Genomic DNA, 72,089 nt, shown 5'->3' with positions numbered 1-72,089 from the left:
GAATTTATGATGCAACAATTGCGTCTAAACAACGTTGTTGTCTGAAAAGCATCTAAACAATGTTTTGTACTGATGCGAAATAAAGCTCTTCACAACTGTATTGATCAATTTAACCTTTTATTGTAAATGATAAATGTGAACTTCGTCATCCAAGCATCACTCGGAACACATCCACAGCCAAACTCATTTCATAAACCAGTCAAAATAACAGGTTACCCTGACAAAAACATAAGTTAGCGACCTAACAGCTAGACTTGTTTACAATGTACCACATCTCTGGGGGGCATAAGGGAGAAATGTAATATTGTTTAGAAAATACAGCACCAGCTAAATTCTTTATGATGGCAGCCATGTTTGTTAATGTTTTACAAGTGAAAACTCCCTAATCCATTCACTAAAAGATACAAATAAACAAAGTCAAAGATGGCTCTGCCAATTGCCTGAAAATGTTAACTTAGTTTGGTCACCTTTCAGCATATTATAAATCTTTGATTTATGTGTTACAGTGTATACAAGAACCGGAGCACGTGACTTGACAAGTCGTTTACAGTTTAGACTAAATGTTATCACCTCACAGATCATCACCGCAAATACAGACCTACTGCCTAGCCTAATCATAGCAAAACAGCTGAACAGCGTTGCCAGATTTGACTTAATCCATTTTAGGTGGTTTTGTGGGGGGTGTCATTTCATTTGTGAGGGTTTTTCAAGTCCATTGGGGGAAGAAATGAGAAAGGTATCATGGGGGGATAAGATGTAGGAAATAGTACTATTATGGGGGATTTATCAATAAATGGGGGGCAAACAAAGGCAAAGTTTATAAGCTAAATACAAATAAAACCCCTGGAAAGGAGTCTGAGCTGGCAACCATGAGGTCAAATCAAATCAAACCAAATGTTATTTGTCACATGCGCTGAATACAACATGTGTAGACCTTACAGTGAAATGCTTACTTACAAGCCCTTAACCAACAATGCAGTTTTAAGAAAAATAAGTGTTAAGTAATAAATAGATAAATCAAAAATAAAAGGGCAGCAGCAAATATCAGTAGCGAGGCTATATATGGAGGGTACAGAGTCAATGTGCGGGAGCACAGGTTAGTCGAGGTAATTGAGGTAATATGTACATGTAGGTAGATTTTATGTGACTATGCATAGATAATGAACAGAGAGTAGCAGCAGCGTAAAAGAGGGGGTCTGTGTAGCCATTTGATTAGCTGTTCAGGAGTCTTAATGGCTTGGGGGTAGAAGCTGTTAATTAAGAAGCCTTTTGGACCTTGTACCACTTGCCGTACGGTAGGAGAGAGAACAGTCTATGACTAGGGTGGCTGAAGTCTTTGAACATTTTTAGGGCCTTCATCTGACCATCTGATATAGAGGTCATGGATGGCAGGAAGCTTGGCCCCAGTGGTGTACTGGGCCATGCGCACTACCCTCTGTAGTGCATTGCGGTCAGAGGCTGAGCAGATGTCATACCAGGCAGTGATGCAACCAGACAGGATGCTCTCGATGGTGCAGCTGTAGAACTTTTTGAGGATCTGAGGACCCATTGCAAATCTTTTCAGTCTTCTGAGGGGAATTAGGCTTTGTCGTGCCCTCTTCACGACTGTCTTAGTGTGTTTGAACCATGATAGTTTGTTATTGATATGGACACCAAGGAACTTGAAGATTTCAACCTGAATGGGGGCATGCTCGGTCCTCCTTTTCCTGTAGTCCACAATCATCTTCTTTGTTCTGATCACATTGAGGGAGAGGTTTTAGTGCCAGCATCGGTTTGTGGTGGTAAATAGACAGCTATGAAAAATATAGATCAAAACTCTCTTGGTAAATGGTGTGGTCTACAACCTATTGTGAGATACTCTACCTCAGGCGAGCAAACTGACTTGTTGGTACACTGTTTATACAAAAGTTTGTGGACACCCCTTTAAATGAGTGGATTAGGCTATTTCACATCCGTTACTGACAGGTGTAAAAAATTGAGCACACAGCCATGCAATCTCCCTAGACAACCATTGGCAGTAGAATGGCCTTACTGAAGAGCTCTGTGACTTTCAACATGGCACCCTCTTAGGATGCCATCTTTCCAATAAGTCAGTTCGGAAAATGTTTGCCCTGCTAGAGCTGCCCCGGTCAACTGTAATGTTGTTATTGTGAAGTGGAAACATCTAGGAGCAACAACGGCTCAACCACAAAGTGTTAGGCCACACAAGCTCACAGAACGGGACCGCGAGTACTGAAGTGCGTAGCATATAAAAATCGCCTGACCTCGGTTGCATCACTTACTACTGAGTTCCAAACTTCCACTGGAAGCAACATCGGCACAAGAACTGTTCATCGGAACATCATGAAATGGGTTTCCATGGCCGAGCAGCCGCACACAAGTCTAAGATCACCATGCCCAATGCCATCTGTCGGCTGGAGTGGTGTAAAGCTTGCCGGCATTGGACTCTGGAGCGGTGGAAAAACGTTCTCTGGAGTGATGAATCAACCTTCACCATCTGGATGTCCAACGGACGAATCTAGGTTTGGTGGATGGCAGGAGAATGCTACCTGCCCCAATGCGTAATGCCAACTGTAAGGTTTGGTGGAGGAGGAATAATGGTCTGTCGCTGTTTTTCATGGTTCAGTCTAGGCCCCTTGGTTCCAGTGAAGGGAAATCTTAACGCATACAATTTCATTCTAGACGATTCAACAAGCAGATGTCCACACACTTTTGGTCATAGTGTACAATAGTTACAATAGTTAGTTATGCCCCTGATCTCTGACTTATGACTTCTTTGTATTCAAGACAACTGGGAACTTGGGAAAAAACTAGCTCCGACTGGGAAAAATAGTTTGTACTGTCATCCAACTCGGGAGCTTGGGCCTCTTTCTAGAGCTCTGACTTCCCGACTTGAAGAGCGCTGATGGTTTGACCTTGTATTTTTCCGAGTTCTCATTTGTCTTGATAGCACCATAAATCAGTTGAGTAAACCATCTCTTCACCTCGTTTTGTTATAATATCTTTGGTCTGACAGACACTTTCGTGACTTCCAGAATTTCAACAAACATGGCACACATAGCTGGCAAACAGCTTAGCATTAGCTCATCACAATCAGTCCAACCTTCAAAAATGTATTTTTAACACGTGTCCATTACAATCAATGCAGGAATCGGAATGCATGATTAGTCACGGTTACTTGAAAACATTAATAAAACAGTAAATATATTATGCTTCATGCTACAGTAGAAATTACAATACAATATACAGAAAATAAGCCACTTGCTTTGATAGGAATGCACACATGTCCAAAGTTATTATTTGTAAGGAAAACAACAATGAAGGCAATGCGGGTGCCAGCCAGAAAATGTGCCAGGGGGAAAAAGTTTGTACAGGTCCTGTTCTGACTAGTCCTGTGCAAATGTCTTCATACTTGAGCTGGGGAAACACTGGGGAATTGATTGGGCTCTTGCCGACCAGCTCAGTAAAGCCTCAAACATAAACTGTCCCCAACAGTGAAATGGGATACTTCTTATGTGAATTAATGAGGAGGCGGAACACACCTCAATTCAAACTGTAGGAAATTGTTTCAAATTGACAAGTTAAAATATAGACTATAGAAAATTAGCAAGCATCACACCTTGATTTGAGGGAAACTCGGGTTAACCGCCCTGTTGCGTAACAATCACATTTTGGAACAGTGAGTGGATTCGGTCATCACCCGCATGACAAAACTCACGCTGGAGCAACAGTTATTTGGAACTCACACAAGAAAATATTAAGAATTCAGAGTTAATTAATACTAAAACTTAACCTTCGAACAATACAGAATTAATCAAACACCCTGAAATTTTACGTTTTTAACAACTTCACAATTTGACGCTTGAGAAACATGGATGATGTGAGAGCTTATTGGTTTATACTGTTTATGTTATTACAAAATACAGAATGTGTGAGAATGGTTGATTTGTATTCCTTAGTTTTTTCCTCTCTCTCTTCATTATTTTCACTTACTGTACACACATCTAAGAACACCCACAATTGAGGAAACTACCTTCCATTCAATTTTTGCAAAGACTGTTGAGGATGTCACAGGCTGTCATAGGTCACAGAGAGAGAGAGATAAAGAGCGAGAGAGATAGAGATAAATGAAAAAAGAGAGAAAGAAATAAAGAGAGTGAAATAAATAGAGAGATATAAATAGAGAGAGAGATAAAGAAATAAATAAAGAGAGAGAAGTAATGAGAGAAATGGAGAGAGAGAAGCAAAGAGAGAAATTAAGAGAAAGAGAAGTAAAGAGAGAGATAAATAGAGAGAGAGAGAGAAATAGAGAGAAAGAAGTAGAGGAAAATAAAGAGAGATTGAGAAATAGAGAGAAGTAAAAAGAGAAATTAAGAGAGAGGTAGAGATAGAGAAATAAGAGAGAGAGAAATAAAGAGAGAGAGATGGAGAGAGAAATAAAGAGAGAGATATAAATAAAGAGAGAGAGATAGACAGAGAGAAATAAAGAGAGAGAAGTAGAGAGAGAAGTAAAAAGAGAAATTAAGAGAGAGAGAGAGAAATAAAGAGAAAGAGAGATAAATAAAGAGAGAGAGAGAGATAAATAACCAGACCACTGCACCACCAAGGAGCCCAAGACCCATTCAATACCACACCAGACCCAGCGCACCCCACAGGTCCCACCCACCACCAGAGCATCACCACTTCCATCGGCTTAGCCGGACCGGGCTCAGCCTACTACCACGCACCAGGCCACCACCCCTACCAGAACAGAGAGAAAGCCCTACGGCCCAGAACTGGCCCTCCTCCTCTCCACAGGGCCCAACAGCAGGACCAGCGCAGCTACGCAGAGGTCGTCAGAGGACAGGAGAACCCTGTAGGATTAAGTGAGATTAAACAGCTCCTCCAATGCATCTTCACTAAACTGCACTAAACACAAACGGACACACACACACACACCTATTGTACTAGAATAGACATGTTCAATGAACAGGAATATTTATATATATAACAGAAAACATGTTTGCTGTTATCCTGTTTATCTCACTCTTAACAACTTATTAGTTAGTAGTTACTGTATTGCTGACTGCTTTCTTTTTGCAACATGAAATCACTATCAGTTAGCATGTAGAACATTCAGGGCCTAAACTCATCAACCTTTGGACTGACAACAAAAATCTTAAAGATGTTGACGTTGTAACGGCTTTCTTCCTCCTCTGAGGAGGACGAGAAGCGAAAAGGATCGGAGGACCAAAGCACAGCGCTGTTAGTGTTCATCTTTTTAATAAGAAACTTAACACTTCAAAAATACAAAACAAACAAAGTGACAATCGAAACAGTTATATCTGGTGCAGACACACAAAGACTGAAAATAACCACCCACGAAACACAAAGGAAAACAGGCTACCTAAATATGGTTCTCAATCAGGGACAATGATAGACAGCTGCCTCTGATTGAGAACCATATCAGGCCAAACACAGAAATAGAAAATATAGAAAAACTAACATAGACTGCCCACCACAACTCACGCCCAGACCATACTAAATAAAGAAAAAACTAAGGAATAAAGGTCAGAACGTGACAGACGTCATCATTCTGAAGGAGACATGGTGTAAGGCTGACGTTGTCACTCACTGTCCCACAGGCTACAGAGAGGTAATTGTGCTGTCACAAAACACAGGTCTGTCAATAGAGGCAGAGACTCTGGATGATTGATCATTTGCTACAAATCCGAACTACAACATCTAATTGATCCCTCAAAATTGTCAAATATCACATTTGGTTAAAACTGAAAAAAATAACTTGTACTGACAGAAAAAGATGTGTTCCTTTGCGCAATATACATCCCCCTCAGAATCCCCATATTACTCAGAGGAGATCTTCCCCACCCTTGAGGAAGAGATGTGCCATTTCCAGGCCCAGGGAAATGTGCTCATCTGCGGGGATGCAAATGCACGCACAGGAACACTACCTGATCTAACGAGCACACAAGGGGACAGCTTTATTACAGGCCATAGTGTCTCTAACTGTCTTAATCTCCCCCATAGAAACAACAGTGACAGCACCGTCAACAAAAACAGAAGGGATCTGTTGCAGCTCTGTAGAAGCCTGGGTCTGTACTTTGTCAATGGTAGGTTACGGGTGAACTCTTTGGGGAGATTCACCTACTGCTCACCTCTTGGCCACTGTACAGTAGACTATATGATCACAGACGTTGACCCTTTCTCTCTCAGCTCATTCACTGTCAAGCCACTAACACCTCTGTCTGATCACAGCCAAATTACGTTGTTCCTCAAAAGAATAGACATGGAAAGAACCACACATTCACAGCCCAGTAAGCTGTACAACATCAGAAATTCATACAGATGGGCCCAAAACAGCACAGAAGAATACCAGAAAGCAACCTGGAACCAAAATATCCAAGCACTCTTAGATAACTTTCTGGATACCACATTCATTCACAGTAAAGAAGGCATCAATCTGGCAGTACAAAACATCAACTATATATTCAGGCAAACGGCAAAAGAAGCACAATTGAAATTGATAAAAAACAAAACAAAAAGACCACAGATGACAACTGGTTTGATGCAGATTGTAAAATTATAAGGAATAAACTTAGAACACTATCCAACCAAAAGCACAGAGACCCAAATAATGGTGAATTACGCCTTCATTACTGTGAGACTTTAAAACTCTATAAACGTACCCTCAGAACCAAAAAAGCACAGTACAACAGCAAGCAGCTGACACTAATTGAGGAGTCCATAAACACACACAACTCCTGGCAAAATTGGAAAAAACGAGAAAAAAATCTAAACAAGAGGAATTAGCGATACAATATGGTGACATATGGACAACCCATTTTAAAACACTCTACAACACCATTCAAATTGACACAAATGCAGAACAATGCTAAATTCATGAGAAGTTGAATGGATTAGAAAACGCTTTAAAGGACAATCAAAATCCATTGGACTCCCCAATTACTGACCAGAAGCTCTATAAGAAACTTCAGGCTCTCACATTTAAAAAGGCATGCGGACCTGATGGCATCCTAAATGAGATGCTCAAACTCACTAGTGCAACATTTCAATTGGCTATATTAAAACTGTTTCATTTGATCCTGAGTGTAGGTTATTTCCCTGACATCTGGAATTAAGGACTCATAACCCCAATCTTTAAGAACGCAGACAAATTTGACCCTAACAATTACAGAGGCATTTGTGTGAACAGTAACCTGGGGAAGGTTTTCGGTAGTATTATAAATGTAAGAGTTCTAAACTTCCTTAATAAGCACAATGTCTTGAGTAAAAGCCAAATTGGATTTATACCAAAACATCGCACAACTGATCATATTTACACCCTACACACCCTGATAGATAAACATGTCCACCAAAATAATACCAAAATATACGCTTGCTTTGTCGACTTTCAAAAACCATTTGATTCTATTGGCATACAGGAAGGACTGTTCTACAATGTTATTGAAAGTGGTGTAGGGGGTAAAACATATGACATAATTGAATCAATGTATACTGGCAATACGTGCAGCATTCAAATTTTTAAGAAAATAACAGAATTCTTTAACCAGGGGCGGGGCCTTCGCCAGGGTTGCAATCTGAGCCCTGCACTCTTCAATATTTACATTATCGAATTGGCCACTATTCTAGAAAAATCCTCAGCCCCTGGTGTTAGTCTCCACAATTCAGAAGTTAAATGCCTACTCTTCGCAGATGATCTATGGCTGCTGTCACCCACAGCACATGGCCTACAGCAGAGCCTGGACCTGCTAGAGCAGTACTGCCAGACCTGGGCCCTGGCAGTAAACCCCAAAAAGACTAAAATAATGATTTTTCCAGAGAAGATCCAGATCAGGGAATTAGACCAAAGTTCTCAATTGGTACAAAATACTGTATATTGAGTACTGTACACACTACAATTACTTAGGTTTAAAAATAAGCTCAACTGGACATCTTAATGAGGCAGTGAATGAGCTGAGAGAGAAAGCATGCAGGGCATTCTACGCCATTACAAAGCAAATTGAAATTGAAATACCTATTCAAATTTGGCTAAAACTAATTGAATATGTCATGGGGTCCAATTCCAAAACAAGATTTCATCAAATGGGACAAACACCCCATTGAAGCCCTGCATGCAGAGTTCTGTAAGATTCTCCTACATGTCCAGAGGAAAACTACAAACAATGCATGCAGGGCAGAATTAGGCCAATATCCACTCATAATAAAAACTAAAAAAAGAGCAATTAAGTTTTGGAAACATCTCAAATACAGTGACCCCCTCTCAAGCCCTGCAATGCCAAGAGCTGAGCAAAGAAAAGTGTACCCTCATCCAGCTGGTCCTGGGGCTGAGTTCACAAACCTGTTCTACTAACACGCTGAAGCCTCAGGACCAGAACATCCAATCAATCAGGATAAACCGAATTACAACACAGTCAAAACAAAACTATATTGCTTATTGGGAAACACAAACACAAGCACAAAGCAAAATGCAGTGCTATCTGGCCCTAAATCGACAGTACATCGTGGCTAAATATTTGACCATGGTTACTGATCAAAACCTTAGAAAAACCTTGACAAAGTACAGGCTCAGTGAGCACAGCCTTGCAATTGAGAAGGGTAGACACAGGAAAACCTGGCACCCTGTAGAGGAAAGGCTGTGCAACCACTGCACAACAGCAGAACCTGAGACGGAGCTGCATTTCCTGACAAAAATATAAAAAGAATAGAGAGTGTCATTTTCCCAAATTTGAAACCCTTATTCAAGGTTTCAAAGACCTCTCTGATGAGGATAGGCTACCGGTCCTGTTGGGGGAGGACGCAGAGAGCTGTGGGTTGGCAGCGCACTACATTGCTGCCCGCCATAAGTTAAGGGACAGTGTATGACAGACCAACCAACCTGCACATGTACTCTACTGTATGCTTATTGTTATTGTTGAATGTATGGTTATTTTGACACTTGGTTATTGTTGTTACTGTTGTCCCGTTGACAATTTTGATTCTCATTTTAATTTATTTTTTATATTGTAAAGCTTTGGCAATACGTACATTGTTACGTCATGCCAAAAAAGCGAATTGAATTGAATTAAATAAAGGGAGAGAGAGATAAATAGAGAGAGATGAATAAAGAGAGACAGATAAATAAAGAGAGAGATAGAGAGAGAAGTAGAGAGAGAAGTAAAAATAGATATTAAGAGAGAGAGAGATAAATAAAAAGAAAGATAGAGAGATAAATAGAGAGAGATGAAGAGAGAGAGAGATAAATAAAGAGAGAGAGATAAATAAAGAGAGAGAGATAGAGAGAGAAGTAGAGAGAGAAGTAAAAATAGATATTAAGAGAGAGAGAGATAAATAAAAAGAAAGATAGAGAGATAAATAGAGAGAGATGAAGAGAGAGAGAGATAAATAAAGAGAGAGAGATAAATAAAGAGAGAGAGATAGAGAGAGAAGTAAAAAGAGAAATTAAGAGAGAGAGAAATAAAGAGACAGAGATAAATAAAGAGAGAGAGATAAATAAAGAGGGAGAGATAGAGAGAAAAAAAGAGAAAGAGAGAGAGAGATAGAGAGAAAAAAGAGAAAGAGTGATAAATAAAGAAAGAGAGAAATTGTATTTATTTTATTTTATTTAACCTTTATTTAACTAGGCAAGTCAGTTAAGAACAAATTCTTATTTATAATGTGGGGACAGGGGCTGGGATTAAACAATATAGGACAAAACACATATCACGACAAGAGAGACAACACTGCATAAAGAGAGACCAAATACAACAACACAGCATGGTAGCAACACATGACAACACAGCATGATAGCAACACATGACAACACAGCATTTTAGCAAAACAAAACATGACAATAACATGGTAGCAACACAACATGGCAGCAGCATAACATGGTAGCAGCACAAATCATGGTACAAATAATATTGGACACAGACAACAGCACAAAGGGCAAGAAGGTAGAGACAACAATACATCACGCAAAGCAGCCACAACTGTCAGTAAGAGTGTCCATGTTTGAGTCTTTGAATGAAGAGATGGAGACAAAACAGTCCAGTTTGAGTGTTTGTTGCAGGCCGTTCCAGTCGCTAGCTACAGCGAACTGAAAATAGGAGAGACCCAGGGATGTGTGTGCTTTGGGGACCTTTAACAGAATGTGACTGGCAGAACGGGTGTTGTATGTGGAGGATGAGGGCTGCAGTAGATATCTCAGATAGGGGGGAGTGAGGTCTAAGAGGGTTTTATAAATAAGCATCAACCAGTGGGTCTTGCGACGGGTATACAGCGATGACCAGTTTACAGAAGAGTACAGAGTGCAATGATGTGCCCTACAAGGAGTGATTACGATAGAGGAAACCAAGTATAGATTTAACTTTAGCCTGCAGCTTTGATATGTGTTGAGAGAAGGATAGTGTACCTTCTAGCCATACTCCCAAGTACTTGTATGAGATGCCTACCTCAAGCTCTAAACCCTCAGAGGTAGTAATCACACCGGTGGGAGAGGGGCATTCTCCTTACCAAATCAAATCAAATTGTATTTGTCACATGTGCCGAATATAACAGGTGAAATGCTTACTTGCAAGCCCTTAACCAACAATGCAGTTTTAAGAAAATACCCCCAAAAAAGTAAGAGATCAAAATAACAAATAACAAGTAATGACCTTTGTTTTGGGTTAAGGGCAGAAAAAGCTTGTTGAACACTAAGAAAGCTTTGTTGTAGAGCATTATAACACAACATCCGGGGAGGGGCCAGTTTCGTATAAGACTGAATCATCTGCATATAAATGTGGTTGATGTAAATTGAGAAAAGCATATTTAATATAGAACAAGAGAACTAAAGAGAAAAAGAGAGAGAGAGAAATGAAGAGAAAGAGTGTGTGATAGAATGTATAGAATATGTGTGGAGGTGTGTGCAATAGCCGGATTGTTTTGGAGAGTAAGGTGCAGAGGGCACTCTCTTCCCCCTACAGAGATCTCTCCTGTGGGGTAGACAGTGATAGCATGTGTGATAGCATGTCCCCTTCCTTCCAGAACCATGCAACAATCCCCAATTCTCCAACTCCTGTTGGCCACTGACGCCCCTGCTCAGACACACAGATACAAACACATAAAATACGCACACGCGCACACACAATCGATGACAAGTCCTGAGACAGCCCCTGTGTCTACCCCCATACTTAAATGAACAGCGATTTAGGACGGTTCATCACTCTACTCAGAAGGCATGTAGGTTTGTGTGTAGGCTCCACCTTAGGTGCTTAGACGCAAGCTTGGACTCTTGAGTGAATTGGTTGCCTGGCAAAACTCAGCTACAGCATCCAAAGCCTTTGTCTCCTACTCACAACGCACACAAATCAGCTTAGGCAATATTGAAAATGTCTGATTGTCGTTAATTCCTGAGATATTGCTTTTGGTTTATTAAAAAAAGAAAAAGAAAAGAAATAACAAATACAATCTATTCTTCCACATTGCTCCCTTTGCGTTCTGGTGGCTCCCACTCGCTCTGAACAAACACATTAAATGTGAACTTTGATTTGCCTGGCGTATTCCTAGACGAGCATCAGGGAAGTCACGTTTGGTATCGAGTTCCGGCATCATTAGGGTGATAAGTTAATATGACCCGAATCTGTGTCATGAATCCATTTAGAATTTAGAGCCATTTAGAGTCAAGACAAAAGAGGGGAACAAACTTTTTTTATACATTTTTTCCCTAACTGTATGCTGGTATTCCCATCCAAAAGCGGTGGTGGTTTACAGTGGCCTGGTTTCGGCTGCATGGGCTTTCCACAACAGTAATGTTGGGCCGTGGACTGTTTTGCAGTCAGCTAGCATTACTGACACAATAAGCTGCAACAATGACGCAACAAAATAGTCTGGACTTTAAAGGACTGTTCCTTCAGTAGGAACTCCACCTCTAATAGGTTTTCAGATAAACCAAGATCTATGTCATTATGCTTGATATTTTTCTAATTAATGTGGTGTGTGAGGAGTTCAAATATTTGGATGTAGCAGTGTTCTATCAAATAATATTTTTATGATATGATGTTAAATGTGTTGTTTGAATTATTTATGAAGAGATTGATCTTATTGAATAAAAATAGTACTAAATTAAGTTCTCTTTCTTAAAATTAAGAAAACATAACAATATCATTGTTCAATATAACTTTATTTGTTTATCATACATTTCACACAAACCTCAAACTGTGGCCATGTGTTTCTCCTCTCCTCTCCTCTCCTCTCCTCTCCTCTCCTCTCCTCTCCTCTCCTCTCCTCTCCTCTCCTCTCCTCTCCTCTCCTCTCCTCTCCTCTTCTCTTCTCTCCTCTCCTCTCCTCTCCTCTCCTCTCCTCTCCTCTCCTCTCCTCTCCTCTCCTCTCCTCTCCTCTCCTCTCCTCTCCTCTCCTCTCCTCTCCTCTCCTCTCCTCCTTCCCCCTCCCCCAGTGAAGGCCAGCTCAAACTAGATATGTGGACACACCCGATATTGTCTGCCACTAATCCTGTCTTGGCAGAGAGCCTAAACCAACACCTCCAAGTTGGCTCCAGGGCATGCTGCCCCCTAGCTGCCCAGAGACGAGGGGACCAGGCTGGGAAGGGGTCGGGAGTAGAGGGGGCCTGGGCATGATGGCTCTGCTACAGACATAATGCTGGCAGTCAGACAACAGACACTGACCAAGACAAATCTATCCTACACAAACACACACACACACACACACACATACACACACACACACACACACACACACACACATACACACACACACACACACACACACACACACACACACGCACACACACACACACACACACACACACTATAACTCTAAAGTTGATTATAGGTCCTGAAAAACAGTTTCAAGTATAAAACAACGGGTCATTCTAATTCTGGATTTTGATTGGTTAATATCTCATTCCAGCCACTGTCTATTCCACAAGTTACCACAGGCTAAATCTATGATGTTGAAATGCCCATTTACTCTATTCTGTCTGACTACAAAATCCACTGTCTCAACAGCCCAGGCAGGAAAGTAATACACTTGATCTCCACTATAAAAAGCATCCAATGTATCTCCAATTTATTTTAGACCAGCAATCGGTTTTCAACAGTGGAGATTTGTATTTACCCTGCTTCTCCGACATTTGCAACATTGTTTCAATAATGAAATTAGATCTCCAGCTATCCCATATTAATTAATGAACGTGTCAGTTCGGGCGAGACAGAGAGGCAGCTTTTCTCAGCCTGTACAAAACATGAATCAGCATAGTTTTATGGATATATACAATGAAATGCCAATAGAAAAACAAGAAATGCAGATAGTTTGCTGTCATTCCAGCTTCAGTTTGAAGTGATTGTGTTAGCTGTGTAGTTGGCTAGCTCCTCTGAACAATGTCTTGGAGAGAGAGCACATTTTCTATGCCAGATGAAATCACACATCATTAGATCATTGTTATGGATGTATTCCACAAAACAAATCACTAAAAAACAGCTTAAACAAATGCAAATGCACCTACTTTGCTGTAGTTCTGGCTGCACTGTTTGACGTGACTGTGTTAGCCAAAGTTGGCTAGCTAGCAAGCAAGGGATAATAATGTTGCCAGCCATCAAAGCAACGGAAATTTTGAACGAACGTCTGGGTCGTGTGCATAAATTTAGAACAAATAGACTTAACGACTGGGTCGCATCTCTGGCAAACAAACTGTTGTGTGTAAGGACTATATCTCGTGAAAGGATAAAATAGTATGAATAATTCGTCAAAGTATTTAGTTTTAATGAAAATATGTCAATATTTATTTTAACATTTTGGTAACCTGTTGTACAAAAGTGATAATGCCCTTGAAGCCGGTGTTTGAAGGATATATTGGCACAGCCGTTACTTCTTCTTGGGCCTAACACCCTTGCCAATACAGTGGCTTGCGAAAGTATTTCCCCCCCCTGGTATTTTTCCTATTTCATTGCGTTACAACCTGGAATTAAAATACATTTTTGGGGGGATTTGTATCATTTGATTTACACAACATGCCTACCACTTTGAAGATGCAAAATATTTTTTATTGTGAAACAAACAAGAAATAAGACAAAAAAATAAAACTTGAGCTTGCATAAATATTCACTACCCCCAAAGTCAATACTTTGTAGATCCACCTTGTGCAGCAATTACAGTTGCAAGTATCTTGGGGTATGTCTCTATAAGCTTGGCACATCTAGCCACTGGGATTTTTGCCCATTCTTCAAGGCAAAACTGCTCCAGCTCCTTCAAATTGGATGGGTTCTGCTTTTTTACAGCAATATTTAAGTCATAACACAGATTCTCAATTGGATTGAGGTCTGAGCTTTGACTAGGCCATTCCAAGACATTTAAATGTTTCCCCTTAAACCACTTGAGTGTTGCTTTAGCAGTATGCTTCGGGTCATTGTCCTGCTGGAAGGTGAACCTCCATCCCAGTCTCAAAACTCTGGAAGAATGAAACAGGTTTCCCTCAAGAATTACCCTGTATTTAGCGCCATTTTTCTTTCTTTAAGCAATAACTTTTTTTCTGGCCACTCTTCTGTAAAGCCCAGCTCTGTGGAGTGTACGGCTTAAAGTGGTCCTATGGACAGATACTCCAATCTCCACTGTGGAGCTTCAGGGTTATCTTTAGTCTCTTTGTTGCCTCTCTGATGAATGGCCTCCATGCCTGGTCCGTGAGTTTTGGTGTGCAGCCCTCTCTTTGCAGGTTAGTTGTGGTGCCTTATTCTTTACATGTTTTATAATGGTTTTAACGGTGCTCTGTGCGATGTTGCAGACTTTCGGGCCTTTCAGAACAGGTGTACATGTACTAAGATCATGTGACACTTAGATTGCACACATGGGAACTTTAGTTAACTAATGAAAGGTATTTGTTTGCACCAGATCTTAATTAGGGGATTCATAGCAAAAGGGTTGAATACATATACACACACCACTGTCCCATTCATTTTTTTATTTTATTGTTTGAAACAAGCCGTTTTTTTCATTTCACTATTTTGTGTATGTCCATTCCATGAAATCCAGATAAAAATCTATTTAAATTACAGGTTGTAATGCAACAAAATAGGAAAAACGCAGAGGGGATGAATTATTTTGCAAAGCACTGTATATCCTCCAAACACCGGCTTTGAGGGCATTATCACTTAAATAAACCCACTCCAATAAACCCACTCTCTGCTTTGCAGACTGGCAGACGTGGCATTGGCCCAAACTATTGTTAGACCAGATTGGGACCCTGGCTACTGACTGGTCTGTCTACACACAGCCGACTTAGTGAGCAATTAAACATGCTTGATCCTTTCTGGCTGCAGCTTTCTACTCCTCTGATGAAAGAATCTTTAACAATGATTTGTGGTCCGATCGCCAGTGTCTGGAAAGCGGCCCATGGACTCCTCCTTCACGAAGGTGGTGACCTGTGTAACCTAAATAATTATTGTCCTATTAACAACATTCTAGATTTCTTGGTAAGTACTCAATGTAAACTAAGATGTACATCAGTCCGGTTTCAGACCAGGTCATTTGTTTTAAATCTTCATTGTTTGGATAAGAAAGAAACACTGTGCGGCCCTTTTATTGATCTGTCTAAAGCCTTCGTGGATCACTAGTTACTTATTCAGAGGCTTTCATCAATTGGCTTGGACCAGGCTGCATGTAGCTGGTTTGAAAAATTATTTAAAGAACAGAACACAGTGTGTATTTACTGATGGTGTTAAATCAGGTTTTCTGGAGATAAATTGTGTCCCACGGGGATCATTTCTTGGTCTGGTTCTTTTCACTATTTACATGAACAATATTGATTAATCTATAAAAACCTTTACCTGTATGGAGATGAAACTGAATATGCTATTGCCCCCACAGCTGACCAGGTTCTGTCAGAGCTGCAGAAAGCCTTTATTGAACTGAAATTGGCACTTAATGCAGATAAACCAAGTATGTGTTATTTTCCAAATCACATAAACATGTATCTGATGATTTACAGTGCCTTGCGAAAGTATTCGGCCCCCTTGAACTTTGCGACCTTTTGCCACATTTCAGACTTCAAACATAAAGATATAAAAATATTTTTTTGTGAAGAATCAACAACAAGTGGGACACAATCATGAAGTGGAACTACATTTATTGGATATTTCAAACTTTTTTAACAAATCAAAAACTGAAAAATTGGGCGTGCAAAATTATTCAGCCCCCTTAAGTTAATACTTTGTAGCGACACCTTTTGCTGCGATTACAGCTGTAAGTCGCTTGGGGTATGTCTCTATCAGTTTTGCAGATCGAGAGACTGACATTTTTCCCAATTCCTCCTTGCAAAACAGCTCGAGCTCAGTGAGGTTGGATGGAGAGCATTTGTGAACAGTAGTTTTCAGTTCTTTCCACATATTCTCGATTGGATTCAGGTCTGGACTTTGACTTGGCCATTCTAACACCTGGATATGTTTATTTTTGAACCATTCCATTGTAGATTTTGCTTTATGTTTTGGATCATTGTCTTGTTGGAAGACAAATCTCCGTCCCAGTCTCAGGTCTTTTGCAGACTCCATCAGGTTTTCTTCCAGAATGGTCCTGTATTTGGCTCCATCCATCTTCCCATCAATTTTAACCATCTTCCCTGTCCCTGCTGAAGAAAAGCAGGCCCAAACCATGATGCTGCCACCACCATGTTTGACAGTGGGGATGGTGTGTTCAAGGTGATGAGCTGTGTTGCTTTTACGCCAAACATAACGTTTTGCATTGTTGCCAAAAAGTTCAATTTTGGTTTCATCTGACCAGAGCACCTTCTTCCACATGTTTGGTGTGTCTCCCAGGTGGCTTGTGGCAAACTTTAAACGACACTTTTTATGGATATCTTTAAGAAATGGTTTTCTTCTTGCCTCTCTTCCATAAAGGCCAGATTTGTGCAATATACGACTGATTGTTGTCCTATGGACAGAGTCTCCCACCTCAGCTGTAGATCTCTGCAGTTCATCCAGAGTGATCATGGGCCTCTTGGCTGCATCTCTGATCAGTCTTCTCCTTGTATGAGCTGAAAGTTTAGAGGGACGGCCAGGTCTTGGTAGATTTGCAGTGGTCTGACACTCCTTCCATTTCAATATTATCGCTTGCACAGTGCTCCTTGGGATGTTTAAAGCTTAGGAAATCTTTTTGTATCCAAATCCGGCTTTAAACTTCTTCACAACAGTATCTCGGACCTGCCTGGTGTGTTCCTTGTTCTTCATGATGCTCTCTGCGCTTTTAACGGACCTCTGAGACTATCACAGTGCAGGTGCATTTATACGGAGACTTGATTACACACAGGTGGATTGTATTTATCATCATCATTTAGGTCAACATTGGATCAATCAGAGATCCTCACTGAACTTCTGGAGAGAGTTTGCTGCACTGAAAGTAAAGGGGCTGAATAATTTTGCACGCCCAATTTTTCAGTTTTTGATTTGTTAAAAAAGTTTGAAATATCCAATAAATGTCGTTCCACTTCATGATTGTGTCCCACTTGTTGTTGATCCTTCACAAAAAAATACAGTTTTATATCTTTATGTTTGAAGCCTGAAATGTGGCAAAAGGTCGCAAAGTTCAAGGGGGCCGAATACTTTCGCAAGGCACTGTATGTACTTTGGATGGTGACCTCTTTGATCGTGTCCAGGCTTATAATTATCTTGGCATCTGGATTGACGAGCCTGTTTAGAAATGAAGAATGAAATAGTCTTCTTCTATAGGAACAGGGCCTGTCCTTTGTTAAATAGCAGAAAACGAATAATTCAGTCAGCATTCATTCTGGTTATTCACTATGGTGATATCTATATGAATGCAGCTGCCATTGAATTGAAGCCATTGGAAGCAGTTTATCATAATGCGTTGCGCTTTATTATGGCCGAAAGGTTCAGCACACATTTTGAAAACGTTGGTCAGTTGATGCATTTCACTCTTTTTATTTTTATTTATTTTTATTTCACCTTTATTTAACCAGGTAGGCGAGTTGAGAAGTAGATCTCATCTACAACTGCGACCTGGCCAAGATATATATAGATAGAGATAGATAGATATCGCAATGCAGTTCGACACATACAACAACACAGAGTTACAAATGTAATAAACAAGCATACAATCAATAATGCAGTAGGGAAGTCTATATACAGCATGTGAAAATGAGGTAGGATGAGGGATGTAAGGCAATAAATAGGCCATGGTGGCAAAGTAATTACAATATAGCAATTAAACACTGGAATGGTAGGATGTGCAGATGATGAATGTGCAAGTTGAGATACTGGGGTGCAAAGGAGCAAGATAAATAAACAAATACAGTATGGGGATGATGTAGTTGGATAGGCTATTTACAGATGAGCTATGTACAGGTGCAGTGATCTGTGAGCTGCTCTGACAGCCGGTGCTTAAAGCTAGTGAGGGAGGTAAGAGTCTCCAGCTTCAGAGATTTGATCTATAAATCCCTCTTGTATAAATGTCCACCATATCTTACCTCATTGTTAACCTTCAGACCAGTGGAGGCTGCATCGGGGAGGATGGCTCATAATAATGTCTCGAACAGAGAAAATGGAATGGCGTGAAAGAGACAAAAAACATCTGTTTAATAATCTGTTCATTCTGCTACAGCCATTACCATGAGCCCGTCCTCCCCAGTTATTAAGGTGCCACCAAACTCCTGTGCTTCAGACGTACATCACTTCAATCTCCACCGTGTTAGGAAAAATCTGCTTTTAGTTTTTTTTTTTGCCTTTCATGTGGAATGATCTCCAAAAGTCCTTAAAGTTGGTGGAGTTGGTGCCTCCAGGGCAGTTCAGGTGTAAGTTAGAGGGCTGTTTTACTAAAGAATATAGTATTTGTTTTGTATATCTGTTTAGCGTTTTGTGTTTCTTTCTTTTCATGTCTAGTGTAATTGTTGTATATTGATGTGTTCATGCAGGTCTCATCTGTGAAAGACACCGAGGTCTCAGCAAGACTCCCTGGTTAAATAAAGGTTCAATAAAACACACACACACACATTATTACAACAATGCAGTGCCCCTGTGCTAATACTCTAATATTGTGTTTTTCTGCCTCCAGCAGCCACTGTGCCCAAGGTAAGCACTAGCGGAAGCTGAAAGAGGGTCTTGAAGATGGTACAGTTGGAGACACACACACACACTCACACACTGTTAGAGCACATTGGCGGACGTGACCTCTATGTGTAGTAGACCTATAGTAACATTTTTGGTACGTCACTTCTTGCCACTGAGGGGCAGTAATACATCAGGTGATGGGTCAGATCTTGGGTTTGGTTATGTATAAATTATAAATCAATGTTAATGTGACTTGGATTTAAAATAATAATTGTCGATGTCCATCTCGGATTCAGATCATTCTGATGCGCCGTTCAAATCTATGGCCAGCTCTGTTTATTGTTGGTCACAGGTATTCTCTTGCCTGTTCTGTACTAGGTTGATAGCCATGACTATTTTCGTCCTGTTGTCAGTTACGACAAGTAAAATCTTCTCCTGTGCTTGTCCCATGCATTCAATGTGCAGTCAATTACCTCTCTGGTGTGTGGATGCAAAATTTGATAGAGGTTGTGCAACACATGTTGTGCCTTGTTGGAGGAGGGGCGATAGAAGCAGGCAGATATGCCCATAAACGAAGCAGCCAGTCCTTTTTTGCTCCATCCGTCTACACACAGGGTTAATTTTATGCCTCCTTCAGAACTTACATTTCTGGGTTGTTGTATCCATTTGTAAAGCAATCAACCCGTTTACTCTAACAGCGGCAGGAGTTTTCAATTCGGGATCAAATGTTTGGTTGAAATTCTTGTGGACTTGCCAGTCTGGATGAGTAAATGAATCAGTGTTTCTGCTCTTTCATGCAAACGGGTAAACGTTGCCGTTGACGTGCACCTAATAGCTAGTGGCCACTAGCTAGAAAAATATGCCAGAAGCATGTGGAATCACAGTTGCACCATAGACTTCATTACCCATAGTCCTCCCTTACCCCACTACCCTAATAATCTCTGTCATATGGGCATTGGGGATGTTTGGCCAAATCATCAAACCATGCCACTGTAAATTCAATGGATCCTGTTCTAATATTAATGTAGCACCAATTGGTTTGGAAAAGAGAGTGGAATTTGGTGTTATAGCAGTATTAATAGTGGCAGCATCATTAAGGGATCCCTCTTCATAACCGGCTCTGTAGGAGGCCTGTGGAATGATCAAGAATAATATGTGCTGCTTTGTAGACACCCACCCCGGTCACTGCCTGCATACCAATCCTACAATAAGGAGGAGAGGAAGGGAAGAGAGGGGGAGCGAGAGAGAGATAAGGAGGGCAACAAAGGGAAAAAAGACAGAGAAGAAGGGGGACAGAGAGGAGAGATAGATAGATAGACATAGAGAAAGGTGAAAGAGGGAGGGAAGGAATATGGCAAGTAAGATTGAAGGAGAGTTGGAGAGTGAGATAAGGGGTGCAGCAGGGGGAAGGGAAGAAGAAGGAAAGAGAGAAAGATGTAGAGAACGATGGTGAGTGACCAAGGTAGTGGGAGAAAATGGAGAGAGCAACAGAGACAGAGAGCATGTCTCAAAAGGTTGTATGTTTCTATGAATCGAGTCCAAAGGATCTCCAGGCTGAGGGAAGAAGAGGGAAGAGGCAAAAAGCAGGGGAGATTAGGAAACATAGGGAGAGGTGGAGGGTATGGGGTTAGAGGGGGATGATGAGGTGTCTTGCGGCGTCAAAGAGAGAGAGAGAGAGAGGCAGAGGCCCAGAGCTGCATTCAGTCCATGGGGGTAGTAGAATATACTCCAGCATCGCCGCCAACAACAAAGATGGCCTCCCAGGGATCCTGAATAAGGCTGGGGGAATTATCCAGAAAAAAAAACGCTGAAATGTTTAGACAGATGGCCCACTTAAATGACAAGAGGACACAGGGAGAGAGAAAGTGTTTTTAATGAAACTTCAGATTCTACAAATAATGTATCTTTATTTCACCCCTTTCAAATCCCCCTGGAAAGGTGAGAGTAAATGCAATGTGTTACAAGAGACATTTCCAAAGAGACATTAGAAGATACTGGGCTGCCTGAAATCCCTCAGATTGAATTAAATTGACATCATGAGAAGAGGAGGGAAAATAAGAAAGAGCAAGAAAAAGGCAGGGAATCAAATGGAAGACATTAAAAATTGAACTGTGGCGCCAAATCAAATAGATAGCAGGGGACTTCTCTCCTCCTTCTCTCCCTATTTTTTATTTATTTTAAAGGGCCACTAGGAATCTTTGAGGGGAGAAACATGCTAGTCAGTTTTTTTTTTAAATCTAATTTGATGGGAGTCTGGCAAACTGCCATGCTCTAGGCCTTAGATGTCCCCAGCAAGTAACATTTGATACAACAAGACGACATTTTATGAATTTAGAGATCATAAATTATTAATAAAGCAGACCTCGTATCAAATGTCTGAAATGTGCCTCAAATGATCCCCCCCAAAATTATACAGTATACCTTGAGTGATTCTATCAAATGAATCCTTACTATTTGACTGTATCAAACCTTCACACTCAAGCCAATTCATACATAAGAACGGGGACAGAGCATATTTCTACAAATGCATAGCAGACACAGTCGAAGTCTATGACGGCAAATAGATACAGCAAAGGCGAACATGGCACCATGCTAACCACATGTTTAGCAAAATCACCGTTCTCCAGCGTTGGAACGAATCAATGCGGTGTTCTACCAAGGTGTGCTTTACCATATTCATGGTCCACGTGGTCAGTAGGGTCTATCCCACTACCTATCCTTTATCATTATAATCCATTTCCACTGCTATTGTCCTACATGGCTAAGCTGCACTCCATGGGACCACCAGTGTGTGTGATTGTGTTTGCGTGTTCGTGCGTATATGAGAGAATGAGCATGAGAAACACAGAGAGACCCTCATACGGAACCTAAAACCCTCCTCAAAACCACCCACCCACCCACCCATCCACCCATCCTTCCATCCCTCCATCCACCCCGCCCACAGCCTCTACTCTCTGCCTCGCCCTAATCATGCTTGGATTTCTCCTTCTCAAAGACGCCATGGCATTAGGTAGATCAGTGAATTAGATTTAGGCTGGCGACATAGACGTTCTACTGTGAGGCGATTGACACACACACAGAGATCCGACTGGTTACTGGCAAATGTTTGTAAAGTGTTTACATTTAAATTAGCGAATAAGCCAAATCCAAAGCGTTTTGCTTTTTTATAAATTGTAAGATTTTTTACATTGAGGCAATTAAACCGTCAGCTAGTTTTTGTTGTTTTTAATTTTAAGCAAGTAAGCACTATGCCGATCGAAGCCAGCAAACAGCAAGCAAAGTCCCTCCGCTCGAATGCAAACAAGTTGGGCGATGATTCAATAACACAAATTATATCCTACAAGCGATCAAGAATATGGAATGTACTCTCCACAAGCATTAAATGTAGGAGGATACCATCGCTGACAAAGTGGCGGCTGCCATCAGAGAGAATATGGAATGTACTTGTAACGATTCTCTTCTTGTGAAGTAGAGGCGGACCAAAGCGCAGCGTGGTGGTTGTTCATTGTATTTTAATCAAATAAATGACGATACATGAAATAACTAAATGAATACGAAAACAACAAACGGAACGTGAAACCTAATACAGCCTATCTGGTGAACACTACACAAAGACAGGAACAATCACCCACAAACAAACAGTGAAACCCAGGCTACCTAAGTATGATTCTCAATCAGAGACAACTAATGACACCTGCCTCTGATTGAGAACCATACTAGGCCGAAAACATAGAACTGCCCCAAAACATAGAAAAACAAACATAGACTGCCCACCCAACTCACGCCCTGACCATACTAAATAAATGCAAAACAAAGGAAATAGAGGTCAGAACGTGACAGTACCCCCCCCCAAAGGTGCGGACTCCGGCCGCAAAACCTTGACCTATAGGGGAGGGTCTGGGTGGGCGTCTGTCCGCGGTGGCGGCTCTGGCGCGGGACGCGGACCCCACTTCGCCATTGTCTTAGTCCGCCTTATTGTCCGCCTCCGTGGCTTACTCACCATGCCCACCCCTCTCAATGACCCCACTGGACAGAGGGGCTGCTTGGGACAGAGGGGCAGCTCGGGACAGAGGTAAAGCAGCTGCTCGGGACAGAGGGGCGGCAGCTGCTCGGGACAGAGGGGCGGCAGCAGCTCGGGACAGAGGGGCGGCAGCTGCTCGGGACCGAGGGGCGGCAGCAGCTCGGGACAGAAGGGCGGCAGCAGCTCGGGACAGAGGGGCAGCTGCTCGGGACAGAGGGGCAGCTGCTCTGGGCGGAGGGGCTCTAGCGGCCCCTGGCTGACTGGCGGCACTGGCGGCCCCTGGCTGACTGGCGGCACTGGCGGCCCCTGGTTGACTGGCGGCACTGGCGGCCCCTGGCTGACTGGCGGCACTGGCGGCCCCTGGCTGACGGGCGGCACTGGCGGCCCCTGGCTGACGGGCGGCACTGGCGGCCCCTGGCTGACGGGCGGCACTGGCGGCCCCTGGCTGACGGGCGGCACTGGCGGCTCCTGGCTGACGGGCGGCATTGGCGGCTCCTGGCAGACGGGCGGCACTGGCGGCGCTGGGCAGACGGGCGGCACTGGCGGCGCTGGGCAGACGGGCGGCACTGGCGGCGCTGGGCAGACGGGCGGCACTGGCGGCGCTGGGCAGACGGGCGGCACTGGCGGCGTTGGGCAGACGGGCGGCACTGGCGGCGCTGGGCAGACGGGCGGCACTGGCGGCGCTGGGCAGACGGGCGGCGCTGGGCAGACGGGCGGCGCTGGCGCTGGGCAGACGGGAAGCTCAGATGGCGCTGGGCAGACGGGAAGCTCCGGCAACGCTGGGCTGAGTAGCTCTCCTAGCGCCGAACAGGGACAACTAATGACACCTGCCTCTGATTGAGAACCATACTAGGCCGAAAACATAGAACTGCCCCAAAACATAGAAAAACAAACATAGACTGCCCACCCAACTCACGCCCTGACCATACTAAATAAATGCAAAACAAAGGAAATAGAGGTCAGAACGTGACAGTACTCTCCACAAGCATTAAACGTAGGAGGATACCATCGCTGACAAAGTGGCGGCTGCCATCAGAGAGAATATGGAACGGACTCTCCGCAAGCATTAAACGTAGGAGGATACCATCGCTGACAAAGTGGCGGCTGCCATCAGAGAGAATATGGAATGTACTCTCCGCAAGCATTAAACGTAGGAGGATACCATCGCTGACAAAGTGGCGGCTGCCATCAGAGAGAATATGGAATGTACTCTCCGCAAGCATTAAACGTAGGAGGATACCATCGCTGACAAAGTGGCGGCTGCCATCAGAGAGAATATGGAATGTACTCTCCGCAAGCATTAAACGTAGGAGGATACCATCGCTGACAAAGTGGCGGCTGCCATTAGAGAGAATATGGAATGGACTCTCCGCAAGCATTAAACGTAGGAGGATACCATCGCTGACAAAGTGGCGGCTGCCATCAGAGAGAATATGGAATGTACTCTCCACAAGCATTAAACGTAGGAGGATACCATCGCTGACAAAGTGGCGGCTGCCATCAGAGAGAATATGGAATGGACTCTCCGCAAGCATTAAACGTAGGAGGATACCATCGCTGACAAAGTGGCGGCTGCCATCAGAGAGAATATGGAATGGACTCTCCGCAAGTATTAAACGTTTGGAAGATACCGTCGCTGACAAAGTGGCGGCTGCCATCAGAGAGAATATGGAATGTACTCTCCACAAGCATTAAACGTAGGAGGATACCATCGCTGACAAAGTGGCGGCTGCCATCAGAGAGAATATGGAATGTACTCTCCACAAGCATTAAACGTTTGCAGGATACCGTCGCTGAAAAAGTGGCGGCTGCCAACAGAGAGAATATGGAGTTGAGGACATTGAGGACTCGACCGAATCTCAAAGGCGGGATAAAAAAATATCCCCTCCCCCGCAGTGTCTCTATCAGACTCCGAGGTTAGTGCTCCTATCTGAAAATGCTAGAATCCAGCCCCTGTGAGACGGCATAAATGACGTCTCAGGAATCTCCCACACCCAGTAAACAAAGTCACCCTGAACACTGTGAACTGTATTGCAATTACACAATGACAGACAAGGAGTTATAATCACCAAATTAAGCTGTCAGGAACACTAGAAAGACAAAAAGGCTTATCTCCTAAAAACCCAGATGTACCGGAGGGTCGCAGGGCATGCCGCCCCAAACTTTAGGTTTTGTAATTTACAGAGCTGTTTTCACGTTCTGACCGTTATTCCTTTGTTTTGTCTTTATTTAGTATGGTCAGGGTGTGAGTTGGGGTGGGCAGTCTATGTTAGTTTTTCTATATTTTCTATTTCTGTGTTTGGCCTGATATGGTTCTCAATCAGAGGCAGCTGTCTATCGTTGTCCCTGATTGAGAACCATATTTAGGTAGCCTGTTTTCCTTTGTGTTTCGTGGGTGGATATTTTCAGTCTTTGTGTGTCTGCACCAGATATAACTGTTTCGGTTGTCATTTTGTTGTTTTGTATTTTTGAAGTGTTCAGTTTCTTATTAAAAAGATTAACACTAACCACGCTGCGCTTTGGTCCGATCCTTCTTCCACCCAAGACAACCGTTACAGCTGTAATGTTGACATTTAATCAGACAATAATTAAACCAGTTCTCATTGTTTACAGCACCTTGGCCTGGATATAGTTGGAGTGGCAGAAACTAATTTAACTTGCTCCCAAGTGGCAACCTGTCCTGGTTATTCCTGGTTTGTCCATAATAGGACTAGACTTCATCTCTGTGCATGTACTGGTTCAGGGGGCGTAGGCCTTTTCATCAGAGGCCAGCTGTGTTTGGATTATAAGTGACAGATTATTGATGACTCAGTGGAGGGCTTCCTATGGGTTAAACTACAGCTAAACTACATCTCCAGTCTAACCACGTCTTCACTGTGACAGTATACTATCTACACCAAGCCAACTCCTTTAGGCATGTTGATTCACTAGACCTGCATGAGAGTTTACTCAGCCATTTATACAGGTATCAGAAGCTATGCACTTCTCTCGTTATTCAGCGACTTCAATAGCCACTGTGCTGATGGCCAGGACTATGTCTGATTGGAAAACGGAACTGGGTGAATTACTCACACAACTCTCACGGTGAGCTACTCCTCCAGTTCCTGATTAGTGCGAGCTAGGGCCTCAATGAGGGACTCCCAGCGGCAGTTTGACCGCTCAGTTCAGACTGCTAAACAACGCCACTGGCTGCATCAACAGGAGAACATTCAAGAAAAAGAGACATCGAACAAAAATGTTTCTCCTGTCCCTATAGAAGAAACCTTTGAAGAACCCTTTTTGGTTCCAGGTAGAACCCCTTTCAGTTCCATGTAGAATCCTTTCCACAGTGAGTTGTACTTGGAACCCAAAATAGTTCTACCTGGAACCAAAAAGGTTCTCCTACTGTATGGGGACAGCCGAAGAACCCTTTCGGAACTCTTTTTTTCTACGAATTTATATCCAAATCAGGAGACAAAAGGGTCCCAATGAACTATCGTGGTATAACCTAATTTCTACTGTGTATAAACTATTTTGTTGTGTTCTGTTTAACCAACATCATCATAGCAGATGAACAAAATGTATTCAGAAAGTAACATAGCTGCCTTGACCACATCACGACCTTAATCAACAAAATTGAAAGTCCACTTCCTGTTCTTTAAAAGATTACTCTAAAGCATTTGACCACATTGACAGCAATATGTTATAGAACATGCTAGTCTAAATGGTAACATCCTGAAATGCATTATCTCCATGTATGATAATGTGAATGTTGTGATCGAATCAATGACTGACATTGGAGAGAAAAAAGGTTGCATTTTATCAGCTATTTTTCAATGTATAATAATTATCTCACTCTGGCCATCAAAGCTCTTGGAAAAGGTGTCTGTCTAAAAAAATTAACGAGCGTCTGTTTATCGCATTGTCGTTTCTACTGTAGCATACCGTTAGTATGTTTGGAGCATAATGTACAGTGCCTTGCGAAAGTATTCGGCCCCCTTGAACTTTGCGACCTTTTGCCAGATTTCAGGCTTCAAACATAAAGATATAAAACTGTATTTTTTTGTGAAGAATCAACAACAAGTGGGACACAATCATGAAGTGAAACGACATTTATTGGATATTTCAAACTTTCTTAACAAATCAAAAACTGAAAAATTGGCCGTGCAAAATTATTCAGCCCCTTTACTTTCAGTGCAGCAAACTCTCTCCAGAAGTTCAGTGAGGATCTCTGAATGATCCAATGTTGACCTAAATGACTAATGATGATAAATACAATCCACCTGTGTGTAATCAAGTCTCCGTATAAATGCACCTGCACTGTGATAGTCTCAGAGGTCCGTCAAAAGCGCAGAGAGCATCATGAAGAACAAGGAACACACCAGGCAGGTCCGAGATACTGTTGTGAAAAAGTTTAAAGCCGGATTTGGATACAAAAATATTTCCCAAGCTTTAAACATCCCAAGGAGCACTGTGCAAGCGATAATATTGAAATGGAAGGAGTATCAGACCACTGCAAATCTACCAAGACCTGGCCGTCCCTCTAAACTTTCAGCTCATACAAGGAGAAGACTGATCAGAGATGCAGCCAAGAGGCCCATGATCACTCTGGATGAACTGCAGAGATCTACAGCTGAGGTGGGAGACTCTGTCCATAGGACAACAATCAGTCGTATATTGCACAAATCTGGCCTTTATGGAAGAGTGGCAAGAAGAAAGCCATTTCTTAAAGATATCCATAAAAAGTGTCGTTTAAAGTTTGCCACAAGCCACCTGGGAGACACACCAAACATGTGGAAGAAGGTGCTCTGGTCAGATGAAACCAAAATTGAACTTTTTGGCAACAATGCAAAACGTTATGTTTGGCGTAAAAGCAACACAGCTGAACACATCATCCCCACTGTCAAACATGGTGGTGGCAGCATCATGGTTTGGGCCTGCTTTTCTTCAGCAGGGACAGGGAAGATGGTTAAAATTGATGGGAAGATGGATGGAGCCAAATACAGGACCATTCTGGAAGAAAACCTGATGGAGTCTGCAAAAGACCTGAGACTGGGACGGAGATTTGTCTTCCAACAAGACAATGATCCAAAACATAAAGCAAAATCTACAATGGAATGGTTCAAAAATAAACATATCCAGGTGTTAGAATGGCCAAGTCAAAGTCCAGACCTGAATCCAATCGAGAATCTGTGGAAAGAACTGAAAACTACTGTTCACAAATGCTCTCCAACCAACCTCACTGAGCTCGAGCTGTTTTGCAAGGAGGAATGGGAAAAAATGTCAGTCTCTCGATGTGCAAAACTGATAGAGACATACCCCAAGCGACTTACAGCTGTAATCGCAGCAAAAGGTGGCGCTACAAAGTATTAACTTAAGGGGGCTGAATAATTTTGCACGCCCAATTTTTCAGTTTTTGATTTGTTAAAAAAGTTTGAAATATCCAATAAATGTTGTTCCACTTCATGATTGTGTCCCACTTGTTGATTCTTCACAATAAAAATACAGTTTTATATCTTTATGTTTAAAGCCTGAAATGTGGCAAAAGGTCGCAAAGTTCAAGGGGGCCGAATACTTTCGCAAGGCACTGTATTTACTGTTTTAATCACATGTTTTCACGTACTGGTGACAAATCATGCATTTTGATTCTTGCATAGATTGTAATGGACACATATGATGTGTTTCAAATATTTTATTGAAGGTTATTATGATTATGATGAGCTAATGCTAATCTATTTGCCAGCTGTGTGTGGCGCCGTGTTTGTTGACATTATTCAATGCATTCTGGGTGTCACGTAAATGTCTGTCAGACCAAAGTTGTTATTCAAAATGAGGTGAGGGAAAGTTCACTCATCTTTTGAGTAAACTTCCCGAAAGGGAATGAAGGGATTTGAATGATGGTAGATGACACATCCCCTACAACATGCACACTGCAAAGAGACCAAACTCATCTTGTCTCCTCTTCTTATCTTTGGTTGACCGGAAAAACAAACTTGGCGGCATGCACAAACTACCCATTTTTGGATTACTTAAACTTGTTAAGTGTTTTATTCAATTACTTAGATTAGGTATTTCTAAACTGGGGTACGCGATTCACTTTTTTTTTTTTTACTCTTCACATTTTAAACAGACCATTTATATTTTCCAACGGGGCTATACATTTGGGTGAGGTTTTTTTCTCGCCTCTTTTCACTGACAAAAATAAAATTAAACCATCTAGTGTTCAGTGAAATAACAACACAATGTCAAATACAGGTAGCCTAGTCAAATAATTAACATCCATTCACATTAACTGCTACTCTCTCGCGGGACCTCCACTATGTAGCCAAATGTAGCTGCTGCTCATGTTGGTATCTGTACTGATGGCGCAAAAACCATGACAGGGAGACATAGTGGAGTGGTAACGCACGTGCAAGCAGTTGCTCCCAACATATCGCTCCCGTTAATGGGATTGCAGCCATAAGAAGTTAATCCAGCCGCTGTGTCAGATTTCAAAAAGGTTTTACGGCGAAAGCACACCATACGATTATCTGAGGACAGCGCATACAAAAGCATGAAAAACATATTTCAACCAGGCAGGTGCGACACAAATGTCAGCCTTACCTTTGATGATCTTATTCTGTTGGCTTATTTTTCCAAAAACCAGCATAAAACTCTTTCTAAAGACTGTTGACATCTAGTGGAAGCCCTACGAACTGCAATCTGGGAGGATTTTGCCTTGTAATAAAAGTGACAGCCATTGAAAACAGTGGTAGGCTGAATTTTCTTTGGGGGGGGGTGGTTTGTCCTCGGGGTTTCACCTGCCAAATCAGTTCTGTTATACTCACAGACATAATGGTAACCGTTTTAGAAACTGTAGAGTGTTTTCCATCCAAATCTACCAATTACATGCATATCATAGCTTCTGGGCCTGAGTAACAGGCAGTTTACTTTGGGCACACTTTTAATCCTGATGTGAAAATACTGCCCCCTACCCAAGAGAGGACAAGGACAACACACAGGATTTTCATCTTTGTATAATTTTTTGGGATGCAAATGAATTCAAATTTACGGACAATGTCCAATGTGATATAGTGAAGCACCTGAGTGAGTTGGGTTCGCAATTACGCAGGTACTTTTCCGAAACAGATGACAGAAACAACTGGATTCATTATCCCTTTCATGCCCTGCCTCCAGTCCACTTACCGATATCTGAACAAGAGAACCTCATCGAAATTGCAACAAGCGGTACTGTAAAAATTGAATTTTATTAGAAGCCACTGCCAGACTTCTGGATTGGGCTGCGCTCAGAGTATCAAAGTATGAAAAAATCACGCTGTTAAAACACTGATGCCCTGTGCAACCACGTATCTATGTGAGAGTGGATTCTCGGCCCTCAGTAGCATGAAAACTAAATACAGGCACAGACTGTGTGTGGAAAATTATTTAAGACTGAGACTCTCCAATACAACCCAACATTGCAGAGTTCTATGCATCTTTTCAAGCCCACCCTTCTCATTAACCTGTGGCGAGTTATTCACAGTTTTTGATTAACAAATAAGTTAGATGTTTGAATAAAGCGCAAAATTATTGATTATTATTAAATTCATGTTTGTGCCCTGGTTCTATAGGAGCTCTTTGTTAATTCCCACGAGCCGGGTTGTGGCAAAAACTCACACTCATTCTTATGTGTCGTATAGTGTGTGTGTGGCAGGCTTACAGTTATGGAAGAAAAAAACATTTGAGAGTGCGCTGACCCTGGTACTAGAGACGGTATGCAGCTGGTGGTTGAATGTTTGAAGGGGTACAGGACTATAGAACGTTTTGGAATCACTAACTTAGATGCTTTATGAGCTCACCAATGATGTGATGAAATGTAAATAGTAATTCATATTAGCTCGTTCAAATGATGTGATGAATTGTAAATAGTAATTCATATGACGTTCAGGTGAGAGTTAGCTAAATATGACCGATTGTGTTAGGTGAGTCTTTCCTCAGTTAGAGCTAGGACTAATGTAGCCTACATTTCACGGTTTGGATGATTGTGTTACTTCAATTTTCCTCAGTTAGAGCTAGAACTAATATAGCCTACATTTTCCGGTTTCGGATGATTGTGTCAAGTCAGTCTTTCCTCAGTTAGAGCTAGGACTAATGTAGCCTACATTTTCCAGTTGAATGATTGTGTCACGTTAGTCTTTCCTCGGTTAGAGCTAGGACTGATGTAGCCTTTATTTCAAGGTTTGGATGATTGTGTTACGTCAATCTCTCCTCAGTTAGAGCTAGGACTAATGTAGCCTACATTTTCTGGTTTGGATGATTGTGTCACGTTAGTCTTTCCTCGGTTAGAGCTAGGAATAATGTAGCCTACATTTAACGGTTTTGATGATTGTGTTACGTCAGTCTTTCCTCAGTTGGAGCTAGGACTAATGTAGCCTACATTTCACGGTTTGGATGATTGTGTTATGTCAATTTTCCTCAGTTAGAGCTAGAACTAATATAGTCTATATTTTCCGGTTTCGGATGATTGTGTCACGTCAGTGTTTCCTCAGTTAGAGCTAGGACTAATGTAGCCTACATTTCATGGTTTGGATGATTGTGTTACGTCAGTCTTTCCTCAGTTAGTGCTAGGACTAATGTAGCCTAGATTTCACGGTTTGGATGATTGTGTCACGTCAATCTTTCCTCAGTTAGAGCTAGGACTAATGTTGCCTACATTTTCCGGTTGGATGATTGTGTTACGTCACTCATTCCTCAGTTAGAGCTAGGACTAACGTAGCCTACATTTTCCGGTTTGGATGATTGTGTCACGTTAGTCTTTCCTCGGTTAGAGCTAGGACTAATGTAGCCTTCATTTCACGGTTTGGATGATTGTGTTACGTCAATTTTCCTCAGGTAAAGCTAGGACTAATGTAGCCTACATTTTCCGGTTTGGATGATTGTGTTACATCAGTCTTTCCTCAGTCAGAGCTAGAACTAATGCAGCCTACATTTTCCCGGTTTGGATGGTTGTGTTACGTCAATCTCTCCTCAGTTAGAGCTAGGACTAATGTAGGCTACATTTTCCGGTTTGGATGATTGTGTCACGTTAGTCTTTCCTCGGTTAGAGCTACGAATAATGTAGCCTACATTTAACGGTTTTGATGATTGTGTTACGTCAGTCTTTCCTCAGTTGGAGCTAGGACTAATGTAGCCTAGATTTCACGGTTTGGATGATTGTGTCACGTCAATCTTTCCTCAGTTAGAGCTAGGACTAATGTAGCCTACATTTTCCGGTTTGGATGATTGTGTTACGTCACTCTTTCCTCAGTTAGAGCTATGACTAATGTAGCCTACATTTTCCGGTTTGGATGATTGAGTCACGTTAGTCTTTCCTCGGTTAGAGCTAGGACTAATGTAGCCTACATTTTCCTGTTGGATGATTGTGTCACGTCAGTCTTTCCTCAGTTAGAGCTAGGACTAATGTAGTTTACATTTTCCTGTTGGATGATTGTGTCACGTTAGTCTTTCCTCAGTTGGAGCTAGTACTAATGTAGCCTAAATTTCACGGTTTGGATGATTGTGTTATGTCAATTTTCTTCAGTTAAAATTAGGACTAATGTAGCCTACATTTTCCGGATTGGATGATTGTGTTACATCAGTCTTTCCTCTAACTTTGCTAGGACTAATGCAGCCTACATTTTCCCGGTTTGGATGATTGTGTTACGTCAATCTCTCCTCAGTTAGAGCTAGGACTGGTGTAGCCTACATTTTCCGGTTTGGATGATTGTGTTACGTCAGTCTTTCCTCAGTTGGAGCTAGGACTAATGTAGCCTACATTTCACGGTTTGGATGATTGTGTCATGTCAGTCTTTCCTCAGTTAGAGCTATGACTAATGTAGACTACATTTCAGGGTTTGGACGATTGTGTTACGTCAGTCTTTCCTCAGTTAGTGCTAGGATTAATGTAGCCTACATTTTCCGTTTTGGATGACTGTGTTACGTCAATCTTTCCTCAGTTGGAGCTAGGACTAATGTAGCCTACATTTCACAGTATTGATGATTGTGTTACGTCAGTCTTTCCTCTGTTAGAGCTAGGACTACTGCAGCCTACATTTTCCGGTTTGGATGATTGTGTCACGTTAGTCTTTCCTCGGTTAGAGCTAGGACTAATGTAGTTTACATTTTCCTGTTGGATGATTGTGTCACGTTAGTCTTTCCTCAGTTGGAGCAAGTACTAATGTAGCCTAAATTTCACGGTTTGGATGATTGTGTTATGTCAATTTTCTTCAGTTAAAATTAGGACTAATGTAGCCTACATTTTCCGGTTTGGATGATTGTGTTACATCAGTCTTTGCTCTAACTTTGCTAGGACTAATGCAGCCTACATTTTCCCGGTTTGGATGATTGTGTTACGTCAATCTCTCCTCAGTTAGAGCTAGGACTGGTGTAGCCTACATTTTCCGGTTTGGATGATTGTGTTACGTCAGTCTTTCCTCAGTTGGAGCTAGGACTAATGTAGCCTACATTTCACGGTTTGGATGATTGTGTCACGTCAGTCTTTCCTCAGTTAGAGCTATGACTAATGTAGACTACATTTCAGGGTTTGGACGATTGTGTTACGTCAGTCTTTCCTCAGTTAGTGCTAGGATTAATGTAGCCTAGATTTTCCGTTTTGGATGACTGTGTTACGTCAATCTTTCCTCAGTTGGAGCTAGGACTAATGTAGCCTACATTTCACAGTATTGATGATTGTGTTACGTCAGTCTTTCCTCTGTTAGAGCTAGGACTAATATAGCCCACATTTTCCAGTTTGGATGATTGTGTTACGTCAGTCTTTCCTAAGTCAGAGCTAGGACTAATTCAGCCAACATTTTACGGTTTGGGTGATTGTGTTACGTTAGTCTTTCCTCAGTTAGAGCTAGGACTAATGTAGCCTACATTTTCCGGTTTGGATGATTGTGTCACGTTAGTCTTTCCTCGGTTAGAGCTAGGACTAATTTAGCCTACATTTTCCGGTTTGGATGATTGTGTTACGTCAGTCTTTCCTAAGTCAGAGCTAGGACTAATTCAGCCTACATTTTAAGGTTTGGGTGATTGTGTTACGTTAGTCTTTCCTCAGTTAGAGCTAGGAATCATGTAGCCTACATTTTTCGGTTTGGATGATTGTGTCACGTTATTCTTTCCTCAGTTAGAGCTAGGAATGATGTAGCCTACATTTTCCGTTTTGGATGACTGTGTTATGTCAATATTTCCTCAGTTAGAGCTAGGACTAATGTAGCCTACATTTTCCGGTTTGGATGATTGTGTCACGTTATTCTTTCCTCAGTTAGTGCTAGGAATAATGTAGCATACATTTCACGGTTTTGATGATTGTGTTACGTCAATTTTCCTCAGTTAAAGCTAGGACTAACGCAGCCTACATTTTCCGGTTTGGATGATTGTGTTACGTCAGTCTTTCCTCAGTTAGAGCTAGGACTAATATAGCCTACATTTTACGGTTTGGGTGATTGTGTTACGTTAGTCTTTCCTCAGTTAGAGCTAGGAATCAAGTAGCCTACATTTTCCGGTTGGATGATTGTGTTACGTTAGTCTTTCCTCGGGTACAGCTAGGGCTAATGTAGCCTACATTTCACAGTTTGGATGATTATGTCACATCAATCTTTCCTCAGTTAGAGCTAGGACTAATGTAGCCTACATTTCACAGTATTGATGATTGTGTTACATCAGTCTTTCCTCAGTTAGAGCTAGGACTAATGTAGCCTACATTTTCCGGTTTGGATGATTGTGTTACATCAGTCTTTCGTCAGTTAGTGCTAGATCTAATGTAGCCTACATTTTCTGGTTTGGATGATTGTAGTACGTCAGCCTTTCCTCAGTTAGTGCTAGGACTAATGTAGCCTACATTTTTCAGTTTGGATGATTGTGTTACTTCAATCATTCCTCAGTTAGAGCTAGGACTAATGTGGTCTACATTTTCCGGTTTGGATTATTGTGTTATGTCATCCTTTCCTCAGTTAGAGCTAGGACTACTGTAGCCTACATTTTCCGGTTTGGATGATTCTGTTACATCAGTCTTTCCTCATTAAGAGCTAGGACTAATGTAGCCTCCATTTCATGGTTTTGATGATTGTGTTACGTCAGTCTTTCCTCAGTTAGAGCTAGGACTAATGTAGCCTACATTTTCCGGTTTGGAGGATTGTGTCACGTTAGTCTTCCCTCGGTTAGAGCTAGGACTAATGTAGCCTACATTTCACGGTATTGATGATTGTGTTACCTCAGTCTTTCCTCAGTTAGAGCTAGGACTAATATAGCCCACATTTTCTGGTTGGATGACTGTGTTACGTCACTCTTTCCTCAGTTAGAGCTAGGACTAATGTAGCCTACATTTTCCGGTTTGGATGATTGTGTTACATCAGTCTATCCTCAGTTAGAGCTAGGACTAATGTAGCCTACATTTTCCGGTTTGGATGATTCTGTTACATCAGTCTTTCCTCATTAAGAGCTAGGACTAATGTAGCCTCCATTTCATGGTTTTGATGATTGTGTTAGGTCAGTCTTTCCTCAGTTAGAGCTAGGACTAATGTAGCCTACATTTTCCTGTTTGGATGATTGTGTCACGTTATTATTTCCTCAGTTAGAGCTATGAATAATGTAGCCTACATTTTCCGGTTTGGATGACTATGTTATGTCAATTTATCCTCAGTTAGAGCTAGGACTTATATAGCCCACATTTTCTGGTTGGATGACTGTGTTACGTCAATATTTCCTCAGTTAGTGCTAGGACTAATGTAGCCTACATTTTCCAGTTTGGATGATTGTGTTACTTCAATCATTCCTCAGTTAGAGCTAGGACTAATTTGGTCTACATTTTCCGGTTTGGATTATTGTGTTATGTCATCCTTTCCTCAGTTAGAGCTAGGACTAATGTAGCCTACATTTTCCGGTTTGGATGATTCTGTTACATCAGTCTTTCCTCATTAAGAGCTAGGACTAATGTAGCCTCCATTTCATGGTTTTGATGATTGTGTTACGTCAGTCTTTCCTCAGTTAGAGCTAGGACTAATGTAGCCTACATTTTCCGGTTTGGAGGATTGTGTCACGTTAGTCTTCCCTCGGTTAGAGCTAGGACTAATGTAGCCTACATTTCACGGTATTGATGATTGTGTTACCTCAGTCTTTCCTCAGTTAGAGCTAGGACTAATATAGCCCACATTTTCTGGTTGGATGACTGTGTTACGTCACTCTTTCCTCAGTTAGAGCTAGGACTAATGTAGCCTACATTTTCCGGTTTGGATGATTGTGTTACATCAGTCTATCCTCAGTTAGAGCTAGGACTAATGTAGCCTACATTTTCCGGTTTGGATGATTCTGTTACATCAGTCTTTCCTCATTAAGAGCTAGGACTAATGTAGCCTCCATTTCATGGTTTTGATGATTGTGTTACGTCAGTCTTTCCTCAGTTAGAGCTAGGACTAATGTAGCCTACATTTTCCTGTTTGGATGATTGTGTCACGTTATTATTTCCTCAGTTAGAGCTAGGACTAATGTAGCCTGCATTTTCCGGTTTGGATGACTGTGTTATGTCAATCTTTCCTCAGTTAGAGCTAGGACTAATGTAGTCTACATTTTCCGGTTTGGATGATTGTTTTAGGTCATTCTTTCTTCAGTTAGAGCTAGGACTAATGTAGCCTAAATTTTCCGGTTTGGATGATTGTGTTACATCAGTCTATCCTCAGTTAGAGCTAGGACTAATGTAGCCTACATTTTCCGGTTTGGATGATTATGTTACATCAGTCTTTCCTCATTAAGAGCTAGGACTAATTTAGCCTCCATTTCATGGTTTTGATGATTGTGTTACGTCAGTCTTTCCTCAGTTAGAGCTAGGACTAATGTAGCCTACATTTTCCGGTTTGGAGGATTGTGTCACGTCAGTCTTTCCTCAGTTAGAGCTACGACTAATGTAGCCTGCATTTTCCGGTTTGGATGACTGTGTTATGTCAATCTTTCCTCAGTTAGAGCTAGGACTAATGTAGTCTACATTTTCCGGTTTGGATGATTGTTTTAGGTCATTCTTTCTTCAGTTAGAGCTAGGACTAATGTAGCCTACATTTTCCGGTTTGGATGATTGTGTTACATCAGTCTTTCCTCAGTTAGAGCTAGGACTAATGTAGCCTACATTTTCCGGTTTGGATGATTGTGTTACATCAGTCTTTCCTCAGTTAGTGCTAGGTCTAATGTAGCCTACATTTTCTGGTTTGGGTTATTGTAGTACGTCAGCCTTTCCTCAGTTAGTGCTATGACTAATGTAGCCTACATTTTTCAGTTTGGATGATTGTGTTACTTCAATCATTCCTCAGTTAGAGCTAGGACTAATGTGGTCTACATTTTCCGGTTTGGATTATTGTGTTATGTCATCCTTTCCTCAGTTAGAGCTAGGACTAGTGTAGCCTACATTTTACGGTGTGGATGATTCTGTTCCGTCAGTCTTTCCTCAGTTAAAGCTAGGACTAATTTAGCCAACATTTTCCGGTTTGGATGATTGTGTTACGTCACTCTTTCCTCTGTTAGAGCTAGGACTAATGCAGCCTACATTTTCTGGTTTTGATGATTGTATTACATCAGTCTTTTCTCAGTTAGTGCTAGGACTAATGTAGCCTCCATTTTCCATTTTGGATGATTGTGTTACTTCAATTTTTCCTCAGTTAGAGCTAGGACTAATGTGGTCTACATTTTCCGGTTTGGATGATTGTGTTATGTCATCCTTTCCTCAGTTAGAGCGAGGACTAATGTAGCCTACATTTTCCGGTTTGGATGATTCTGTTACATCAGTCTTTCCTCAGTGAGATCTAGGACTAATGTAGCCTACATTTTCCGGTTTGGATGACTGTGTTAACTCAATCTTTCGTCAGGTAGAGCCAGAACAAATGTATCTTGCATTTTATGATTTGGATGATTGTGTTAAGTCAGTCTTTCCTTAGTTAGAGCTAGGACTAATGTAGCCTACATTTTCCGATGTGGATGATTCTGTTCCAGCAGTCTTTCCTCAGTTAGAGCTAGGACTAATTTAGCCGACATTTCCCGGTTTAGTTGACTGTGTTACGTCAATCTTTCCTCAGTTAGAGCTAGGACTAATGTAGCCTACATTTTCCTGTTTGGATGATTGTGTTACGTCATCCTTTCCTCGGTTAGAGCTAGGACTAATGTAGCCTACATTTTCCGGTTTGGATGATTGTGTCACGTTATTCTTTCCTCAGTTCAAGCTAGGAATAACGTAGCCTACATTTCACGATTTTGATGATTGTGTTACGTCAGTCTTTCCTCAGTGAGAGCTAGGACTAATGTAGCCTACATTTTCCGGTTTGGATGACTGTGTTATGTCAATATTTCCTCAGTTAGAGCTAGGACTAATGTAGCCTACATTTTCTGTTTTGGAGGATTGTGTTACGTCAGTCTTTCCTCAGTGAGAGCTAGGACTAATGTAGCCTACATTTTCCGGTTTGGATGACTGTGTTATGTCAATATTTCCTCAGTTAGAGCTAGGACTAATGTAGCCTACATTTTCTGGTTTGGATGATTGTATTATGTCAGTCTTTCCTCAGTTAGTGCTAGGACTAATGTAGCCTCCATTTTCCATTTTGGATGATTGTGTTATGTCAATCTTTCCTCAGTTAGAGCTAGGACTAATGTAACCTACATTTCACAGTTAGGATGATTGTGTTACGTCAGTGTTTCCTGAGTTAGAGCTAGGACTAATGTAGCCTACATTTTCCGGTGTGGATATTCAGTTCCGTCAGTCTTTCCTCATTTAGAGCTAGGACTAATGTAGCCTACATTTCACAGTTTGGATGATTGTGTTACGTCAGTGTTTCCTGAGTTAGAGCTAGGACTAATGTAGCCTACATTTTACGGTGTGGATGATTCTGTTCCGTCAGTCTTTCCTCAGTTAAAGCTAGGACTAATTTAGCCAACATTTTCCGGTTTGGATGATTGTGTTACGTCACTCTTTCCTCAGTTAGAGCTAGGACTAATGTAGCCTACATTTTCCGGTTTGGATGATTGTGTTACGTCAATCTTTCCTCAGCTAGAGCTAGGACTAATGTAGCAGAACAGAACAGATACAGTTGAAGTCGGAAGTTTGCAAATAGGTTTAAACTCAGTTTTACACATTTAATCCTAGTAAGAATTCCCTGTCTTAGGTCAGTTAGGATCACCACATTATTTTAATGTGAAATGTCAGAATAATAGTAGAGAATAATAGTATTTATTTCAGCTTTTATTTACAAATTTGTATTTGTTAGCATTGCCTTCAAATTGTTTAACATAGGTGAAATGTTTTACAATTAAGTTTGGTGAATTTTGGCCCCTTCCTCCTGACAGGTTTGTAGGCCTCCTTGCTCGCACACGCTTTTTCAGTTCTGCCTACACATTTTCTATAGGATTGAGGTCAGTGCTTTTTGATGTCCACAAACCTTGACTTTGTTGTCCTTAAGCCATTTTGCTACTACAACTTTGGAAGTGTGCTTGGGGTCATTGTCCATTTGGAAGACCCATTTACGACCAGGATTTAACATCCTGACTGACGTCTTGAGATGTTGCTTCAAGATATCCACATCATTTTCCTACCTCATTATGCCATCTATTTTGTGAAGTGCACCTGTCCCTCCTGCAGCAAAGCACCCCCACCACATGATGCTGCCACCCCCCCCTTCACAGTTGGGATGGTGTTCTTTGGCTTGCAAGCCCCCCCCCCCCCCCGCCCCCTTTATCCTCAAAACATAACGATGGTCATTATGGCCAAACAGTTCTATTTATGTTTCATCAGACCAGAGGACATTTCTCCAAAAAGTACGATCTTTGTCCCCATATGCAGTTGCAAACCGTAGTTTGGCTTTTTAATGGCGGTTTTGGAGCAGTGGCTTCTTCCTTGCTGAGTGGCCTATCAGGATATGTCGATATATAGGACTCGTTTTACTGTGGATATAGATACTTGTCCTTTGCTGTTGATCTGTGATTGATTTGAACTTTTCGCACCAAAGTACGTTCATCTCTAGGAGACAGAACGCATCTCCTTCCTGAGCGGTATGATGGCTGCGTGGTCCCATGGTGTTTATACTTGCGTGCTATTGTTTGCACAGATGAACGTGGTACCTTCAGGCATTTGGAAATTGCTCCCAAGGATGAACCAGCCTTGTGAAGGTCTAAATTGTTTTTCTAATGTCTGATTTATTTTGATTTTCCCATGATGTCAAGCAAAAGAGCCACTGAGTTTGAAGCCCCCATAGGCCTTGAAATACATCCACAGGTACATGTCAAATTGACTCAAATGATGTCAATTAGCCTATCAGAAGCTTCTAAAGCCATGACATATTTTTCTGGAATTTTCCAAGCTGTTTAAAGGCACAGTCAACTTAACGTATGTAAACTTCTGACCCACTGGAATTGTGATACAGTGAATTATAAGTAAAATAATCTGTCTGTAAACAATATTTGGAAAAATTACTTGTGTCATACACAAAGTAGATGTCCTAACTGACTTGCCAAAACTATAGTTTGTTATCAAGAAATTTGTGGAGTGGTTGAAAAACGAATTTTAATGACTCCAACCTAAGTGTAAGGAAACTTCTGACTTGAACTATATGTTCGATAAGACATGGGGTGGGGGATGGGGGTGTCTATTTGTCAATAACAGCTGGTGTGCGATGTCTAATATTAAAGAAGTCTCGAGGTGATGCTCGTCCGAGGACAAGTTCATCATGATAAGCTGTAGACCACATAATCTACGAAGAGAATTTTCATCTATATTTTTCGTAGCTGTCTATTTACCACTACAAATCAACGCTTGCATTAAGACCACACTCAACGAGCTATATGAGGCCATAAGCAAACGTGAAAATGCTTTTTTTACCTAATTTCTACCAGTATATCACATGTGCAACCAGAGGGAAAAAAAACTCTAGGCCACCTTTTCTCCACAAACAGAGAAATGTACAAAGCTCTCCCTCGCCCTCCATTTGGCAAATCTGAACATAATTCTATCCTTCTGATTCCTGCTGACAAGCAAAAACTAAAGCAGCAAATACCAGTGACTCGCTCAATACCTAAGTGGTCAGATGATGTGGATGCTACGCTACAGGACTGTTTCGCTAGTACAGACTGGAATATGTTCCAGGATTCATCCAATGACACTGAGTAATGTACCACCTCAGTCACCAGCTTCATCAATAAGTGCATAGACAACATCGTCCTCACAGTACATACATGTCCCAACCGGAAGCCATCGATTATAGGCAGCATCCGCATGGCGCTAAAGGCCAGAACTGCCACTTTCAAGAAGCGGGACACTAATCCGGAAGATTATAAGAAATCCTGCTAAACACTCAGACGAACCATCGAACAGTGAAAGCATCAATACAGAACTAATATTGAATCCTCCTACTATCTGATGCTCGTTGGATGTGTCAGGGCTTGCCCACTATTACGGACTACAAGGGGAAACCCAGCCGCGACTCCAACAGCATAATTAAGTTTGCTGAGGACACAAGGGTGGTAGGTCTGATCACGGACAACAATGAGACAGTCTATAGGGGGGAGGTCAGAGACCTGGCAGTGTGGTGCCAGGACAACAACCTCTCAATCAACGTGATCAAGAGAAAGGAGATGATCGTGCAACATAGGAAAAGGAGGGCCGAACACGCCCCGATTCACATCCACTTGGCTGTAGTGGAACGAGTCGAGAGGTTCAAGTTCCTTGGTGTCCAGATCACTAACAAACTATCATGGTCCAAACACACCAAGAAAGTCCTGAAGAGGGCATGACAACGCCTTTTCCCCCTCTGGGCCCCCAGATCCTCAAAAGTTCTACAGTAGCACCATCGAGAGCATACTGGTTGCATCACCACCTGGTATGGCAACTGCTCGGCATCTGACAACAAGGCGCTACAGAGGGTAGTGCGTATGGCCCAGTACATCACTTGGGCCAAGCTTCCTGCCATCCAGGACCTGCATTTTAGGCGGTGTCAGAGGAAGGCCCAAAAGGTCCAAAAGGCTCATTTTCAGCTTCTACCCCCAAGCCATAAGACTGATGAACAATGAATCAAATGGCCACCAGGACTATTTGCATATATCCCCCCCTTTTTTTTAACAGTGCTGCTACTCACTGTTTATTATCTATACATAGTCACTTTACCTCTACCTACAAATTACCTCAACTAAAATGTTGACACATTGACTCAGTACCGGTACCCCCTGTATATAGCATCATCATTTTAATTTTATTGTGTTACTTTTGGTAACTTAACTCTATTTTCTTAACTGTATTGTTGGTTAGGTGCTTGTAAGTAAGTATTTCACTGTATGTTGTATTTGGAGCATGTGACAAATAACATTTGATTTTAAATTGTGTTGGTTCAAACTGTTAATTGTCCTTTTACCATTTTCTAAAATGATTTTGTCAGGATTTTTTTATTCATACTGTACACGTGTATAGATTATGTAATGTATTATAGATGATGCCTTTACCATGTTTGACCATGATGGTATTTAGTGTCTCAAAACTCAATTTGATTGGTCCACAATGTGTTTTTCTAAAATGGCTGTATTTTGTATTATTGTATCGTTGTGGAATTACACTTCAATCAATTGTTCTAACTTCTAACTCTAACTTCTAACTCTAGCTGAAAGGTTGATGCTCAGATCATGTTCCAGCTCTACCACAGACACTGAACACTGTTTAGTAACCCCTTTAATATCCATCCTAAGGGCAGGTGTGTGTGTGTGTCTGGGGTAGGGGGGGTAGGTGTGCGTGTGTGTGCGTTTGTAGGGCCCGTAGGCCCGTCTGCCTCTGCTCAGACACTCATTACCGAGATACTTTATTAAAGCCCGTTCTGCTTGGGCAATGGAGGGAGAAAAGACAGGCGCCTCAGAAAATGGGTTTTCTGGAATCACATTAATTAGATGGTTTCTCGCCACCGAAAGAACCAAAAGATTGTTGTGGATGGACTTCAAGAACTTATTTTATTTGTGATCATCTGTATTTAAGAAAAAAGCTGTTTTTGTAGCAGATATTTCACACATGGTAAATATGTATTGTGTCCATTGTATAAGAGCTGAGAATATAACCGCGGGAGAGCAGTGTTTCTGTGTGTCTGTCATAAGCCTGTGTGTGTGTCATAGGTGGCAGGGCTCACTTAAAGGTAATTGTGCCCTGGCTTGGCCTTTCCTCTGATTGTGACGGTTCTGCCATTACCTCAAACACCTGTGTTCACTGTGTGACACACACCCAAACACACACACACACAATCTACGGCCACAGCAGAGCAACATTGATTTTCAATTTAGTCCAACATGTCCAGCACATGCACACACACACACGCAGGCACACACACACACACACACACACACACACACACACACACACACACACACACACACACACACACACAATCTGTGGCCACAGCGGAGTAACATTGATTTTCACTTTAGTCCAACACGTCCAGCACACACACACACACACACACACACACACACACACACACACACACACACACACACACACACACACACACACACACACACACACACACACACACACACACACACCTCTAACCCCCGACCACCGTCAATGTTTAGCCAGACACCAACAGTGGACATCCTATTGTCATGGGGGATGAGGGGACAGAGATAGGTACAATGATAGTTAGTGGACCCATGCTCTAACACTTGGACTCAGACTCAGGCCCTATTCATCTGTCCCCATGGGGGACCCAGGGAAGAGATGCTTCATTCCTTCATTTGTTCCATCTACCTCTCTTTCTTTCTTGCTACCACTTTCACATTCTCTCTGTGTAAGCAGGAAAACGATAACAAATAGCACCACATAACTGAGTGGATCACCACATAACTGAGTGCTAAAAGATGCTCTAAAGGCAGCATTCAGCAGTCCTTTCCTTTCCTCATTACAGTAAACATTACAGTAACAGCCAGAGAGACTATATGTACAAACTCTTCCCGTTGGTATAGTAACTTTAACTTCTTTGAGAAAGACACGTAACCTTTTGCTCTTGGAGGATGTTCGTGATTTTAACTTCTTCGAGATAGGGGGCGCTCTTTTAATTTTTGGATAAAAAATGTTCCCGTTTTAAACAAGATATTTTGTCACGAAAAGATGCTCGACTATGCATGTAATTGACAGCTTTGGAAAGAAAAAACTCGGATGTTTCCAAAACTGCAAAGATATTATCTGTGAGTGCCCCAGAACTAATGCTACAGGCGAAACCAAGATGAAATTTCATACAGGAAATGCCCCAGATTCTGAAGGCGCTGTGTTCCAATGTCTCCTTATATGGCTGTGAATGCGCCAGGAATGAGCCTGCCCTTTCTGTCGTTTCTCCAAGGTGTCTGCAGCATTGTGACGTATTTGTAGGCATATCATTGGAAGATTGACCATAAGAGACTACATTTACCAGGTGTCCGCCCGGTGTCCTGTGTCGAAATTATTGCGTAAGCTCTAGGTCCATGCGCGTTCCATTTCTTCAGAAGAGAAAGTCAACTGCCACGAAGGATTTATCATCGATAGATATGTGAAAAACACCTTGAGGATTGATTCTAAACATCGTTTGCCATGTTTCTGTCGATATTATGGAGTTAATTTGGAAAAAAGTTTGCGTTTTAATGACTTAATTTATTTATTTATTTTATTTTTTCTTTTTCTTTTTCTTACCCAAACGTGATGAAGAAAACGGAGCGATTTGTCAACACAAATAATATTTTGTAAAAACTGAACATTTGCTATCTAACTGAGAGTCTCCTCATTGAAAACATCTGAAGTTCTTCAAAGGTAAATGATTTTATTTGAATACTTTTCTGGTTTTTGTGAAAATGTTGCATGCTGAATGCCAGGGATAATCCTATGCTAGGCTATCAATACTGTTACAGTATGGTCAATACTGTTACAGTATTAGCTATGGTTGAGAAGCATATTTTGAAAATCTGAGATGACAGTGTAGTTAACAAAAGGCTAAGCTTGAGAGCTAGCATATTGATTTCATTTCATTTGCGATTTTCATGAATAGTTAACGTTGCGTTATGGTAATGGGCTTGAGGCTGTAGTCACGATCCCGGATCCGGGATGGCTCGACACAAGAAGTTAAACTTGAAGCCAAAATATCAAATATTCCACTAAACGGGTTGTACAGTTTAAACATCATTTTTCAACTTGGAAAGTTTTGCCTATACTGGGCATTTTATACATTAAATGTAAACCAACACGGTATTTCCTTAAAAAATAATAAATAAATAAAAAAACAGGTGAGAAAAAAGTGGTTTTCGGACACACTAATAAAATATAAATATTTAAGAAAAGTGTTTCACATTTGTGACTCGTTTCAGGAAACTAGGTGAACTTCCCGCTAGCCAAGACAATGAGTGGGCTGGACATGCCGAGAGATGAGTAACGATTTGTCTGCCATGTAGCCAGCTTCTGTAATATAACATGAGCTGGTCAGTATGTTAAGGTAATCCTTCCAATGTGGCTTTTTTGAAAGATAACACATAATGCAGGGTAGTAACGTTATGAATTAGGATTATGGTTCATTGTTGAAACAAAAGACTCCACTGCTATGCAAGTAACCATTTCAGTAGAATGTTCATGATGTTACTGAGACAACTGTCGAAAGACATAGTTGGTAAAAATCACTCTGGCTATCTACGCCGGTGTCGTCTGAGTGTGCCAGAGTGCAGAATAACTGATGAATTCACGAACACCCGTTGGCAAAAAAAACGTCATTAAATTGTTGCCAACAGCACAGTTGCAGTCACCAATGCTCTGGATAACATAAAACAGCCTAACCAGCTATGCTAAGGCGAGTAAAATTGTCAGAGTGAACTGTTCTCTCATTTAGATTGGGTCAGTTAGATTGGGTGCTTGACTGCTGTTGTTAGGTCAGAACGCTCGGATCAACCCTACTCCTCGGCCAGAGCATCCAGTGTGCGCACTGAACACTCCGAGAACGAAATGCTCTCAATTTACGAACAAACAATCTGACAACGCTCTGAGTTTACGAACACACACTCTGGCACACCAGATTAAATTGACGGCACGCCCGTAGTATAAACCAGCCTTTAGTCTTGACATCTTTGGTTGTTTAGTACATGGCCTGACATGTGAATCCTTAAAGAGATGGATGGTGCTAAGGCTTTAGAGGGTGTGAATGATGCTGAATGGGTGTAGACAAAAAATGAGTTCTCCACTAGGTGTACGAAAATAGTGAAGTTACAAGTTTATCAACTTTCAAAGCATAATTAATTCATTTCCCATTGTTCGTCAACTGTTGTCACACCCTGATCTGTTTCACCTGTCTTTGTGCTTGTCTCCACCCCCCTCCAGGTGTCATCCATCTTCCCTTATTATCCCCTGGGTATTTATACCTGTGTTTTATGCTTGTCTGTTGCCATTTCATCTCGTCTTGTCTCAGGTCTTACCAGCGTGCTTTCCTGTCTTCCTTTTTCTCAAGTTCTGTTTCCCAGTTGTCCCGGTTCTGACTATTCTGCCTGCCCTGACCCCGAGCCTACCTGCCGTCCTGTACCTGCCTGTCTCTGACCTGATCACATACCCCTGCCTGTCCTTGACCTGACCTTTTCCACTTGTTTACAGTAAATCATCTGAGAACTGTACTACCCACTTCCTGTGTCTGCATCTGGGTCATATCCTAAGTAGTGATAATTGTAGCGTATTGTATAATTGTAGCGTAAAAAACACAATTTCAAACTTTGGTACATAAGACCGATTTGAGCCGGTTCGGTCAAACATCAAACTGCAAATTAGATATTTACATGTAATATTTTTCACATGTGAACTTGCAATTCCACATGATAAAGTGCGATTTTCACATGTTGAGTTTTTTTATTTACATGTGAATGGTTTTCATATGTGAACCTGCAAATTACATTTTCACATGTGAACTTGGAATTCCACGTGTGAAAGTGAACGTTTTTCATAGGGAAATCCAGTTACTTCCATGAAATTAGCCTAACTTTGGTGTCACTAGTCCTTACTACAAGCTAACTAGTAAATTTTATGCAATACACATAGCTAGTTAGTGTCACGACTTCCGCCGAAGTCTGGCCCTCTCCTTGTTTGGGCAGCATCCGGCGGTCGACGTCACCGGCCTTCTAGACATCGCCGATCCACTTTTCCATTTGTTTTGTCTTTGTCTTACACACCTGGTTTCAATTCCCCAAATACTTGTTCATTATTTAACATTCTTTTCCCCCATGTTTTTTGTGAGTAATTGTTCATTGTATTGCGGTCCGTATTTGTGGCCTTGTATTTATATGATGTGTATTGTTATATTATTGAGCAAAATTGCTTTCATTACTCATATCTGCTGTCCTGCACTTGACTCATCTCACCAGCTACACACAGACGCATTACAGTTAGATACAAACAAGTGTTGGCAAATTACCGGTGATGAAGTGCTCGCTTCGAGGCATGCAAAACTGAAGCATGCACAAGAGCACCAGTTGTTCTGGATGACTGTGTTATAACGCTCTTGGTAGCCAATGTGAGCAAGACCTTTAAACTGGTCAATATTCACAAAGCCTTTGGGCCAGACGGATTACCAGGAAATGTATTCAAAGCATGCGCGGACCAACTAGCAAGTGTCTTTTTTGATATTTTCAACAACTCCCTGACCGAGTCTGTAATACCTACATGTTTCAAGCAGACCACAATAGTCCCTGTGCCCAAGGAAGCGATAGTAACCTGCTTAAATGATTACCGCCCCATAGCACTCACGTCGGTAGCCATGAAGTGCTTTGAAAGGCTGGTCATGGCTCACATCAACAGCATCCTCCTGGATACCCTAGACCCACTCTAATTCGCATAACGCCCAATCAGATCCACAGATGACACAATCTCAATTGCACTTCACACTGCCCTTTCCCACATGGACAAAAGGAACACCTATGTGAGAATGATATTCATTGACTACAGCTCAGCGTACACCACAAAGCTCATCACTAAGCTGAGGACCCTGGGACTTAACACCTCCCTCTGCAACTGGATCCTGGACTTCTTGACGGGCCGCCCCCCAAGTCGTAAGGGTAGGTAACAACATGTCTGCCACACTGATCCTCAACACTGGTGCCCCTCAGGGGTGTGTACCTAGTCCCCTCCTGTACTCCCTGTTCACCCATGACTGTGTGGCCAAACACAACACCATCATTAAGTTTGCTGATGACACAACGATGAGACATCCTATAGGGAGGAGGTTAGAGAACTGGCAGTGTGGTCCCAGGACAACAACCTCTCCCTCAATGTGAGCAAGACAAAGGAGATGATTGTGGACCTCAGGAAGAGGCGGGCCAAACAGGCCCCCATTAACATCAAGTTCCTTGGTGTCCACATCATCAACGAACTATCATGGTCCAAACACACCAAGAGGGCACGACAAAACCTTTTCCCTCTCAGGAGACTGGAAAGATTTGGTCCGCAGATCCTCAATAAGTTCTACAGCTGCACCATCGAGAACATCCTGACCAGTTGCATTACCGCCTGGTATGGCAACTGCTCATTATCTGACCATAAGGTGCTACAGAGGGTAGTGCGTACGGCCCAGTACATCACTAGGGCCAAGCTTCCTGCCATCCAGGACCTATATAATAGGCGGTGTCAGAGGAAATCCCATAAAATTGTCAGGGACTCCAGTCACCCAAGTCATAGATTGTATTATCTGCTACCGCATGGCAAGCAGTACTGGAGTGCCAAGTCTTGGTCCAAAAGTCTCCTCAACTTCTTATGGTATAGGGGACGCTTGCGTCCCACTTGGCCAAAAGACAGGGAAAATGCAGAGCGGCAAATTCAAATAAAATGATATAAAAATCAAACGTTCATTAAATCACACATGTAAGACACTAAATTAAAGCTACACTCGTTGTGAAGCCAGCCAACGTGTCAGATTCCAAAGGCTTTTCGGCGAAAGCATAAGAAGCTGTTATCTGATGATGGCACAACAGTAAACAAAGAGGATAGCATATTTCAACCCTGCAGGAGCTACACAAAATGCAGAAATAAAATATAAAACATGCCTTACCTTTGACGAGCTTCTTTTGTTGGCACTCCAATATGTCACATAAACATCACAATTGGTCCTTTTGTTCGATTAATTCCGTCCATATATATCCAAAATGTCAATTTATTTGGCACGTTTGATCCAGAAAAAAACTGCTTCCAAATTGCGCAACGTCACTACAAAATATCTCAAAATTGACCTGTAAACTTTGCCAAAACATTTCAAACTAATTTTGTAATACAACTTTAGGTATTTTAAAATAATAATCGATCAAATTGAAGACGTGTCAATCTGTGTTCAATACAGGAAAACAACAAACCAAGCAACTTTTCAAGTCTTGCGCATCTCTCAACAGTGTTACGCAGTTCCTAGATGGCCGTACTTCTTCATTGCACAAAGGAATAACCTCAACCAAATTCCAAAGACTGGTGACATCCAGTGGAAGCGGTAGGAACTGGAAAAAAGTTCCTAAGAAATATAGTTTCCCAATGAGAACACACTAAACAGACAGAGACCTAAAAAAAAAAGAAAATCTGAACGGTTAGTCCTCTGGGTTTTGCCTGCTACATAAGTTCTGTTACACTCACAAACATGATTCAAACTGTTTTAGAAACTTCAGAGGGTTTTCTATCCACATCTACTAATAATATGCATATCTTATATTCTTGACATGAGTAGCAGGAAGTTGAAATTGGTCACGCTATTTATCCAAAATTGCTGCCCCCTATACCTTAAGAAGTTAACAGCTTCTTACCCCAAGCCATAAGTCTGCTGAACAATTAATCAAATGGCCACCAAACTATTTACATTGACACTCCTCACACTATCCATTTGTTCTGCACACAGCTGCTACTCACTGTTAATTATCTATGCATAGTCACTTCACCCCTACATGTACAAATTACCTCAACTAACCTGCACCCCCGCACACTGACTCAGTATCGGTAACCCCTGTATATAGCCTCGTTATTGTTATTTTTTACTTTAGTTTATTTGGTAAATATTTTCTTAACTCTTCTTGAACTGAACTGTTGGTTAACGGCTTCTAAGTAAGCATTTCACGGTAAGGTCTACTCTTGTTGTATTCACCGCATGTGACAAATAAAGTTTGATTTGATTTGCTTCAAACATAAATGTATTGGGTTGACGAAGCCCACAGCTTTCCATCTTTGCGGCATAATAGCCTGCAACCATGAGGTTTGTCTAACCTGGTGCTTGGGCAGTTAATGAAACTTAACTTGGTTGTCTTTTCTCCTACATGTACTATTGTTCAGACAAAATGGTACGACACAGCTTTTCTGCATTTTAAAAGCAGGGTTAGTTAGCTAGTTGATAATTGTGATGTACAGTACAATCCATGCAACAGTATCTGTCAATGCTAACATTTTAACATTTAGAATGAAGGCGTTTTTAGGTGTGATATAGTTTGTTGATAAAGATGACATGGAAGTATGTAAAAAATGACATATCCAAAATGTTTATAGTAAGATAAAATATATATACAGCCAAAATGACATATCCAAAGCATATCCAAAATGTTTATAGTAAGATAAAATATATATACAGCCAAAATGACATAAACAAAATGTTTACAGTAAGATAAAATATATATACAGCCAGAATTACATGTACAAAATGTTTATAGTAAGATAAATATCTATACAGCCAAAATGACATATACAAAAGCAAATCCAAAATGTTTATAGTAAGATTGTCACGCCCTGACCTTAGAGTGCCTTTTATTCTCTAATTTGGTTAGGTCGGTCTGTGACTAGGGTGGGTACTCTATTTTTTGTATTTCACGTGTTGGCCTGGTATGGTTTCCAATCAGAGGCAGCTGTCTATCATTGTCTCTGATTGGGGATCATATTTGGGGATCCTTTTCACAATGGGTTTTTGTGGGATCTTGTTTTTGTGTTGATGCCTGTGAGCTCTACAGAACGTGACGTATAGTTTATTCTTTATTGTTTTGTTGTTCTGTTCTCCTTAAAATATAAAGATGTCGAACCGATTCCAGGCTGCGCTTTGGTCTGAGAATGATTACCACGACGATCGTGACAGAAGACCACAACTGGACCAAGCAGCGTGTCGGGGAGGAGATGGCATTCTGGTCTTTGGAGGAGGTCGAGGAGAGAATATCCTGGTATTGGGAGGACGACTTGGCAAGATACGAAAGCCTGCCGTGGAAACAGACACAAGAAGAGAAGGGAGGACAGCGACGATGCCGGGGTTCGCGGCCAAGTAGAACCCCCAAGTGGGGGGGTGGCACACAGGGTGGTCGGCGGAGCCGAGGAATGAGTCAGAGACTGTCAGGGAGTCGAAGGAGGAACTCGATGAAAGATTCCGGAGAGAGGTGGTGGCGATGAGAGTGCTGCAGAGCGGGATTGCGGAGGAGTGTGACACCAGTCCGGTGTCATCTGCACCAGTTTCACGCAATTTGCCTCCAGTGCGCCTCCCCAGTCCGGTAGGTCCAATGTCTCCTCCATGCACTCGCCCTGAAGTGTGTGTCCCCGTTCCGGTACAAGTTTTGCCGGTTCTACGCACCAGGTCTCCAGTGCGCATACATAGCCCAGCACGTCCTGTGCCTGCTCCTCGCACTCTCCCTCAAGTGCACCTCCGCAGCCAAGTACGTCCTGTGCCTCCTCTCCGCACTCTCCCTGAAACGCATGTCCCCAGTCCGGTACGTCCTGTGCCTGCTCCTCGCACTCTCCCTCAAGTGTGCCTTCCCAGTCAGGTACGTCCTGTGCCTGCTCCTCGCACTCTCCCTCAAGTGTGCCTTCATAGTCAGGTACGTCCTGTTCCTGCTCTCGCACTCTCCCTGAAGAGCGTGTCCCCAGTCCAGAGCCTCCAGTGAGGGTTCCTAGTCCAGAGCCTCCAGCGAGGGTTCCCAGTCCAGAGCCTCCTGCGGGGGTTCCCAGTCCAGAGCCTCCTGCGGGGGTTCCCGGTCCAGAGCTTCCAGCGAGGGTTCCCGTTCCGGAGTCCCCGGCGACGATCCACAGTCAAGTTCCTCTGGTGACGATCCACGGTCCGGTTCCTCCAGCGACGATCCACGGTCCGGAGCCTACGGCGACGATCCATGTTCCGGAGCTTCCGGCGAGGGTCCCCGCACCAGAGACGCCACCGAAGCAGACGGATCCGCGAGCGGAGCGGGGTCTACGTCCCGCACCGGAGCCGCCACCGAGGCTAGATGCCCACCTGGACCCTGCCCTAAAGAGTCAGGTTTTGCGGCCGGAGTCCGCACCTTTAGGGGGGGGTACTGTCACGCCCTGACCTTTATTCCCTAATTTGGTTAGGTCGGGGTGTGACTAGGGTGGGTACTCTAGTTGTTGTATTTCTATGTTGGCCTGGTATGGTTCCCAATCAGAGGCAGCTGATCGTTGTCTCTGATTGGAGATTATATTTAGGCAGCCTTTTCCCACTGGGTTTTTGTAAAAACTTGTTTTTGTGTTGATGCCTGTGAGCTCTACAGAACGTCACGTATAGTTTATTCTTTATTGTTTTGTTGTTTGGTTCTCCTTAAAATAAAAAGATGTCGAACCAATTCCTCGCTGCGCTTTGGTCTGAGTATGATTACAACGACAATCGTGACAAAGCTCAAATATATATATACAGCCAAAATGACATATCCAAAAGCAAATCCTAAATGTTTATAGTAAGATAAATATCTATACAGCCAAAATGACATATCCAAAAGCATATCCAAAATGTTTATAGTAAGATAAAATATATATACAGCCATTGTCGGGTATGATTAAAGAAGGCAATTTAAAATAGGGGTAATGGGAGAAGCCTACTCGGGGGTGTGGTCACGTTAAGCCATGTCTTGCCGTGTGTATCTATTGCTTTTCACATGTGAACGCTTTTAACATGTGAAACCACACATTTCACATATTAAACTGCAATTCACATGTGAGGTTAAAGCATGTTATTCTGTTCACATGTGAAAATATGGTGTTAACGTGAAATTTAAGCTCACCATGTGAAAACAACTATTTCACATGTGAGGGTTAACGCACATCGCAGCACTACAGTGATGGATGCTAGGCTAGCAGTCTGGAGCCAATGTCTCTGCAGGTGGTGAGGGAAAACACAGTGAACTTTCCTACAGGAATGCAAAGGTTAAAGGTCAAACCTGCAGGGGCAAGGTAACGTGATGGGCCGTCTGACTATGTGGTATGTGTGATTATTGTACACATACATACTCACACACACAAGCTAAAACACTCACACACGCACGCACACACACACAAATCTCTCAATCACAAACATACTTCCCATTCTGACTACACATGCAAAAACACACCCACGCACGCACGCACGCACACACACACACACACACACACACACACACACACACACACACACACACACACAGCTGTCCCGGTATGAGTCTAGCTGTCTACTTAGCGGTAGGGTGCTGCCTTCCACTGCTGCTGTTCACTAGTCAGAAAGTCAATCAATAGCAATACAAGACAACAGAACACCTTGTTTTACTCAATTCCTCCTCTCCTCCTCCTCCTCCCTCTCTTCCTCCTCCATCCCCTCTTCCTCCCTCTTTCCTAATCTTCTCTGTCTCCCTTTTCCCCCTATCCATCCCTCTTCCTCTCTCCTCCCTCAACCCATCCTCCCTTCTCTCTCCTCTTCTTTCCTTTCTTTCCTCTAAATTCTCAGGTTCTAAATTCTCTCCATCCACTTGTCTCCTTCTCTCCTCCCTACTCCATTGCTCCCTCAAGTCTTATCCTCCCTCACCCCTTCCTCTCATTCTCCTTCTATTCCTCGTTTATCCTTTGTCACATGTAGCAGAAGATGACTACTTTATTGCTGTGAAACACACATCAAAGTGAATTAAATTTGGTGAATGTTAAACAGATGAAAACACACTTCTTGATAATAACACAGTCAAGGGCCAGATCACAGGTTCAAGGACAGACACAGCTACAGTAGACGACCACAGGCTGTAAGCCACAGTCAATGTCCCAGAGAGGAGGGGTAGAGGGTTGGGTTTTAATGCATGGTCAAAGGCAAGGAGCATTGATTTCAGCACTAAGTGAAGGACAAGGAGCGCAGAGCTCGATCCGCAAATCAATGACACACTCCAAAATATCTGATGTGCTGGGTGGAGGCACTGGAATTAGTGTGCAAAACACAGTGTGCCACAGATTGTGTCAGACACACTGGTGAAAACACACACCCGGACAGTCAGCACAGGCACACACAAATGCACACACACACACAGAAAAAAAAGAACAGGAGAGGTTTCCATTATCCCTCAGATCAACATTTTTCTTTTAGCGAAAAACTGTAAAAAAAAAACTTTAAAAACCACAATACATTCATGAACTTTATTTTTTAATATTTTTTGTACCCCTTTTTCTCCCCAAATTCGCGATAACCAATTGGTAGTTACATTCTTGTCCCATCGCTGCACCTCCTGTAAAGTCTCGGGAGAGGCGAAGGTTGAGAGCCATGCATCCTCTGAAACACGACCCCACCAAGCCGCACTGCTTCTTGACCCGGAAGCTGCACCAACGTATCAGAGCTAACACCTTACAGCTTGCAACCAAAGTCAGCACCCGGCCCGCCACAAGGAGTCGCCACGATGGGACAAGGACATCCTAGCTGGCCAAACCATCCCCTAACCCAGAAAACGCTGGGCCAATTGTGCGCCACCTCATGGTTCGCTGCCGGCTGCGAAAGAGCCCAGGATTGAACCCAGGTCTGTAGTGACACCTATTGCACTGCGATGCAGTGGATTAGGCCGGGTGAACAGGAGAACCTAAAAAAAAAAAATATCCAAGGTAAATGTAGAAATGCAAAGAATGCTGTCCATGGGGTGTCCTATAGAGGCCCAAACTATGGGTGTTATGTACTAATTAGGGAGACGGAGTGAATTCCAAATTTTACACTATTCCCTATATAGTGCACTAATTTGGACCATGGCCAATAGGGCTCTGGTCAAAAGTAGTGCACTATGTATAGAATATGGTACCATTTTGGACGCAACCACAGTCTACTCAGACATCAATAGGTTCCATCAGACTGCACATAGCCCCAATAATAGCTGTCCACTACCCCATTATAGAGGGATGCAGATTGCTTCGCTATAGGAGCTCAAACGCACAAACCAGACACACAGAAACTCACACACACAGATATGCACACACAAAGATATTATGCATGCACAAACGCACACACGCAAACACACACAGTCATATTGCACACACAAGCACACACACGCACACACACACACACAGTGAGCGACTGAGACACCGGCCACATTGAAACAACATGGAAAGAGCTTCAAAGACTGGCCACTTAAATCTATTATGGTGCCGACAGAAATCAAATCATATGCAACAAAGACTGACATCCCGTATCTGCTCTATAATGGATTATACTACACAGATGAAAACGTGATCACAACACACATACAATAATGCAGATGCAAACGCCTTCCAAAAATCAGATAGTGAGATGTCATCGATGTGGGGTACAATGATATTTGGTGTCTAAATTCAAATTAGGAAATCAATCACGGAATCAAGCATAAAAATATTTATACAGTCCCTGACTAATAACAAAAGGAGAGGGAAGAAATGGGGAGAGTTAGAAGAGAGAGAGAGAGAGAGAGAGAGAGAGATATCTAGGTGGAGGAACAAGGAGCGCCGGAAATTAAAATGTTTCCTATCCGAGCAATCCTAAATGAATGTGGGAGCCAGGATAGAGGAAAGGACAGAGGAGAAAAGAGGGGGATCAATGGAGTAGTGGTGTGGTGAAAGGAAAGGCGATGTGAATGGGGCTCTGCCAGTGGGGGGCAGCCAGCAGCTGCCCAATAACCTCCAAGCTGAAGAACGACAATAATACTGATGCAGTGTGCCCCGGCTTTTAGAGCCCTCGCGTTGCAGGGGGACCCCTTAGACGGTTGAGCAACAACAATGCAGTCTAATTGAAGCGCCATTCGACCGCTCTGAAAGACCATAACACCAGATCAAACTGGCTATCTCCATCACAGAGAGAGAAGACAAGAGACGGAAGAGAGAGCGAGGGTATAGCTCAGTAGGTAGAGCATAGCACTTGTAACGCCAGTGTTGTGGGTTAAATTCCCAGGGCCACCCATACATAAAATGTATACCAGCATGACTATAAGTCGCTTTGGATAAAAGAGTCTGCCAAATGGCACATACTGTACAGAGATGAGAAAGACAGAGCGGAGAAAAAGAAAGAGAACAGGAGAGAGAGAGAGATATTTATAATTTTGCTCTGGTGTGAATAACATGGACTAGGGGGCTCTCCCTCATACATAACATACAGTAAGTACATTGGTCTCTTGGCTGATATGTATTTTCTTTGCTTACCAACAGGAATATAGTGCCTTTGGAAAGTATTCAGATCCCTTGACTTTTTCCAAATTTTGTTACGTTACTGCCCTATTCTAAAATGTTTTAAATAACCAAAAATCCTCAGCAATCTACACACAATACCCCATAATTACAACGTGAAAACAGGTTTTCATTTTTTTTTTGCAAATTTATAAAAAACACAAAACAGAAAATACCTTATTGATAAGTATTCAGAACCTTTTCTTGGTTTCATTGACCATCCTTGAGATGTTTCTACAACTTCTACAACCACCTGTGGTCAATTCAATTGATTTAACATGATTTGGAAAAGGACACACCTGTCTATATAAGGTCCCACGGTTGACAGTGCATGTCAGGGCAAAAACTAAGCCATGAGGTCGAAGGATTTGTGGTGGAGCTCCGAGACAGGATTGTGTCGAGGCACAGATCTGGGGAAGGGTACCACAACATTTCTGCTGCATTGAAGGTCCGCAAGAACACAGTGGCCTCCATCATTCTTAAATGAAAGAAGTTTGGAACCACCAAGGCTCTTCCTAAAGCTGGCCGCCCAGCCAGACTGAGCAATCGGGGGAGAAGTTCCTTGGTCAGGGAGGTGACCTAGAACCCAATGGTCATTCTGACAGTGCTCTATAGTTCCTCTGTTGAGATGGGAGAATCTTCCAGAAGGACAACCAACTCTGCAGCACTCCACCCATCAGGCTTTTATGGTAGAGTGGCCAGACTGAAGCCACTCCTCAGTAAAAGGCACTTGACTGCCCACTTGGAGTTTGCCAAAAGGCACCTAATGACTCTCAGACCATGAGAAACAAGATTATCTGGTCGAAGCTTTATGCTGTGGGGTTGTTATCCAGCGGCAGGGACTGGGAGACTAGTAAGGAGGGAAAGATGAACGTGGAAAAGTATAGAGAGATCCTTGATGAAAACCTGCTCCAGAGTGCTATGGACCTCAGATTGGAGCAAAGGTTCACCTTCCAACAGGATAACCACCCTAAGCACACAGCCAAGACAACGCAGGAGTGGCTTCCGGACAAGTCTCTGAATGTCCTTGAGTGTCCCAGCCAGAGCTCAGACTTGAAATACGATCGAACATCTCTGGAGACCCGGAAATGTGCAGCAACGCATCCAAACGGACAGAAATTGACAGGATCTGCGGAGAGGAATCTGAGAAACTCCCCAAATACAGGTGCGCCAAGCTTGTAGCGTCATACCCAAGAAGACTCAGGCTGTAATCACTTCTAAAGGTGCTTCAACAAAGTACTGAGTAAATTGTCTGAATAGTTACATAAATGTTATATTTCCGTTAAATAAATTAGCAAAAACAAAATGTAAAACCTGTTTTTGTTTTGTCATTATGAGGTATTGCGTGTAGATTGATGAGGAACATTTTAAAAAATAAAAAATAATTATAAAGCTGTAGCGTAACAAAATGTGGAAAAAGTCAAGAGGTCTGAATACTTTCTGAAGGCACTGTACACACTGGATGCCTAAATCAACCCAGATACTGTATGAGCTAACGCCAGAATGAATGTGAAATTTGGCATAGAAAGTAGGAAATCAGGAGGTGAATAGAAAGAGCGAGAGAAAGAGAGTATCAGGGATTTATTCCAAACCAAAACTACGATCACACCAGCAAATGGAAGGAGAGAGGAACAGAGGGAAGGAGGAAGGGAGAGGGAGCGAAAAAGGGAGAAGGGAGAGGGAGCGAAAAAGGAGGAAAAAATTCTGAGGTACAAACCCCCATCATCTATTTTTACGCTGCATTTAATTTACATTTTATTTTCCCTACTGATAACAGTGAACAGAGAACACGCGGAGGCTGACAACGGAGAGCTTCCTGGGTCAAAGGGTCAGCAGTTAACCTGTCAGTAAGCAGGGTAATGATTAGAATAATGCTACACACACACTCACACACTAGAGGTCGGCGCTGGCCCCTGGTTCTACTGACGGACCCTGGGTGGGGGGGGGGCAGTGTGTGCTTTGCGGAATGGCTATCTACCTCTGATAAACCATAGGCGTCAGGCCTGGGGCGGTAGGGCAAGACCCTTCACCTACAGTATTTCACACAAGATCAAAAAGGGATCGCTGAATAAAAGAGAAAAGGAAAATACTCTGGACTGCCAACACACACACACACACACACACACACACACACACACACACACACACACACACACACACACACACACACACACACACACACACACACACACACATAAGGCCTCACACATAAAGAAACACACATACACAGCCACACCTATGAAGGGTCTCTAACACCACTGCTAAGCCTGCTGGGGAAAATAAAGAGCTGGCCAATATCGGCACTGACAATGTTGTGTAAACTTAACAGTCAGACAAGAGTATTTACCATTCGGGAACATTGATTTAACATTGAAACAATCCCGAATACACCCGTGATGTTTGAACAAATCCATTGTTTGTAATCTTGTCCATCAGATATGTCATACTATGGGCCCTACTCAGATTAGGTGATTTCCTACCTTTACAGTGTACAGCACTTTGAGCAATTGGAGAGCATTATCTCAACTGCTGACACCCTTATTTTACCCTGGGGATCAATAAAGGCCGGTTGTGATACAGCCTGGAATCGAACCAGGGTCTGTAGTGACTCCTCTAGCAGTGAGATGCAGTACCTTAGACCGCTGCACAACTCGGGAGCTGTTATGTTCTATTCCATTCTATTACATCTAAACTAAATCCAACATTATCATAACATTTAATTGTTATTATAACATTGTTATTATAATGACCTCAGATCAGATTGAAAGCCTTATCAGGTCTACTGTGTTTTGGCACTGCTCTTGGTGTAGCCTCTAGCCTCTATAGAACTCTGGCATCCCTAGGCAGTCTAAATAGGGACGCGTTAACATAACAGTATCAGACATGCCTAAGGGTTTAACAATAAAACACTCATCCATCATCTCATCCTGTTTCCTGCAGGAAGTATGGTTGAAGCACGTTCACATTCACAGGTGACCTTAACACACACACCCGTGGTCAGTGTAGGGGCATATCGTACAGACACACACACACACGTACGTCACTCTGTCTCTCGACTCCACAGGTGTAATGATGCATTGAGACGAGGTGTGTGTGTCTGACTCTGTTACTGAAAATGCATGGCAGATAATAAGGACTGTAGGTCTCCAGTAGGACGGATGCTGGAATTACTTATTAAAAACATTGCAGCCCTTTCTTATTACGCAAGAATACTGTGGCCTGGTTCTGCAACATACATACTGTTGTCTGTCATACGGGCTCAGGATAGCATTTCACATCAGGTTAGTTTAAGACAGATCTGAGACCTGTTCAAATACTGCTTATAATGCTAAACTATAGCAACTCTCTGACGTGGTTGTTGTGTGAGTCGGTGGCATTCCGCAAGGTCTGTGAAAAATATGCAGTTTTGTGGCTAATCATGCTTCACTACACATTTTGCGATGAGGATGAAAGAAAATGTTGCTGTTTTACTGCTAATGATGTGTTCAAATCCTATCTTGGAGGGGGGGGGGTTGAGCATAGAGATCCTATTAAATTACTAGAGGGGCTACGTCATAAAGCCCTCGAAAATCTAGAATGGGGTGGAAATGGCAGCCATATTGTTAGGGAGAAATCCAAACTAGTCTTATAGGTCGTTATCAATAAAACCTCACAATATGGTGCAGAGCGTCGATTTTCCTGCTGGGGGGCAAGGAGATCCACAGCTCCACTAAAACCTATTAACAACTGCATGTTGTTTTCAAGGGATTGTTAAATATATGTAAACTATTTGGTGTTAATATCAACACTTCTTGAAGAGCATAGTCACAACTACACATTTCAGATTATTCCACAATTATTGATAACCTGTTGGAATGAATGGCAGTCAAGGCATAATCCTGATTTTACTTATCAAAAATTGCGTAATAGAATTATTGTAAACCTAAAATATCGACATATTATCATAAATACAGTTTAAATAGGTTTTATACAAATGTTCTGTATACTGAGCCTCTAAAAATATATGTAAACAGACCATACTTATAAAAAAAATATATTGGAAAGCTGAGAATGTTAATTTATGATACAATATCATTGATTGTAGAATTTACAACTTGTCTAAGTCCTATCATCTACTGATTTGAGCTAGTGTATGGCTGTGGCTGTATGACTGCATTGTTTGAATGGAATGTTGGCATATTGGGAGTTCATTTGAAGACATGATGAAATCATTCCTCTAAAACTGTCCAGCTAGCTAGCTGTCAAACAAACATACGGTGCAGATAAATTCTTCAAATTCATTATTGTACACTATCTTATCACAGCACTGGCAAACCATTGTTGACCTGACCAGAATGGCTGACCTTTTTCCTATCATAAGAAGGTTCATGTCCATTCTACTATTCTAATTCCTAATTCTATGGGAGTGACCCCCAGGGGGTTGAAGGCCCCCAAAGCCTGTGGTTCCCCTCGCCTTGCGGGGGCTGCGTGATTCACCAATGGTCTGAGTCTGTGTCAGTCAATTAGACAGAGAGAGAGAGAGAGAGAGAGAGAGAGAGAGAGAGAAATTGAGGTAGAGATCTGTGTGTATATTTGTGTGTGCATGCATATCTTTATGTGTGCATGTCAGTGTGTGTGAGTTTCTATGTGTCTGGTCTGTGTGTTTGAGCTCCTATAGCGAAGCAATCTGCGTCCCTCTATAATGGGGTAAAAGAGGACATCTATTATTGGGCAATGTGCAGTCTGATGGAACCTATTGATGTCTGAGTAGACTGTGATGCATCCCAAATGGGACCCTATTCCATGTGCCCTTTGGAATACACTCCGTCTCCCTAATTAGTACATAACACCCACAGTTTGGGCCTCTATAGGACACCCCATGGACAGCATTCTTTGCATTTCTACATTTACCTTTGATATTGAAAAATGTGTTTTCTTTACAGTTACAATAAGGAAGGCAAATAAAGTATTGATCTAAGGGATAAGGGAAACCTCTCCTGTAGTGTGTGTGTGTGCGCGTGTCTGGTGTGAGAGTGAGAGAGAGAAAGAAATGATCTCAACAGAGAAAAATCTCCTCATGTGTGCTGCCTGTATCCCCCCGATAGAATCCCCATACTTTAACGATGACAGCATCTCCATCCTAGATGGGGAGATCAACCATTTCCAGGCCCAGGGACATGCACTAGCCTGTGGAGACCTAAATGCCAGAACTGGACAAGAACCTGACACTCTCAGCACACAGGGAGACAGTATTACCTCCAAAATATTCCCCCCTAGACACAACTATGACAAAACAACCCAAAAAATTGGACATAACTCCTGATCAAATGAGCCTAATTTGTTTATTAATAACCTCATTCTAATTTTATTAGCGATTAGCAAAATAATGGTTAGCTCAACCGTCCCGTGGAAGGGACACCAATCCGAAGAAGTTTTTAACAACAATGACAAATGGTTTGACGAAGAATGCAAAAACCTAAGAAAACATTTGAGAAAACTATCCATCTAAAACATAGAGACCCAGAAAAGAGTCTAGGCCTCTTCACCATGGTGAATCACTAAAACAATACAGAAAAACACTATGGAAGAACAAGGAGCAGCACGTCAGAAATCAGCTCAATGTCATTGAAGAATTCATAGAATTTAACCACTTCTGGGAATATTGGAACACATTAAACAAACAACAACAAGAAGAGTTATCTGTCCAAAATGGAGATGTGTGGAAAAACCACTTCTCTAATCCTTTTGGCTCTATAACAAAGAACAAACAGCAAAAACATATAAACTCAGCAAAAAAAGAAACATCCCTTTTCAGAACCCTGTCTTTCAAAGAAATTTGTAAAAATCCAAATTACTTCACAGATCTTCATTGTAAAGGGTTTAAAAACTGTTTCCCATTCTTGTTCAATGAACCATAAACAATTAATGAACATGCACCTGCGGAACGGTCATTAAGACACTAACCGCTTACAGATGGTAGGCAACTAAGTTCACAGTTATGAAAACTTAGGACACTAAAGAGGCCGTTCTACTGACTCTGAAAAACACCAAGAGAAAGATGTCCAGGGTCCCTACTCATCTGCGTCAATGTGCCTGAGGCATGCTGCAAGGAGGCATGAGGACTGCATGTGTGGCCAGGGGATTAAATTGCAATGTCTGTAATATGAGACACCTAAGACAGCGCAACATGGAGACAGGATGGACAACTGATCATCCTCACAGTGGCAGACCACGTGTAACAACACCCGCACAGGATCGGTACATCCAAACATTACACCTGTGGGACAAGTACAGGATGGCAACAACAACTGCCTGAGTTACACCAGGAATGCACAATCCCTCCATCAGTGCTCGGACAGTCCGCAATAGGCTGAGAGTGGCTGGACTGAGGGCTTGTAGGCCTGTTGTAAGGCAGGTCCTCACCTGACATCACTGGCAACAACGTCGCCTATGGGCACAAACCCACCGTCGCTGGACCAGACAGGAGTGGCAAAAGTGCTCTTCACTGACGAGTCGCGGTTTTGTCTCACCAGAGGTGATGGTCGCATTTGCGTTTATCGTCGAAGGAATGAGCATTACACCGAGGCTTGTACTCTGAAGCTGGATTGCTTTGGAGGTGGAGGGTTAGTCATGGTCTGGGGCGGTGTGTCGCAGCATCATTGGACTGAGCTTGTTGTCATTGCAGTCAATCTCATCACTGTGCGTTACAGGGAAGACCTCCTCCTCCCTCATGTGGTACCCTTCCCGCAGGCTCATCCTGACATGACCCTCCAGCATGACAATGCCGCCAGCCATACTGCTCGTTCTGTGCATGATTTCCTGCAAGACGGAAAGGTCAGTGTTCTGCCATGGCCAGCGAAAAGCCTGGATCTCAATCCCATTGAGTACGTCTGGGACCTGTTGGATCGGAGGGTGAGGGCTAGGGCCATTCCACCCAGAAATGTCCGGAACTTGCAGGTGCCTTGGTGGAAGAGTGGGGTAACATCTCACTGCAAGAACTGGCAAGTCTGGTGCCGTCCATGAGGAGGAGATGCACTTCAGTACTTAATGCAGCTGATGGCCACACCAGATACTGACTGTTCCTTTTGATTTTGACCCCCTCTTTGTTCAGGGACACATTGTTCCATTTATATTAGTCGCATGTCTGTGGAACTTGTTCAGTTTATGTCTCAGTTGTTGAATCTTGTTATGTTCATACAAATATTTACACATGATAAGTTTGCTGAAAATAAACACAGTTGACATTGCTGAGTTTACTTGATCAATTGCAAATTTTAGAATCAGCTATTAAAGACTACCAGAACCCACTGGATTCTCCAAATACATTGAATGAACTACAGGACAAAATACAAACCCTCCAACCCAAAAAGGCCTGTGGTGTTGATGGTATCCTACATGAAATGATAAAATATACAGACCACAAGATCCAATTGGCTATTAACATCCTCCTCAACTCTGGCATCTTCCCCAATATTTGGAACCAAGGATAACCCCAAACCACAAATTTGACCCCAATAACTCTTTGACCCCAATCCTCTGCATTATCATTAACAGCAGACTTGTACATTTCCTCAGTGAAAACAATGCAGGGAACAAATGTCAAATTGGCTTTTTACCAGATTACCGTAAGACACACCATGTATTCACCCTCTGCACCCTAATTGACAAACAAACCAAAACAAAGGCAAAGTCTTCTCATGCTTTGTTGACTTCATAAAAGCTTTTGACTCAATTTGGCATGAGGGTCTGCTATACAAATTGATCGAAAGTGGTGTTGGGGGGAAAACATACAACATTATAAATCCATGTATACAAACAACAAGTGTGTGGTTAAAATTGGCAAAAACACACAAAAAAATGTCCACATGGCTGTGGGGATAGACATGGATGCAGTTTAAGCCCCACTCCCTTCAACATATATATCAACAAATTGGCGAGGGCACTAGAACAGTCAGTCTGCAGCACCCAGGGTTGGGTAGGTTACTTTCAAAATATAATCCATTACAGTTACTAGTTACCTGTCCAAAATTGTAATCAGTAATGTAACTTTTGTATGACCCAAACTCAGTCATGTGATCTGATTATATTCTGTTACTTTTAGATGACTTTCCCCTTAAGAGTTATTAGAAGAAGACAAAAAATGTATGTTATCAATTGAACAACATCTATTGCAGGATAAATCAATGTTAAAGTTGACATAGCTGGCCATTTTACTTTATGGATTGGTTATGTAGGCTTCTTCTAACCCATCACTTTCTTTCTACTACATATAATAATTAAAATGATTAAATGATATCTTTACATTAAAACTTCTTTGGGATAGGGGGCAGTATTTTCACGTCCGGATGAAAATGCGTGCCCAAAGTAAACTGCCTGTTAATCAGGCCCAGAAGCTAGGATATGCATATAATTGTAGATGTAGATAGAACACACTCTAACGTTTCTAACACTGTTAAAATAATGTATGCGAGTATAACAGAACTGTTTTGGCAGGCGAAACCCCGGGGACAAACCATCCAGGAAAAAATACATTGAGCTCACTGTGTTTTCAATTGGTTTCTATGGGAAGCTCTATTTAATAGGAACCTGCTTGCAGTTCCTATGGCTTCCACTAGATGTCAACAGGCTTTAGAAATTGGTTAATGTTTTTCTTTTGAGAAATGAGGAAGTAGGGTTGTTCTTTGTGAGTGTCAAGCCAAGTAGACTCTTCTGTTTGTTGCGTGAACAGGAACACGTTGTATTTATCCGGTATTGAACACAGTATATTCCGTTTTAAATTTTATCGATTATTTACGTTTTAGGATACCTAAGGTTGGATTAGGAACATTGTTTGAAATGTTTGGACCAAGTTTACAGGTAACATATTAGATACTTTGTAGGCATGTTGGGCGAGTTGGAACCGGTATATTTCTGAATCAAACGCGACAAATAAATTGAAATTTTTGGGACATAAAGAACGACATTATCGAACAAAAGGACCATTTGTGATGTTTCTGGGACATTTTGGAGTGCCAACAGAAGAAGATCTTCAAAGGTAAGGCGTTAATTATATCGCAATTTCTGACTTTTGTTGCTGTCACGTTCTGACCATAGTTCTTTTGTGTTTTCTTTGTTTTAGTGTTGGTCAGGACGTGAGCTGAGTGGGCATTCTATGTTGTATGTCTAGTTTGTCTATTTCTATGTTTGGACTGATATGGTTCTCAATCAGAGGCAGGTTTTAGTCATTGTCTCTGATTGGGAACCATATTTAGGTAGCCTGTTTTGTGTTGGGTTTTGTGGGTGGTTGTCTTCTGACACTGCGGCTGGCTTAACAAGAAGTTACTCTTTATTTTGATGTATAACACTTGTATCTTTTATGCATTTTTATTATGAGTAATTCTGTTTTTGAATTTGGCGCTCTGCAATTTCACTGGATGTTGTCAAATCAATCCCATTAACGGGATTTGAGCGGGAAGGGATCACTAAGAAGTTAAAAACCAAAGTCTGGAAATCCAGTCATTCCAATAAATAATATACCCCTTGATCTTCAAGAATAGGACTTGGAAATATGGAAGTATAGATTAGCCAAATAGTTTTGAGATCATGCTCAGGTTAAACAAAGGACCTATTAGCTAGCCCTACTCTGTTGTTTTTGATTTTGTTGTCATACAGGACTAATTGGGCTCATTGATTTGAGTTGAAAAATAAATGCTGCGCTTATGGAATGGCATGATTTGAGCACAACTGAAAAGTGCTATTTAAATGTGAAAAATGAATACCATATGCTGCATTTGCTATAGGCCTATTGTTTACCATTTTGTTGGTGACACTTTGATATCTTGATATCTTGATAATATCCAGCAGTTTAAAAGGCAAATTCACAGATGAAACAATAACAAAATGGTCGCCCGCCTCTGTTTCGGTATCCATCAAACACATTTGGTGTGTCATCATAGTGGTCTCTGACTTGTGGTCAGATCGCTCAGGTGGAACACATTTAAACCTGTGCCTTTTTTTCAATGCTGATTTGAATGTCATTGAGAAAACAGTGAAGTGTCAAATATTTTTTTTCACCAACATAATTTCTGAATTTAAAAGTATCCTTGAAGTAATCATCTAGTTTTTCAAAAGTATCTGTAATCTGATTACAGTATTTTCGCTGGTACCGTTTTTTGAAATCCTTAAATGTAACGGATTACATGTAATCCGTTACTCCCAACCCTGGCAGCACCCGGCCTCACCCTTCTAGAATCTGAAGTCGACTTCTGTTTGCTGATGATCTGGTGCGTCTGTCCCCAACCAAGGATGGCCTACAGCAGCACCTAGATCTTCTGCACAGATTCTGTCAGGCCCCTACACTAAATCTCAGTAAGACAAAAATAATGGTGTTCCAAAAAAGGTCCAGTTGCCAGGACCACAAATACAAATTCCATCTAGACACTGTTGCCCTAGAGCACACAAGAAACTATACATACCTCGGCCTAAACATTGGCACCACAGGTAACTTCCACAAAGCTGTGAACGATCTGAGAGACAAGACAAGTAGGGCATTATATGGCATCAAAAGGAACATAACATTTGTATACCAATTAGGATCTGGCTAAAAATACTTGAATCAGTTATAGGATCCATTGCCCTTTGTGGTTGTGAGGTCTGGGGTCCACTTACCAACCAAGAATTCAGAAATGGGACAAACACCAAATTGAGACTGCATACAGTATTCTGCAAAAATATCCTCCAAGCCCAACGTAAAAAACCAGATACTGCATGCAGAGTAGAATTAGGCCAAAAAGGTTGCTGTAGCCAGACCTGGCTCTCAAGAGAAGACTGTGTGAACACGGCCCACAAAATGAAGTGGAAACTGAGCAGCACTTCCTAACCTCCTGCCAAATGTATGACCATATTAGAGACACATATTTCCTCAGATTACACAGACCCACAAAGAATTTGAAAACAAATACAATATCTATTGGGTGAAATACCACAGTGTTCAATCACAGCAGCGATATTTGTGACCTGTTGCCACAAGAAAAAGATGCACTCTTTCTTCATGTGACCTGATGTTCCTCCAGAGCAGCAGAACGGAGCCTGGGCCTTTCATCGTCACAGTGGAGCAGTGTGAGCATCACTGCCTTATCAATCATCCCTCAAGGCTATTGTTCCTCCAGTGCAGCAGAACGGAGCCTGGGCCTTTCATCGTCACTGTGGAGCAGTGTGAGCATCACTGCCTTATCAATCATCCCTCAAGGCTATTGTTCCTCCAGTGCAGCAGAACGGAGCCTGGGCCTTTCATCGTCACTGTGGAGCAGTGTGAGCATCACTGCCTTATCAATCATCCCTCTAGGCTATTGTTCCTCCAGAGCAGCAGAACAGAGCCTGGGCCTTTCATCGTCACTGTGGAGCAGTGTGAGCATCACTGCCTTATCAATCATCCCTCTAGGCTGTAGACTCATATAGTGATTGGCTCATATTATTAAAGACTCTCATTAATATTGACTCATATTAGCACCCTCTTAATTTGTTATTAATTCATTACATTCCTAGCCACATAAATCATCTTTCTAGCCTCAGATTCAAGTAGATTATGTGCCATTTGGTGGAATTAAAAGTCATATATACATTAGAATTCTATGTACTGTACATAAAGATAAAAAGTAAAATATCATTAAAAAAACATACATTAAATGTTCTAAAATCATCAAAGAAAATCAGTTCCGTCATATGTGCTAAAATTAGAGCTGTATTCGACGAATAGCATTTGCACATATGTGTTGGGTTTGTCCAGATGCCCAGAACGCTACAGAGAGCCAATGAGACAGCTTAGTCCACAGACCGATTTGAGTGGTATAGGCAACCTGCAGGGGCCTAGGCTTGAGACTCATATAATTATTGAATCATATTTTATAGGTACCCTATGAATATCATAGTCTGAATTGTACAGCCAAATGAACTATGAAGTCGTTTCTGTACTGTACAATGACCGCTGGATTCTGAGACACAGACCACTACCTCTTCTGTGATGAGACCTTCATCACAAGTTGTTAGTAACTGAACTTATGTGTTATGGCAGGTGTGAAACCACTGAAATGATCAAGGACAAGTCCATTACCACTCTGATGTCAAAGCTCCATATAACCGGTACACATCTCTCCCTTAGCCCCGCTCTTCCATTTCCTCTAACCTCTCCTCTCCACCCCAGCTCTGGGGCAACTCTAGCAGTCAATCGATGGCGTTTCAGACACAATGGCAAATTCAATTTCCCTGGGCCACCTCTTCCCACCAGGCCAGAAGCCCTGTCTGGGGACGATAGGGCCCCCGACACCCCATCCACCATGACAGGAGGACTGGGGATTTAACCAGACCCCTCAGCCTTATCACTTTAATAGACACACATAACTGGATTGGTAGCGATGTGGGGGGGGGGGGGGGGGGTTGGAGGGGGGAGTGTACACCTGCATGTGTGTCCAGAGGAAGAGTGCAGCTACTGCTGGGACAAAATAGCAGTCTACCTGGTTCTCTACCTCCTCCCCTACCTGGTTCTCTACCTCCTCCCCTACCTGGTTCTCCCCTGCATTCATCCTGTCTGTTTGTTGTCTCCCCATATCTCCCCTGTATCCTTTCTGTCTCTCCGTGCCTCCCTTATATCCCTTGTCTCCCCCCTCTGTCTCCCTCAATCTCCCTCAGCCTCCCCTATCTTAACCTGCCTCTCACCTCTCTCCCCAAAATCTCCCCTATTCCTCCCATCTCCCTATGTCCGCCCGTCTCCTCCTATCTCAACCTTTCTCCCCCCATCTCTCTCAGTGGAGAGTTAATGAAGAGGATTTAACTCCAGCTCCACTCTCCTCAAGGAGCTTTTTAAGAGTTATGGCAGGAAAGAGTGAAGGAAGGAGGGAAAAGAGAAAGAGAGAGGGTTGGAGGAGAGAACCTCACCTGATGCTCAAGAAGTGAAGAGGGACAGGCCTCCAAAAGGAGAGGTGGAGTGAGTACAGATTGGGAAAGGAGGAGAGGAGGCTTCCCTCTCCGCTAGCTGCCTGATAGCTGGTGACCAGCGAAGCAGAAGGATGAGGAGAAAGGCAAGAAGGAAAGGGGGAACAATTAAAGTCCGAGAAATGAAGTAAAAACATTTCAAATGCAAGCAAACACAAGTGATTGAAGTGCATTGTGTTGCATCCTCCTCTCCTCTCTTTATCCTGCTTCTCCTCTATGGTCAGTTCTCCTCCTCCTGCTTCTCCTCTCCTCTCTTCCTCCTGCTTCTCCTCTCCTCACCTCCTACTGCTTCTTGTCTCCTCCTACTGCTTCTTCTCTCTATCATGTTCTCATTTTCCTCTCTGCACTATTTATTATCCTCTCCCTCCCTGTCACAGTAGCATGCTATGGGCCTCTAGTTGTGCTGTCCAATCCAATCAGAATAAATAATTAAAAGGTTAGAGCGGGTCCTAAGTGCACGGCCATCTCCTCTTGTACCCACACGCTGGGGGAGTGCACAGTAAACAATGCAAACAGCAGGCACAACAGCCCTCGGGCTCTGCATTCTGCGGAGGGAAGAATAAACACACACGTAAACACACATGCACAAACGTGCACACACAAACACAGCTATTTTTTCAGTGTGTGTGTGAGCACGTTCGTGCATGTATGTGTGCATGCTGGTTTTATGGCACAAACACAAACACAGAGACGACAACAGCTCTGCTGTCCAACACACCTGCATCCACAGGTTGGACAGCACCATAAATTGATTGGTTCCTTTTAGACTATCTCAGCCCTCTAGTGTCTGGGGTCTGTTTGAAGCAGCTAGGGATTCTTTGATACAACCTGTCTACTAGGGCTGGGAAAGGCCAGGGACCTCACAAAACAATATTTTCACGATACTTAGGTGCCAATACTATATGTATTGCGATTCTCACTATTCTTTACTTATTGCGATTCAATAGTGTTATTTTATTGTGATTCCAGTGGTGGGAAAGGTACCCAGTTATCATACTTGAGTAAAAGTAAAAGTAAAAGATACCTTAACAGATAATGACTCAAATAAAAGTCAAAGTCACCCAGTAAAATACTACTTGAGTATAAGTCTAAAAGAATTTGGTTTTAAATATACTGAAGTATCAAAAGTAAATGGAATTGCTCAAATGTACTTAAGAATCAAAAGTAAAAGTATAAATAATTTCAAATTCTATATATTCAACCAGCCGGCACAATTTTATTTTCTTTTTTTATTGACGGATAGCCAATCACACTCCAACACTCAGACATCATTTACAAACAAAGCATTTGTGTTTAGTCAGTCTGGCAGATCAAATGCAGTAGGGATGACCAGGGATAAGTGATGTGTGTGAATTGGACAATTTTAAAGTTTATGGAGTAAAAAGTATATCATTTTACTTCGGAATGTAGTGAAGTAAAAAGTAAAAGTTGGCAAAAATATAAATAGTAAAGTAAAGTAAAGATACCCCAATAAAATACTTACATTCAAATATTTTTACTTTAGTACTTTACACCACTGTGCGATTCCATGGTCCAAACATATTAGTACTTTACACCACTGTGTTCCATGGTCCAAACATATTGCTCACCATATGTCTGCTGCAGAGGGACAAGAGAGAGCCATGAGAAAACAATTATTTGACTGGTATATCAGATACAGTTAGGGTTCAACATATAATCTTAACTGCAAATTATCTAGCACCAAACCTAGCACCAGGAAATAAGTAAATATATTCATCATAGCAAAAAAATAAGTCAAAACAGCATGAGAACAGGCTGGTGTTTGTGTAGGCTTGTGTGTGTGTGTGTGTGTGTGTGTGCATTTTTTCTTCTGTGTTTGCCCTTGCATGTGTGTCTGTGAGTGTACACCCATGAGTGTGTGTGCTCAGATGTCATGTTCAGAGTGTGAGAGCAGATATCCCTGTGTCTCCAGCAGCACTCTGGATCCCTGGTGAGACGACGCTTAATGACAGATGCTGCTGGAGATTCTGCTGAGGCAACTGATTACCCAAACAGACCAACCAAACAATAGCACACACAGACCAGACCAAACAATAGCACACACAGACCAGACCAAACCATTAACAAAAAAGACCAACAAAACAATTACCCTAACAGGCCAGACCAAATTATTACACAAACAGCCAACCAAACGATTACCCTAACAGCCCAGACCAAATTATTACGGAAACAGACCAACGAAACGATTACCCTAACAGGCCAGACCAAATTTTTACGGAAACAGACCAACGAAACGATTACCCTAACAGGCCAGACCAAATTATTACGGAAACAGACCAACGAAACGATTACCCTAACAGGCCAGACCAAATTATTACGGAAACAAACCAACGAAACGATTACCCTAACAGGCCAGACCAAATTATTACACAAACAGACCAACGAAATGATTACCCTAACAGGCCAGACAAAATGATTACACAAACAGAACAACCAAACGATTACCCTAACAAGTCAGACAAAATTATTACGGAAACAGACCAACGAAATGATTACCCTAACAGGCCAGACCAAATTATTACACAAACAGACCAACCAAACGATTACCCACACAGATGGACAAGACCAAACAATTACCCACAAAAAAACAGACTAAATGATTACCCAAACAGACCAGACCAAATAATTGCACAAACAGACCAGACTAAAAGATTACCCAAAACAGGCCAGA

This window comes from Oncorhynchus clarkii, chromosome 22 (assembly GCF_045791955.1).
Source record: "Oncorhynchus clarkii lewisi isolate Uvic-CL-2024 chromosome 22, UVic_Ocla_1.0, whole genome shotgun sequence".
In the NCBI taxonomy this organism is placed as follows: Eukaryota; Metazoa; Chordata; class Actinopteri; order Salmoniformes; family Salmonidae; genus Oncorhynchus; species Oncorhynchus clarkii.
Note: the sequence above shows the minus strand (reverse complement) of the source record.